The 72,089-nt window shown below is 53.6% G+C and overlaps 2 protein-coding genes across 2 annotated transcripts; both read right to left on the bottom strand.

The window, feature by feature from the left end:
• Positions 1 to 346: 346 nt before the first annotated feature.
• On the bottom strand, positions 347 to 13,805 carry LOC119958484 (coiled-coil domain-containing protein 50-like). The gene is made up of 5 exons (XM_038787042.1): positions 12,532 to 13,805; positions 11,496 to 11,558; positions 4,742 to 4,877; positions 1,441 to 1,519; positions 347 to 467 (listed from the first exon to the last, which is right to left on the bottom strand). Exons 1-5 carry the CDS (start codon positions 12,569 to 12,571, stop codon positions 369 to 371), a joined length of 417 nt encoding a protein of 138 aa, XP_038642970.1. The 5' UTR covers positions 12,572 to 13,805; the 3' UTR covers positions 347 to 368.
• Positions 13,806 to 43,615: 29,810 nt separating this feature from the next.
• On the bottom strand, positions 43,616 to 58,376 carry LOC119958392 (PHD finger protein 23-like). The gene is made up of 5 exons (XM_038786895.1): positions 58,167 to 58,376; positions 55,614 to 55,645; positions 51,472 to 51,564; positions 49,945 to 50,521; positions 43,616 to 43,858 (listed from the first exon to the last, which is right to left on the bottom strand). The coding sequence occupies exons 1-5, from the start codon at positions 58,183 to 58,185 to the stop codon at positions 43,659 to 43,661; spliced, it is 921 nt and encodes a 306-aa protein (XP_038642823.1). The 5' UTR covers positions 58,186 to 58,376; the 3' UTR covers positions 43,616 to 43,658.
• Positions 58,377 to 72,089: the final 13,713 nt, after the last annotated feature.

The raw sequence follows: 72,089 nt of genomic DNA, 5'->3' as shown, positions 1-72,089 counted from the left end.
TGCTGGAGTTGTATCGAACTTTGGTGAGGCCACAGCTGGAGCACTGGGTGTAGTTCTCGTCGCCACATTATAGGAAGATGTGATTGCGCTGGAGGGGGTGCAGAGGGGATTCACCAGGATGCTGCCTGGGATGGAACGTTTCAGTTATGGGGAGAGGTTGGATAGGCTTGGGTTGTTTTCGCTGGAGCAGAGACTGAGGGGCGACCAGCTCGAGGTGGACAAGACTATGAGGGGCGTGGACAGGGTGGATAGCTGGCAAATGGGGTAGGTCGGCAGGTCAGGTGTCAGTGCAGACTTGATGGGCTGAAGGGCCTTTCCTGCACTGTTATTCTGGGATACACACACACCTCTGGGGTCAGCCAGGAATACTAATTACCTTCACCCCCCTTAACCGCCACAAAATCCGTCGTCTCTTTGTCAGAATGCTGTCCCGTCTCACTCGCAAAACATCTCAGCCGGCTGCCAGCCTGTCAATAAAACAACAATAAATAGCAGAGTTTAAACCCCAAAACAAATCCCTCCCACTTCCCCCAGAAATACTCAACAGGAGCAAACCCCACGGATCAGCAGGAACCCTCTCTGACCCAGGGCTCACTGGGCAGTGATCAGGAGCAGGAACCCTCTCTGACCCAGGGCTCACTGGGCAGTGATCAGGAGCAGGAACCCTCTCTGACCCAGGGCTCACTGGGCAGTGATCAGGAGCAGGAACCCTCTCTGACCCAGGGCTCACTGGGCAGTGATCAGGAGCAGGAACCCTCTCTGACCCAGGGCTCACTGGGCAGTGATCAGGAGCAGGAACCCTCTCTGACCCAGGGCTCACTGGGCAGTGATCAGGAGCAGGAGCCCTCTCTGACCCAGGACTCACTGGGCAGTGATCAGGAGCAGGAGCCCTCTCTGACCCAGGGCTCACTGGGCAGTGATCAGGAGCAGGAACCCTCTCTGACCCAGGGATCACTGGACAGTGATCAGAAGGAACCCTCTCTGACCCAGGGCTCACTGGGCAGTGATCAGGAGCAGGAACCCTCTCTGACCCAGGGCTCACTGGACAGTGATCAGGAGCAGGAGCCCTCTCTGACCCAGGGTTCACAGGTCAGTGATCAGGAGCAGGAACCCTCTCTGACCCAGGGCTCACTGGACAGTGATCAGGAGCAGGAACCCTCTCTGACCCAGGGCTCACTGGACAGTGATCAGGAGCAGGAACCCTCTCTGACCCAGGGCTCACTGGTCAGTGATCAGGAGCAGGAACCCTCTCTGACCCAGGGGGTTGCAATTCACCCTGAAATCAATAGTTATCCCTCAGCCATTAATTAATGGGATCTTGCACTGCACAAAACGGCTACTGCATTTCCTATAATAGAGACTACACTTCAAAAATTACGTCTATGTGCTCCTCGGATATGGTAAGGATGTGGTAGCTGCTATGTAAATGCACGTTCTTACCTCTCTGTATGCTGGCTGCCGATGTCGGTTGTCCCATTCTCCCTGTACACGCCGAGTGTCCTCACTCCCCGTGACTTCACTGTAAGGGAAGAGGCACTGGTTAAAACTCCCCCAAGCGGGCGGCACGGTGGCGCAGTGGGTTAGCACTGCTGCCTCACGGCGCCGAAGTCCCAGGTTCGATCCCGGCTCTGGGTCACTGTCTGTGTGGAGTTTGCACATTCTCCCCGTGTCTGTGTGGGTTTCGCCCCCACAACCCAAAGATGTGCCAGGGTAGGGGATTGGGAAAAAAAGAATTGGGTACTCTAAATTTATTTTTTAAAATAATTTTTTTAAGAGCTCCCCCCCACCCCCCCCCCCCCCCCGAACCGATACACTGCAGCGACCTCTGGGCGGGAATATCAGTGCGGTTGTAACTTTCTGTTGTTCCTTTGGTGACGGAACTGCAGCAACTCACCAAGGCTCCTTAGGCAGCACCTTCCAAACCCATGGCCTCTACCATCTAGAAGGACAAGGGCAGCAGATACCTGGGAACCCCACCACCTGGAGGTTCCCCTCCCAGTCACTCACCGCCCCGACTGGGAAATATATCGGCCGCTCCTTCACTGTCGCTGGGGCAAAATCGTGGGACTCCCTCCCTAACAGCACTGTGGGTGTACAAAGAGCAAAAAGCACAGTAAGAAGTCTTACACGACCAGGTTAAAGTCCAACAGGTTTGTTTCGAAACACAAGCTTTCGGAGCACTGCTCCTTCACCCAATTGATGTCGCCACTGCGCTCCGAAATCTAGAAACAAACCTGTTGGGACTTTAACCTGGTGTTGTCAGACTTCTTATTGTGCTCACCCCAGTCCAACGCCGGCATCTCCACATCAAAGAAGAGTTCAGCACAGGAACAGGCCCTTCGGCCCTCCAAGCCTGTGCCGATCATGCTGCTCTAACTAAAAACAAAACCTTCTGCCCTTACTCCATCCGAATCCCTCTATTTCCTCCCTATTCATCCATCCAGATACCTCTGAAATGTTGCTAATGTTCCTGCTTCCACCACATCCTCTGGCAACGCGTTCCAGGCCCCCACCACTCTCGGTGTGAAAAACGTACCCCGCACATCTCCCTTAAACTTTCCCCCTCTCACCTTGAACCTGTGCCCCTGTGTAATTGACACGTCCACCTTTGGAAAAAGCCTCTGACTATCCACCCTGTCTGTGCCTCTCAGAATTTTGTCGACCTCTATCAGGTCTCCCCTCAGCCTCCGTCTTTCCAGTGAAAACAATCCTGGTTTATTCAACCTCTCCTCACAGCCAACACCCTCGAGACCCGGCAACATCCTGGTGAAACTTCTTTGTACTCTCTCCAAAGGGGCTTTTCACAGTAACTTCATTGAAGCCTACTCGTGACAATAAGCAATTTTCATTTTGTTTTCATTTCATTTTTCAAAGCTTCCACGTCCTTCTGTTAATTTGGTGACCAGAATTGTGCGCAATACTCCAAATGCAGCCTACCCAAGGTTTTATACAGCTGCGATATGATTTCACAATTCCTGTACTCAGTGCCCCGGCCGATGAAGGCAAGCGTGCCGTCTGCCTTCTTAATCACCTTGGCCGCCTGTATAGCCACTTTTAGGGAACTGTGGACCTGCACGCCCAGATCCCTCTGTATGTTAATGTTCCTGAGGGTTCTGCCATTTACAGTATAACTCACACCTGGATTTGATCCTCTAAAATGCATCGCTTCGCAATTGTCCAGATTAAACTCCATCTGCCATTTCTGTGCCCGAATCTCCAATCTATCTCTATCCTGTTGTATCCTCTAACAATCCTCGGCAACTCCGCCAACTCAGCGTCATCCGCAAACTTACTAATCAGACCACCCACATTTTCCTCCAGATCATTTATATATACTACAAACAACAGAGGTCCCAGTACTGATCCCTGCGGAACACCACTAGCTACAGATCTCCATTCTGAAAAACACCCTTCCACCACTACTCTCTGCCTTCTATAACCGAGCCAGTTCTGTATCTATCTAGCCAGCCCACCCCGAATCCCATGTGATTTTAGTTTATGTACCAGTCTGCCATGTGGAACCTTGTCAAATGCCTTACTAAAGTCCATATAAACTACATCCACAGCCTTTCCCTCATCAATTTTCTTTGTCACCTCTTCAAAAAACTCAATCAAGTGGGTGAGACCTGACCTTCCCCGTACAGAACCATGCTGTCCGTCACTAAATAGCCCAATTTTCTCCAAATGTGCATATATCCTGTCCCTCAGTATCTTTCCCAAAAGCTTCCCCACCACTGGTATCAGGCTCACCGGCCTGTAATTTGCTGGATTGTCCCCGCCTCCTTTCTTAAACAAGGGAATAACATTGGCTATTCTCCAGTCCTCTGGAACCTCGCCTCGCCTGAGGATGTGAAGATATCCGTTAAGGCCCCAGCTATTTCTCCCCTTGCCTCCTGCAGTAACCTGGGATAGATCCCATCCGGCCCCCGGGGACTTGTCTATCTTAGTGCAATTTAGGAAACTCAACACTTCCTCCTTTGATTATATTGACTTTCGCAAGAGCGTTCACACACCCGTCCCTGACCTCCCACATCCGTCATGTTCTTCTCCCTGGTGAATACAAAGTACTCATTAAGGATTTAACCCACTTCCTGTTTCCCTCCATCGTCCTCGAGTGGACCTACCTACTCTTTCTCTTGCTCCTAATACAGGCATAAAAAGCCTTGGGATTCTCCTGGACCATGTTTGCTAAAGACCCCTTTTAGCTGTCCTAATCCCATGTTTAAGTTCTTTCCTACTTTCACTTGTACTCCCCAAGGGCTTCTGTCAGTTTTTAGATGCCGAGACCCATCGTGTGGTTCTGTTGGGAGCAGAGACGGCAGTTGTTCAAGAAGGCAGCTCACCACCACGTTCCCGAGGGGCAATTCGGGATGGGTAATAAATGCTATCAGGAGTTGGGCTGGAGGAGTTTACAAGGAACATGGAGCAAGGACAGGTTGGTGGATCGGAGGGTCAGTGGGCATCTCACTGAAAGGTGGAACAGGTCGGAGGGGTGGAACGGCCGCCCCCCCCCCAGTCCCTGCCTCCTCAGCAAAAGTCCCGCAGAAGGAGAGAAACGAGGGAAGCAGGAACACAAGAGTTCGGAAGCAGAAAATTGCCACTGTTCCGGAGCGAGAATGTGCAGACTCCACCCCTCTGGGTTAGTACCCGAGTCCCCCGGGGGGGGGGGGCTCCCTCCATGGAGTGGAACGTACCCCCTGGTCTTTCCAGCCGGTAGCTGTGCCCCATCTTTCCCACTCACCCTCCCGTGTGTTTACAGAGCCTCTGGGTGAGCTGCCTGCTCCTCTCGTCCTCCTCCTCCTGCAGTCTCCGCGCTACCTGCAGGTTCTGGCGGACCCTCTGCGTCTTCAGCTTGTTGGTGGCGAGGTGTTGGTGAACTGGAACAGGAATTGGGAGGGTTCGTGAAAATACCGAGGACACCGTGACACACACCGGCAGATAGACACAGACACACACCGGCAGATAGACACAGACACACACCGGCAGATAGATACACACACACCGACAGATAGATACACACACACCGACAGATAGACACAGACACACACCGGCAGATAGACACACACACACACCGGCAGATAGACACACACACACCGACAGATAGACACACACACACCGACAGATAGACACACACACACCGACAGATAGACACAGACACACACACACCGGCAGATAGATACAGACACACCGGCAGATAGACACAGACACACACCGGCAGATAGACACACACACCGACAGATAGACACACACACACCGACAGATAGACACAGACACACACACACCGGCAGATAGATACAGACACACCGGCAGATAGACACACACACACACCGGCAGATAGACACACACACACCGACAGATAGACACAGACACACACCGGCAGATAGATACAGACACACCGACAGATAGACACACACACACACCGGCAGATAGACACATAGACACACACACCGACAGATAGACACAGACACATACACACACACACCGACAGATAGACACATAGACACACACACCGACAGATAGACACAGACACATACACACACACACCGACAGATAGACACAGACACATACACACCGCAGATAGACACAGACACACACACGCCGGCAGATAGACACAGACACACACACACCGGCAGATAGACACAGACACACACACACAGGCAGATAGACACAGACACACACACACCGGCAGATAGACACAGACACACACACACAGGCAGATAGACACAGACACACACAGGCAGATAGGCACAGACACACCGGCAGATAGACACACACACACCGACAGATAGACACACACACCGACAGATAGACACACAGACACACCGGCAGATAGACACACACACACCGACAGATAGACACACACACCGACAGATAGACACACACACACCGACAGATAGACACAGACACACACACACCGGCAGATAGATACAGACACACCGGCAGATAGACACACACACACACCGGCAGATAGACACACACACACCGACAGATAGACACAGACACACACCGGCAGATAGATACAGACACACCGACAGATAGACACACACACACACCGGCAGATAGACACATAGACACACACACCGACAGATAGACACATAGACACACACACACACACACACCGACAGATAGACACATAGACACACACACCGACAGATAGACACAGACACATACACACACACACCGACAGATAGACACAGACACATACACACCGCAGATAGACACAGACACACACACGCCGGCAGATAGACACAGACACACACACACCGGCAGATAGACACAGACACACACACACAGGCAGATAGACACAGACACACACACACCGGCAGATAGACACAGACACACCGACAGATAGACACACACACACACCGGCAGATAGACACAGACACACCGGCAGATAGACACACACACACCGGCAGATAGACACACACACACCGACAGATAGACACAGACACATACACACCGACAGATAGACACAGACACACACACACCGGCAGATAGACACAGACACACCGGCAGATAGACACACACACACACCGGCAGATAGACACACACACACCGACAGATAGACACACACACACCGACAGATAGACACAGACACACACACACCGGCAGATAGACACAGACACACACCGGCAGATAGACACAGACACACCGACAGATAGACACACGCACACCGACAGATAGACACAGACACACCGACAGATAGACACAGACACACCGACAGATAGACACAGACACACCGGCAGATAGACACACGCACACCGACAGATAGACACAGACACACCGACAGATAGACACAGACACACCGACAGATAGACACAGACACACCGACAGATAGACACAGACACACACACACCGGCAGATAGACACAGACACATACACACACACACCGACAGATAGACACACACACACCGACAGATAGACACACACACACCGACAGATAGACACACACACACCGGCAGATAGATACACACACACCGGCAGATAGACACAGACACACACCGGCAGATAGACACAGACACACACCGGCAGATAGACACACACACACCGACAGATAGACACAGACACATACACACCGGCAGATAGACACAGACACACCGGCAGATAGACACACACACACCGACAGATAGACACACACACACCGGCAGATAGACACAGACACACACCGGCAGATAGACACACACACACCGACAGATAGACACACACACACCGGCAGATAGACACAGACACACCGGCAGATAGACACACACACCGACAGATAGACACACACACACCGACAGATAGACACACGCACACCGACAGATAGACACACACACACCGACAGATAGACACAGACACACACACACCGGCAGATAGACACAGACACATACACACACACACCGACAGATAGACACACACACACCGACAGATAGACACACACACACCGACAGATAGACACACACACACCGACAGATAGACACACACACACCGACAGATAGACACAGACACACACACACCGGCAGATAGACACAGACACACCGGCAGATAGACACAGACACACCGACAGATAGACACACACACACCGGCAGATAGACACACACACACCGGCAGATAGACACAGACACACACACACCGGCAGATAGACACAGACACATACACACACACACCGACAGATAGACACACACACACCGACAGATAGACACACACACACCGACAGATAGACACACACACACCGACAGATAGACACAGACAGATCGACACACACACACCGACAGATAGACACACACACACCGGCAGATAGACACAGACACACCGGCAGATAGACACAGACACACCGACAGATAGACACACACACACACCGACAGATAGACACAGACACACACCGACAGATAGATACAGACACACCGACAGATAGACACACACACACCGACAGATAGACACAGACACACACACACCGACAGATAGACACAGACACATACACACACACACCGACAGATAGACACACACACACACCGGCAGATAGACACAGACACCGGCAGATAGACACACACACACCGGCAGATAGACACAGACACACACACACACCGGCAGATAGACACACACACACCGGCAGATAGACACACACACACACCGACAGATAGACACAGACACACACCGACAGATAGAGACACACACACCGACAGATAGACACAGACACACACCGGCAGATAGACACACACACACCGGCAGATAGACACACACACACACCGACAGATAGACACAGACACACACCGACAGATAGAGACAGACACACCGGCAGATAGACACACACACACACCGGCAGATAGACACACACACACCGGCAGATAGACACACACACACACCGACAGATAGACACAGACACACACCGACAGATAGACACACACACACCGACAGATAGACACAGACACACACACACCGACAGATAGACACAGACACATACACACACACACCGACAGATAGACACACACACACACCGGCAGATAGACACAGACACCGGCAGATAGACACACACACACCGGCAGATAGACACAGACACACACCGACAGATAGACACACGCACACCGACAGATAGACACACACACACCGACAGATAGACACAGACACACACACACCGGCAGATAGACACAGACACATACACACACACACCGACAGATAGACACACACACACCGACAGATAGACACACACACACCGACAGATAGACACACACACACCGACAGATAGACACACACACACCGACAGATAGACACAGACACACACACACCGGCAGATAGACACAGACACACCGGCAGATAGACACAGACACACCGACAGATAGACACAGACACACACACACCGGCAGATAGACACAGACACATACACACACACACCGACAGATAGACACACACACACCGACAGATAGACACACACACACCGACAGATAGACACACACACACCGACAGATAGACACAGACAGATCGACACACACACACCGACAGATAGACACACACACACCGGCAGATAGACACAGACACACCGGCAGATAGACACAGACACACCGACAGATAGACACACACACACACCGACAGATAGACACAGACACACACCGACAGATAGATACAGACACACCGACAGATAGACACACACACACCGACAGATAGACACAGACACACACACACCGACAGATAGACACAGACACATACACACACACACCGACAGATAGACACACACACACACCGGCAGATAGACACAGACACCGGCAGATAGACACACACACACCGGCAGATAGACACAGACACACACACACCGGCAGATAGACACACACACACCGGCAGATAGACACACACACACACCGACAGATAGACACAGACACACACCGACAGATAGAGACACACACACCGACAGATAGACACAGACACACACCGGCAGATAGACACACACACACCGGCAGATAGACACACACACACACCGACAGATAGACACAGACACACACCGACAGATAGAGACAGACACACCGGCAGATAGACACACACACACACCGGCAGATAGACACACACACACACCGGCAGATAGACACACACACACACCGACAGATAGACACAGACACACACCGACAGATAGACACACACACACCGACAGATAGACACAGACACACACACACCGACAGATAGACACAGACACATACACACACACACCGACAGATAGACACACACACACACCGGCAGATAGACACAGACACCGGCAGATAGACACACACACACCGGCAGATAGACACAGACACACACACACCGGCAGATAGACACACACACACCGGCAGATAGACACACACACACACCGACAGATAGACACAGACACACACCGACAGATAGAGACACACACACCGACAGATAGACACAGACACACACCGGCAGATAGACACACACACACCGGCAGATAGACACACACACACACACCGACAGATAGACACAGACACACACCGACAGATAGAGACAGACACACCGGCAGATAGACACACACACACACACCGGCAGATAGACACACACACACCGGCAGATAGACACACACACACACCGACAGATAGACACAGACACACCGACAGATAGACACAGACACACACCGACAGATAGACACAGACACACCGGCAGATAGACACAGACACACCGGCAGATAGACACAGACACACACACACCGACAGATAGACACAGACACACCGGCAGATAGACACACACACACCGACAGATAGACACAGACACACACCGGCAGATAGACACAGACACACCGGCAGATAGACACACACACACACCGACAGATAGACACACACACACCGGCAGATAGACACAGACACACACACACCGACAGATAGACACAGACACATACACACACACACCGACAGATAGACACAGACACATACACACCGGCAGATAGACACAGACACATACACACCGGCAGATAGACACAGACACATACACACACACACCGACAGATAGACACACACACACCGACAGATAGACACACACACACCGACAGATAGACACACACACACCGACAGATAGACACACACACCGACAGATAGACACAGACACACCGGCAGATAGACACAGACACACCGACAGATAGACACACACACACACCGGCAGATAGACACAGACACATACACACACACACCGGCAGATAGACACAGACACATACACACCGGCAGATAGACACAGACACACACACACCGGCAGATAGACACAGACACATACACACACACACCGGCAGATAGACACAGACACATACACACCGGCAGATAGACACAGACACATACACACCGACAGATAGACACACAGACACACCGGCAGATAGACACAGACACATACACACACACACCGAGATAGACACACACACAGACTCAGATAGACACATACACAAACGCACAGATAGACACAGATACACACCAACACACACACCAACAGACACACACACACAGACTCAGATAGACATACACACACACACAGATAAGACACATATAGACACACACAGACACACACACACATATATAGACACAGGCACACACACACAGATACAGATAGACACATGCACACAGATAGACACACACACAGATAGACACACACACACACACACAGATAGACACAGGTAGACAGACACATAACCACACAAATACACACATCACACACACACATATAGTCACGGCGTTCGCACATCACATGCACAGACAGACACGCACGCACACACAGATACACATATAGATGCAGACATGAACACAGGTTCTGATACAGACAAAGGCAGACACAGAGACGGATACACAGATCGGTACAGACACAGGTATAGCACACAAATAGGTACAAGCTTAAACACACAGATACAGACCTAAACACACAGATACAGACAAAGTCACACAGAGAGCTACAGACACACAATGAATGCGCACGGACAGAGAAACACAGACAAGCAGAGGTACATATGTATATATACACAGACACACACACGTTTTCCACATACACAGAGCCATACTCACTCTCCTGTTCCTGCAGTACATGGGCAACTGTTTGGTCTTCGAGAATCTGAAATTTTTGACAAACTGCAAGAGAGAACAGAGGATTGGGATTAGAAAGAAACTGGCACTGGGGTTACCCCAGTCAGGGTAACGGTGCCGCCTGACACAGCCTGAACTGTGACCATCAGCTGGGGACAAAGCGAGTCTCACTCTCTGATCGACCCCTGCTCAATATATTCGGTTGGCACGCACAGTCCAAACTTACACATCGGGAGAGTCTGAGGTGCTGTTCCCGAGGGTAGCATTGCATTTAGCAACACTCAGATTTTAAAATTCTCGTCCCGGTTTCCGAATCCTTTCATGAGCTCGTCCCCCCCTGCTCTCTTTCTCTCTGTAACGTCCTCCAGCCTGACAGCCCTCCCTCCGAGATCTCGGTGCTCCTCCAACACCGAACTCTCGAGCATCCTCGATGATGGGCGGACGCCTGGAATCCCCACCCCGAATCTTTGATACCCTCCACCACGTCGATATAAATGCTGGTCATTGCTGGTAAAGGGCAAACACTTAAAAAAAAAAACATATTGCAGTAAGTTCAAGGTGTGCGAAGTTTATGTTAAACTTTAAATGCAGACCATTCAGATCCTCTGCAAACTTATGTCAGAAGTTCCAAGTTCCTTCACGGGCGCTGAGGTCCCGGGTTCGATCCCAACCCCGGGTTACTGTCAGTGTGGAGTTTGCACATTCTCCCCGTGTCTGCGTGGGTCTCACCCCCACAACCCAAAGGTGTGCAGGGTAGGGGGATTGGCCAGGCTAAATTGAAATGAAATGAATGCAAATCGCTTCTTGTCACGAGCAGGCTTCAAATGAAGTTACTGTGAAAAGCCCCTAGTCGCCACATTCCGGCGCCTGTTCGGGGAGGCAGTTACGGGAATCGAACCGTGCTGCTGGCCTGCCTTGGTCTGCTTTCAAAGCCAGCGATTTAGCCCAGTGAGCTAAACAGCCCCTTAAATGGGAAAAATAAGAATTGCGTACTCCAAATTCAAGTTCTTAATCTTACCATGTTGGACTTGATTAAGTCCCATCTCCCCATCCTCCATTTTCTATCTGTTCGCCATCAAGTCCTCGTTGACGACCAATAGATTGGCAGGCGTCCCGGTGCCCGCGATGCCCTCATGGCTTCACTGACCGTCGGATGAGGCTCCGAATCCCACTCCGTCCTGGCTTCACAGAAACTGCTCCCTCCCCAATCTCCTGATGGTAGCCGGAGTTACCAGCCTGATTTCCGACTCAGCTAGTCGCTTTTGCTTAGTGTGTTTCACAGGGCTACCCTACCAGGTTAACTACCTGCTTAATCAATTCTTTACTGGGTCTATCACCGTTCAGTCCTAGTTACTGAGGTTAGCAGGTTATTCTTTAATGCATTACTACACTTCACTATAGCTAGATTAGTTGCTACGATTAGGTCAATCACTACAATTTACCCGTCCGTTTCTTAGTTATGTTAGTTCCTGTATTTCAACGATGAGCTGCTGCACATTATCGATTATACACCCTGGGCTACTGCAAGTTAATGGTCAATGATAACAATTTACAGATTAGTTACTGTAGTTTGATCAGTTCAACTACTTTAATGATCAGTTCCAATGCTCCAATTATTTCCAATAGTTTAATGAGAATTTCTAGAGGCTTAATATTTAGTTCCGGTCTTTGATCAGTTCCAATAGTTTAGTGATTGGTTACTAAAGTTCAATGATCAGTTCCTGTAGTTTAACGATTATTTCCTGTAGTTTAACAATGGGTTACTGTAATTTAATTAGTTAAAGCAGGTTACAGACAGGTTACTGTAGTTTAAAGAAAATTTCCTGTAGTTTACGGATGGGTTACAGTAGTTTAATTAGTAAATGCAGGTTACAGACAGGTTACTGTAGTTTAATGGCTATTTCCTGTAGTTTAAGGCTGGGTTACAGTAGTTTAATTAGTTAATGCAAGTTACAGACAGGTTACTGTAGTTTAATGATTACTTCCTGTAGTTTAAGGCTGGGTTACAGTAGTTTAATTAGTTAATGCAGGTTACTGTAGTTTAATGATTATTTCCTGTAGTTTAAGGCTGTGTTACAGTAGTTTAATTAGTTAATGCAGTTTACAGACAGGTTGCTGATAATTTGCTGCAGTTTAGTAAGTTAATGGTTAGTTACTGTGATTTCCCCGGCTCCAGGCTGCTGGCTTTGGTGCTGAGCTGCTCCCAAGGCCGCCTCCCTCTCTCCGGCTCTCACCCCAACCTGAGGCCCTCAGGCCCGGCTCCAAACCTGGGCCCGGCCTGCAGGGCGGGGCCTGCTGGGAAGGGGGCGGGGCCTGCTGGGCGGGGGCGGGGCCTACAGCCGGGGATGGGGCCTGCTGGGCGGGGGCGGGGCCTACAGCCGGGGGCGGTGGGGGACTACTGGGCGGGGCCAGGAGCGGGGCCGAGGACAGGGGCGGGGCCTCGGGCCAGGGGCGGGGAATGGGGACAGAGGCGGGGCCTGGAGCCAGCGGCGGGGCCGGGGACAGGGGCGGGGACCGTCTCCATGGGAGCGGCCTGTCTCCATGGGCGGGGACTGATTCAATAGGCGGGGCCTACATCCATGGACGGATCCCGCCTCAGCCCAAACCACATCGACTTCAAAACCAGCAGAGCTACAGAGCCAGCTCATTCCCTGATCACCCACTGATCATCCCTCCCTCATCACATTATTGATCATCTCTCCCTCATCACCCACTGATCATCTCTCCCTCATCACATTATTGATCAACCCTCCCTCATCACATTATTGATCATCTCTCCCTCATCACATTATTGATCATCTCTCCCTCATCACATTATTGATCATCCCTCCCTCATCACATTATTGATCATCTCTCCCTCATCACATTATTGATCATCTCTCCCTCATCACATTATTGATCATCTCTCCCTCATCACATTATTGATCATCTCTCCCTCATCACATTATTGATCATCTCTCCCTCATCACATTATTGATCATCCCTCCCTCATCACATTATTGATCATCTCTCCCTCATCACATTATTGATCATCTCTCCCTCATCACATTATTGATCATCTCTCCCTCATCACATTATTGATCATCTCTCCCTCATCACATTATTGATCATCTCTCCCTCATCACATTATTGATCATCTCTCCCTCATCACATTATTGATCATCCCTCCCTCATCACATTATTGATCATCCTCCCTCATCACATTATTGATCGTCTCTCCCCATCACATTATTGATCATCCTCCCTCATCACATTATTGATCATCTCTCCCTCATCACATTATTGATCATCTCTCCCTCATCACATTATTGATAATCTCTCCCTCATCACATTATTGATCATCTCTCCCTCATCACCCACTGATCATCTCTCCCTCATCACATTATTGATCATCCCTCCCTCATCACATTATTGATCATCCCTCCCTCATCACATTATTGATCATCCCTCCCTCATCACATTATTGATCATCCCTCCCTCATCACATTATTGATCATCCCTCCCTCATCACATTATTGATCATCCCTCCCTCATCACATTATTGATCATCTCTCCCTCATCACATTATTGATCATCTCTCCCTCATCACATTATTGATCATCTCTCCCTCATCACCCACTGATCATCTCTCCCTCATCACATTATTGATCATCCCTCCCTCATCACATTATTGATCATCCCTCCCTCATCACATTATTGATCATCTCTCCCTCATCACATTATTGATCATCCCTCCCTCATCACCCACTGATCATCTCTCCCTCATCACATTATTGATCATCTCTCCCTCATCACATTATTGATCATCTCTCCCTCATCACATTATTGATCATCTCTCCCTCATCACCCACTGATCATCTCTCCCTCATCACATTATTGATCATCTCTCCCTCATCACCCACTGATCATCTCTCCCTCATCACATTATTGATCATCTCTCCCTCATCACATTATTGATCATCCCTCCCTCATCACATTATTGATCATCCCTCCCTCATCACATTATTGATCATCCCTCCCTCATCACCCACTGATCATCTCTCCCTCATCACATTATTGATCATCTCTCCCTCATCACATTATTGATCATCCCTCACTAATCAAATTACTGATCAAAAAAGTTAATGAAATTATTGATAATTTCTCAATTAAACAAATTATTGATCCATTCTCAATTAATCAATTATTGATCATCTCTCAATCAAATTATTGATCAATTCTCAATTAATCAATTATTGAGCATCACTCAATCAAATTATTGATCACTCAATTAATCAAATGATTGATCATCTCTCAATTAATCAAATTATTATGTGGAGATGGCGGCGTTGGACTGGGGTGAGCTCAGTAAGAAGTCTTACAACACCAGGTTAAAGTCCAACAGGTTTGTTTCAAACACTAGCTTTCGGAGCGCAGCTCCTTCCTCAGGTGAATGGAGAGGTATGTTCCAGAAACATCTATATAGACAAAGTCAGAGATGCTGGACAATGCTTGGAATGCGAGCATTTGCAGGTAATCAAATCATTGATCTGTCCCTCCCTTGATCTGTAATGCAGGGCAGCAGGGTAACATGGTGGTTAGCATAAATGCTTCACAGCTCCAGGGTCCCAGGTTCGATTCCCAGCTGGGTCACTGTCTGTGTGGAGTCTGCACGTCCTCCCCCTGTGTGCGTGGGTTTCCTCCGGGTGCTCCGGTTTCCTCCCACAGTCCAAAGATGTGCGGGTTAGGTGGATTGGCCATGCTAAATTGCCTGTAGTGTCCTAATTAAAGTAAGGTTAAGGGGGGGTTGTTGGGTTACGGGTATAGGGTGGATACGTGGGTTTGAGTAGGGTGATCATGGCTCGGCACAACATGAAGGGCCTGTTCTGTGCTGTACTGTTCTATCTATGATTTGATTACCTGCAAATGCTCGCATTCCAAGCATTGTCCGGCATCTCTGACTTTGTCTATATAGATGTTTCTGGAACATACCTCTCCATTCACCTGAGGAAGGAACAGTGCTCCGAAAGCTAGTGTTTGAAACAAATATGTTGGACTTTAACCTGGTGTTGTAAGACTTCTTACTGCAATCAAATTATTGATCATCTCTCAATTAATCAATTATTGATCAGCTCTCAATTAAGAAATGTATTGACCAATTCTTAATTAATCAATTATTGATGGTTGTCATATTTTTCTTTTTGATTAAATAATCTCCGGAGATGACTTTGCCCAATTTATGAAATCAAGTAACATTTATACATCGTGGGTCACGTAGGCAAAGGTGTTGTTTAGTCGCGCGTTGCCTGGTTCAAACTTTGCATTAAACACGTTGCAGGTGTGCACCCAGGCAACGTGACGATTATCTCTCTCTGATCTTTAAGTCACCTTTGTCTGCAGGAATAGTGCCAGAAGACTGGAGGATAGCAAATGTTGTCCCCTTGTTCAAGAAGGGGAGTAGAGACAACCCCGGTAACTAAAGACCAGTGAGCCTTACTTCTGTTGTGGGCAAAGTATTGGAAAGGTTTATAAGAGATAGGATGTATAATCATCTGGAAAGGAATAATTTGATTAGAGATAGAACATAGAACAGTACAGCACAGAACAGGCCCTTCGGCCCTCGATGTTGTGCCGAGCAATGATCACCCTACTTAAACCCACGTAACCCGTATACCCGTAACCCAACAATCCCCCCCATTAACCTTACACTACGGGCAATTTAGCGCGGCCAATCCACCTAACCCGCACATCTTTGGACTGTGGGAGGAAACCGGAGCACCCGGAGGAAACACACGCACACACGGGGAGGACGTGCAGACTCCACACAGACAGTGACCCAGCCGGGAATCGAACCTGGGACCCTGGAGCTGTGAAGCAACAGTGCTAACCCCCGTGCTACCGTGAGGCCCCTAGATAGTCAACATGGATTTGTGAAGGGTAGGTCGTGCCTCACAAACCTTATTGAGTTCTTTGAGAAGGTGACCAAACAGGTGGATGAGGTATCGACAACACTTTCCATAAATTTACTGATCGAGAGTAGACGGTAATTGGCTGGGTTGGGTTTGTCCTGTTTCTTGTGTACAGGACAGACCTGGGCAATTTTCCACATTGCCGGGTAGATGCCAGTGTTGAAGCTGTATTGGAACAGCTTGGCTAGGGGTGCGGCAAATTCTGGGGCACAAGCCTTCAGTACTATTGCCGGGATATTGTCAGGGCCCAGAGCCTTTGCAGTAACCAGGGCCTTCAGCCGTTTCTTGATACATGGGGAGTGAACCAAAATGACTAACTAAATTATTAGTATTATTTCATTGCAACAATTGTTACATTATTTTGTTGATTGTTTTTAATTGTCATTTGGATCTGCCCCTTGAGAAGGTGGTGGGTGAGCTGCTTTCTTGAACCGCTGCCGTCCGTATGGTGCAGGTACACCCATTGTGCTGTTAGGGAGGGAGTGCCATACTGTTACGACACCCTGGGCTGGGGCAGGGTCAACCCCAGCCCGACAGGTCCCGGAGTCGCAACACAAGTGAATTAACCAATAATACTTGGAAAAATACACAAGATATTTGGCCCTCAACCGCCCAATCATTACAGTCACTAGGTTTGTAAGTTTAAACACAATTGCTGTTTATTTGTAACAAGAACTATAATGAAATGTGCAGCAAATACTTAATATTTTTATTCAATATGGTTTTTCATTACAAGGTAAAACAGAACAATGACCTACAACAAACATCCTTGTAAAATACATCCATCCACAACCAATCCCCCAAAACCCCAGCCCCGTAAACAAACAAAACGTAGCAAAAGCCAACCCCCCCCCCTCCCGAACACGTACGGTGACTAATTCCCTGAAAATGGAGGTGAAAGGTTGCCAACTCGCGTAAAAAACCCGTCCACCCACCCCTTTACGGTAGACTTGACCATCTCAACGTATAAACATTCCATCAGATCGCTCAGCCTGGCCGAGGAGCTGGCCGGTGTCGGGGGACTCAACTCCGGGCTACTTACGAGGTATCGGACTCGCCTTCACCCTCGTCCGCAGCACCGGCGAGTCCGATACACCAAACAGATAGCCCCCGACGGCCATGGCGGCCCAGAATCCTCCGGCATGGTGCTGGAAAAGGAGACCCAGAGGTTTATAGGTTTTCGGGAGAGAGCAAAACAATGTGCTTGTGATTCGCCAGTTCCCGCGCACAACGATCGCACCTATCCATCGCCCCGGGGGGGGGGGGTAGGGTTAGACCACACATCCGCGCCCTGGTCAAGTGCGGCCTCGGCACCACCTTGACCTGGATCAAGCTGAGCCTAACACAAGAGGAGGTGGAGTTGACCCTGTGGAGAGCCTCACTCCACACTCTCTCTCCCCCCCCCCCCCATCCCCCACCACTCCCTCCAACAAAAACTCGACCCAGTTCACCCTCCCATTTGCTCGTCACTGCTTAATTCCCCATTTGAACCTGCCCTCTACACAGGCAAGGCACACAAACGCAGAGGGGGGGGCGGTGAAAATCATAAGAAAAAAGATAATCTACCGTAGATTGATTCAGGTCCCTGCAGTTTCAGAAATGCAGCACCCACAGCCTTCCTGGGGAAAACACAGAGGCGAGAGAGAGAGTGCTGTAAGCAGGTCCTTGTCTCTCTCTGCCTGGGAGTCGACCGCTCCCTCAGGTCTCGGAGAAGCATCCCACTGGGACAGAATCCAATCACCACCCATCTCCGGGCAGAGTGCGGCCTTTTTGGCCAATTCACTGGCCGCCAGCCAACCAATCAAACCGAGTCCCACCCCCATCTCTCTGCTACCGAGATGTCTGGGAAAAGCCAGGCGTTTTGCCGTTTATTATATTTTTTATTAATTGCCAACAGTGATATCCGCAATCGCGCTCCAGAGTGAGATACACCGAGACAGTCAAAGCGGCGGAACATCCGGCATCTCGAAGCTGGATTCACAGATTTGTGCAGATTCCATATTCCCATATCAACCTACATTTATATAGCCTCCCAGGGCAAGGGACGGGGGAGATTACTGGACAAAGGAGGCCAGAGAAGCAGATATTAGAGGGGGACTCAGAGTTTGGTCTGGAAGTATGGTTTGTGGATTGTCTTGTATCTGCCTGTGTACAATTTACAGCACAGAAGCAGGTCGTTCAGCCCCTCTGCTCTGTGCTGGTGTTTCTGCTCCACATCAGCCTGCTCCCAGTTACCCCCCGCTCTCCATCTCACCCTATCAGCATCTCCGTCTATTCCTCCCTCCTTCATGTGTTTATACAGCTTCACCCCTTAAATGTCTCGACACTATTCACCTCGATCACTCCCTGTGGGAGCGAGACCCACATTCTCCCCTCTCCCCGTGGGAGCGATTCCCACATTCTCCCCACTCCCCGTGGCAGCGAGTCCCACATTCTCCCCACTCCCCGTGGGAGCGAGTCCCACATTCCCCCCACTCCCCGTGGGAGCGAGACCCACATTCTCCCCACTCCCCGTGGGAGAGAGTCCCACATTCTCCCCACGGGAGCGAGTCCCACATTCTCCCCACTCCCTGGTGTTTATCCTGAGCTCCTCACTGGATTTATTAGTGCTGCACTTCAAAGGGTCAGTACTGAGGGAGTGCCACACTGTCAGAAGGTCAGTACTGAGGGAGTGCTGCACTGTCAGAGGGTCAGTACTGAGGGAGTGCCGCACTGTCAGAGGGTCAGTACTGAGGGAGTGCCGCACTGTCAGAGGGTCAGTACTGAGGGAGTGCCGCACTGTCAGAGGGTCAGTAGTGAGGGAATGCCGCACTGTCAGAGGAGCAGTACTGAGGGAGTGCCGCACTGTCAGAGGGTCAGTACTGAGGGAGTGCCGCACTGTCAGAGGGTCAGTACTGAGGGAGTGCTGCACTGTCAGAGGGTCAGTACTGAGGGAGTGCCACACTGTCAGAGGGTCAGTACTGAGGGAGTGCCGCACTGTCAGAGGGTCAGTACTGAGGGAGTGCCGCACTGTCAGAGGGTCAGTACTGAGGGAGTGCTGCACTGTCAGAGGGTCAGTACAGAGGGAGTGCCGCACTGTCAGAGGGTCAGTACTGAGGGAGTGCTGCACTGTCAGAGGGTCAGTACTGAGGGAGTGCCGCACTGTCACAGGGTCAGTACTGAGGGAGTGCCGCACTGTCAGAGGGTCAGTACTGAGGGAGTGCCGCACTGTCAGAGGGTCAGTGCTGAGGGAGTGCCGCACTGTCAGAGGGTCAGTACTGAGGGAGTGCCGCACTGTCAGAGGGTCAGTACTGAGGGAGTGCCGCACTGTCAGAGGGTCAGTGCTGAGGGAGTGCCGCACTGTCAGAGGGTCAGTGCTGAGGGAGTGCCGCACTGTCAGAGGGTCAGTACTGAGGGAGTGCCGCACTGTCAGAGGGTCAGTACTGAGGGAGTGCCGCACTGTCAGAGTGTCAGTACTGAGGGAGTGCCGCACTGTCAGAGGGTCAGTACTGAGGGAGTGCCGCACTGTCAGAGGGTCAGTACTGAGGGAGTGCCGCACTGTCAGAGGGTCAGTACTGAGGGAGTGCCGCACTGTCAGAGGGTCAGTACTGAGGGAGTGCCGCACTGTCAGAGGGTCAGTACTGAGGGAGCGCCGCACTGTCAGAGGGTCAGTACTGAGGGAGTGCCGCACTGTCAGAGGATCAGTACTGAGGGAACGCCGCACTGTCGGAGGTGCTGTCTGTCGAAGGGAGATGTGAAACCGGTCTTCCCTCTCAGGCGAAAGTAAAAGATCGCACAGCCACTATTTGTGGGAGAGCTGGAAAGTTCCCTCTGGGGTTTTTGCGAATATTCATTCCTCAACCAACACCAATGAGAAACCGTTATCTGGACATTTATTATGTTGATGTCCCCGGGAGCGTACTGTGCATAAATGGCTGCCCCGTTATCTAAATTACAACAGTGACCAACACTGCGGAAAAATGCTTCGAAGCATTTACGGAAGGTTTACGAAGAGGTTACGGAAGGTGCTAGAAAAAAATGTGAGTTATTTTCCCTCATTACACACCCGATAAATGCAGAGGATGACAAAGCGATCTTTCACACGAGCAGGGAAGGAAGAGGATGTTTGACAACGCCCTCAAACTCTCAAAACAACGTCACGGATTATCCATAATCAGTTCTGCCACGGAGGGGCTTTCAAATTCACCCTCAACCCCCCCCCCCCCCCCCCCCACCGCCCCCCCTCACCCCAACACACACAATCACGACACTCAACTTGGATACGGTAACGGCAGAAGCAGAGAAAAAAATAAAGATTATTGTTTACAGCGGGTCCGATATTTGCAATTCTCACAACCCAGGGTGCACGCCCTGTTCGCAGGGATATTGATCGTCGATCAGCTTCTACTGATGATCGGTTTCAGTCCTGGGCTCGGAGGGTCCACTGTCGGGGAAGTCCCACTCCGCGTCCGGGTATTCCTGTTTAGGTGAGAGGTCGAGAGTTAAGGAGGGTTCCCCGCAGTGGGAAATGTCGCGCGGTTGTTTCTCGATCCGAGCAGACTGTCTATTACTGAGGAGGAATTGTCAAGCTGATGGTTAGGGAGGGCAGGCAGGGCAGCACTAACAGAGGGTGGGTGGGGTTATCATAATGAATGGCGGAGCAGGCTCGAGGGGCCGAATGGCCTCTTCCTGCTCCTTTTTTACTATGTCTCTGAGATGATTAAAGGATTTGGTGGGGTTGAGACATATGGGGCATTGAGCTGTACAAATCGGGGATGGCTGGACACTGGTCTGAGTGGCTGGAGAGCTGAACCAGCCAATAAGCTCCCTCGATACTGAAAGGCTCTGGCTTTCTGCTCGCCCTGCCGACAGAGGGGAAGTCGAGCCAACCGTGTCCGATCGCTGGGCACTGCCACGGGGCAGGAAGCCAGAGGGCCGCTGGTGAGGGGAGCTGAGTAATTGGGAAGCAAATAGAAGGGTGGAGTGGACGTACGCATGGGGCTACTCACCAGCCAGACTCTCCTGTAGGATAAGCGGGAGCCGCCGATTTGATCCAGAGGTGCTGATATTCGCCTCCTGCGGAAAGACGTTAACAGATCACAAACGTCTGCTATCCGTATCTCCCCCACCCCCTCACAACCGAGTCTTGTCCACTCATCACCTTGGCCATGCCCCTGCTGATTCACAACGGCTCCCAGCTCAGGAACTCCAGTCAATTGTGGGGGAGACCAGAGCTGGGGCCACCAGTATCAAATATTCACTGGGGAATTCAGGATAAACATCTTTACCCAGAGAATGGGGAGAATGTGGGTCTCGCTCCCACGGGGAGTGGGGAATATGTGGGACTCGCTCCCACAGGGGAGTGGGGAGAATGTGGGACTCGCTCCCACGGGGAGTGGGGGAGAATGTGGGACTCGCTCCCACAGGGGAGTGGGGAGAATGTGGGACTCGCTCCCACGGGGAGTGGGGGAGAATGTGGGACTCGCTCCCACGGGGAGTGGGGAGAATGTGGGACTCGCTCCCAGAGGGAGTGGGGAGAATGTGGGACTCGCTCCCACGGGGAGTGGGGGAGAATGTGGGACTCACTCCCACGGGGAGTGGGGGAGAATGTGGGACTCACTCCCACGAGGAGTGGGGAGAATGTGGGACTCGCTCCCACGTAGAGTGGGGAGAATGTGGGACTCGCTCCCACGGGGACTGGGGAGAATGTGGGACTCGCTCCCACTGGGGAGTGGGGAGAATGTGGGATTCACTCCCATGAGGAGTGGGGAGAATGTGGGACTCGCTCCCACGGGGAGTGGGGAGAATGTGGGATTCACTCCCACGAGGAGTGGGGAGAATGTGGGACTTGCTCCCACGGGGAGTGGGGAGAATGTGGGACTCGCTCCCATGGGGAGTGGGGAGAATGTGGGATTCGCTCCCACGGGGAGTGGGGAGAATGTGGGACTCTCTCCCACAGGGAGTGGGGAGAATGTGGGATTTGCTCCCACGGGGAGTGGGGAGAATGTGGGACTCGCTCCCAGAGGGAGTGTGGAGAATGTGGGACTCGCTCCCACAGGGAGTGGGGAGAATGTGGGACTGGCTCCCACGGGGAGTGGGGGGAATGTGGGACTCGCTCCCACGGGGTGTGGGGAGAATGTGGGACTTGCTCCCACCGGGAGTGGGGGAGAATGTGAGACTCGCTCCCACGCGGAGTGGGGAGAATGTGGGACTCGCTCCCGCGGGGAGTGGGGAGAATGTGGGACTCGCTCCCAGGGGAAGCTGGCTAAACAAATGAGGGAGAGAGGAATAGAAGGATCTGCTGATAGGGTGAGATGGAGGGGGGGGTGTAGGAGGAGCAGATGGGCCGAATGGCCTGTTTCTGCACTGGAACATGCGTGTGATATTGTGTTTTATAATAAAACTCTCCTGAATGGTCCCTTCCGATGCGGCACCTCAAGTCTGAAAAGTGTCCTCCAGACAGGAGGTGAGTAAAGGGCTAAGAGGCAGGTGACTCACCGAGGGACCTGGTGAGCACGAGGGATTGTCCGCTTCTCCGAAAAGATCCTGTCCAGGGGTTTTCTGAAGTTGGGAATAAGGAACCCCCTGGCTCCTCGCTGCTCGCTCACTGACTCAGCGTATCCGGCCTGTTCCTGATAATCACCATCATCCGCGAATCGCAAACGCAGTCCGGCATCATCAGAGTTGGGAGGAATGTTAGCCTGGGCAGAGGATTCACAGCGTTACCTTCCATTACAGTGTGAAAGACAGCAAGGGCAAATATATGTCCCACTCTCCCTCCGTCTCACCCACTCTCCGTCCTACCCTCTCTCCGTCTCACCCTCTCTCCGTCTCACCCTCTCTCCGTCTCCGTCTCTCTCACTCTCCGTCTCACCCTCTCTCCGTCTCACCCTCTCTCCGTCTCACCCTCTCTCCGTCCCACCCTCTCTCCGTCCCACCCTCTCTCCGTCTCACTCTCTCTCCGTCTCACTCTCTCTCCGTCTCACCCTCTCTCCGTCTCACCCTCTCTCCGTCTCACCCTCTCTCCGTCTCACCCTCTCTCCGTCTCACCCTCTCTCCGTCTCACTCTCTCTCCGTCTCACCCTCTCTCCGTCTCACCCTCTCTCCGCCTCACCCTCTCTCCGTCTCACCCTCTCTCCGTCTCACTCTCTCTCCGTCTCTCTCTCTCTCACTCACTCTGTCCATCTGTCTCACTCTCTGTCCATCTCTCTTCTCTTCTCACTCACTCTGTCCATCTCTCGTCTCACTCTCTCTGTCCATCTCTCGTCTCTCTCACTGTCCATCTCTCATCTCATTCTGCCTGTCTGCATCTCACTCTCTGTCCATCTCTCTCTCCCTCTTCACCTGTCTCACTCCCACTCTCTCCATCTCCCTCTGATTCCTTCTCCCTCTCTCTCTCTCCCCATGTTCTGCTGTCTCACTCTCACCTGTCTCTTGCCTCTGCTCAGCACGAATCCAAAGCTTGGCTGGAAAAGCAGGAACGGCAGCAGGTAGCAAGCGATAGACTGGGCCAGGAACATCTGCACAAGAAGGATGCATTAGTGTCTCCCCCTGATCATATCAGGGGAGCTGTGATAATACGCACATCAAGCCCGATAGTATTAGAATCCCAGCACAGGGCCACCTCTCCTCCCCTGTGCGATTTCCATTTCTTACTGGGTAACGATGGAAAGCTTGGCTTATTGTTGGTGGCTGAGATCCCCACTCACTGCGGTACTGAGCCCTCCACTGCGGGGCTGAGACCCCCAGGCCCTAGCTCAGCCGACAGAGCTTCCTCGACAGCCCCCAGGGAGGACCCACTGACCATCCGCAGATCCTGCCCGGATAACAATCGGTCGAGCCTCGCGCTGTGCGCGCAGTCAGGATTAGGGCTTGCCTACGATGCCCACTGCAGTCGAAGAGTCCGGACTTGCCCGCTCTTTATAAAAGCCACCCAATTAATTCCACTCCCCCCCCCCCCCCCCCAATTCTATCTTTGCAACCCAGTAAATTCTTTCCATTTTCACGCATTTGCCCAACTCTTCTCTGGTTCTTTATTTATTTTTTTATAAATTTAGATTACCCAATTATTTTTTCCAATTAAGGGGCAATTTAGCGTGGCCAATCCACCTACTCTGCCCATCTTTGGGTTGTGGGGGTGAAACCCACGCAGACACAGGGAGAACGTGCAAACTCCACACGGACAGTGACCCAGAGCCGGGATCGAACCTGGGACCTCAGCGCCGTGAGGCAGCTGTGCTAACCACTAGGCCACCGTGCTGCCCTTCCTCTGGTTCTTTATGCCGATTATTCTAAACCCGTTCCCCTCCAGTTACTGACCCCCAATAAATCTCCCCATGTGTCATGAAACCCTTCCAATAAATCCTTTCTGCGCCCGCTGGGGGAATCTAGACCCAGGTCCCTCCTAATCTTAAATGCCAGAGATTTTAAAAGCTGTAACTACAGATATTTCCATTCCGATGAGGATAAATTGGGTTACACAAAGTCCGAATCACCCTCCCCAATCTCTGGAAGAAGTGGATATTTGGAATTGATCTCACCTTCTGTCTCGTCGCGAATCCTTCTCTGATCCAAGGTGATGTAGTCGGAATTCTGCAGGAATTCCCTGTCGGACCTCGATCTTGGAAGCAATGTTCCTCACTCCTCCTGCACTGGGGCTTTTATAGAGTGACCTGGGCGGGTTTTTTTTAAATTCCTTTTCTATTAAGTCACGTGGCCGGGTTCGACCTGGGTTCAAGTTGGATTTTTTTTTTCTCTTGCTTTGCTTTTTAATTTTAGTCGTCTCTCTCCCGTTTAATCTACGCGCAGGATCAACGAAAACACACAAAAAAAACTAAATCAAACAAGCGTTCCCTCCCCAAAGGGCCAGGCTGTGGAGTGAAGGGACAGGCAAGGATGGGAACCCTTGTTTGATTCAGGTCTGATTTGGTTCAACAGTCAGTTCGAGCTAGGCTTAGCGCTGCTGCCCCCACAAGGCGCTGGGGAGCCGGGCTCGATTTCCGACCTGGTCTGTGCGGAGTCTGCACGTTCTCCCCACACGTCTGCGTGGGTTTTCTCCGGGTGCTGCGGTTTCCTCCAAAGATGTGCTCAGCTGGATGGGCCATGTTGAACTGCCCCTTGGTGTCTGACGGTTATGGGGATGGGGTGGGGAGTGGGTGGGATGCTCTTCCAGCGGGTCGCCGTACACTCGATGGGCCGAATGGCCTCCTTCTGCACTGTCAGAGTTCTATGAGGTGCAGAGCTGTTTAGCACACTGGGCTAAATCGCTGGCTTTGAAAGCAGACCAAGGCAGGCCAGCAGCACGGTTCAATTCCCGTACCAGCCTCCCCGAACAGGCGCCGGAATGTGGCGACTAGGGGCTTTTCACAGTAACTTCATTTGAAGCCTACTCGTGACAATGAGCGATTTTCATTGCAATTAGGGGCAGCACGGTAGCATGGTGGTTAGCATAAATGCTTCACAGCTCCAGGGTCCCAGGTTCGATTCCCGGCTGGGTCACTGTCTGTGCGGAGTCTGCACGTCCTCCCCGTGTGTGTGCGTGGGTTTCCTCCGGGTGCTCCGGTTTCCTCCCACAGTCCAAAGATGTGCGGGTTAGGTGGATTGGCCGTGCTAAAATTGCCCGTAGTGTCCTAATAGTAAGGTTAAGGGGTGGAGTTGTTGGGTTACGGGTATAGGGTGGATACGTGGGTTTGAGTAGGGTGATCATGGCTCGGCACAACATCGAGGGCCGAAGGGCCTGTTCTGTGCTGTACGGTTCTATCTTCTAATTCCACCTCAAACCCCATTTCACACCAGTTGCGACGGGCAAGAGGGGAAACCTTTGTGAAGAAAAATCATTTGGCAAACTCGAAACAATTTATTAAAAAGGACAATTTGGGGAAACAAGGCCTGAAAGATTACCTCCCGAAAACCGGCAACGAATTTGAACATGAAAATCCTGAGCAAGCAAATCCCACGAAACAAACTCTGCGACGAGCGACTTTCTAACGAAAATGTATTTCTTTCCGTCGCAATTAAAGACTAGCTTTAAAACAGACAGATCCAGGAGCAGGAGCTGAAAATATTCATTTTCTGTGAGCTGCAGAACCTCGTGGCCGGATTCTCCGTGAGCCGTCAGCGGAATACGATTGGGTGGAGAATAGCTTTCGACGGCAAATCGCGACACTCAGTCACCTCAAAAAACCCACAACTAATTTTAACATAAAACTGTGTCAAAGCATTTGACTCCGCACGTAGACACCGGTTTGCATGTCATTAGCGGGCCTGACCCTGGGATCCTCCGGGGCCTCTGCGATTCTCCGCCTCCGCTGGGCCCCCCGAGTTCCCAACGGCGCGGTTCACTTGTGCTTTTATAGATGGTGAAACTGGCACCGTGGCTGCTGAGGGAGAGGGAGGGGGTTTGGAAAGTGTCCAACATCGGCGTGGTTTACTGACGGTTGTGCCGCTGGCCCGGGGGGGGGGGGGGGGGGGGGGGGGGGGGGGGGGGGGCTTCTGCTGGGGATGGGGTCAGGTGGGGGGGGGGGGGGGGGAGTGGCCAGGAGGTGGCCTGTGGGGTTGGGGTGGACGGACATGGATCGCCATTGCCGCAGCCGGCAAGGCAGCCATTCAGCTGCGCACGGCGCCTCCTACCTACTGTGAACCTAGTGCCAAGGGTCAGTTGGGCGTTCCCCCCACAGGCCCCCCCCCCCCAAGTGCCCTCTGGTCCCAGCTGACCCATCAGCTGTATGGCCACCCTCCAGCTCAACCGGTGCCACCTTGTTGGCTGGGATGAGTGTGTGTGTGGGGCTGGGATGAGTGTGTGTGGGGAGTGTAATGTGTGTGTGCGGCTGGGATGAGTGTGTGTGGGGAGTGTAATGTGTGTGTGTGGCTGGGATGAGTGTGTGTGGGGAGTGTAATGTGTGTGTGTGGCTGGGATGAGTGTGTGTGGGGAGTGTAATGTGTGTGTGCGGCTGGGATGAGTGTGTGTGGGGAGTGTAATGTGTGTGCGCGGCTGGGATGAGTGTGTGTGTGGGGAGTGTAATGTGTGTGTGCGGCTGGGATGAGTGTGTGTGGGGAGTGTAATGTGTGTGCGCGGCTGGGATGAGTGTGTGTGGGGAGTGTAATGTGTGTGTGCGGCTGGGATGAGTGTGTGTGGGGAGTGTAATGTGTGTGCGCGGCTGGGGTGAGTGTGTGTGGGGAGTGTAATGTGTGTGTTCGGCTGGGATGAGTGTGTGTGGGGAGTGTAATGTGTGTGTGGGGCTGGGATGAGTGTGTGTGGGGAGTGTAATGTGTGTGTGCGGCTGGGATGAGTGTGTGTGGGGAGTATAATGTGTGTGCGCGGCTGGGATGAGTGTGTGTGGGGAGCGTAACGTGTGTGCGGCTGGGATGAGTGTGTGTGGGGAGTGTAATGTGTGTGTGTGGCTGGGATGAGTGTGTGTGGGGAGTGTAATGTGTGTGTGTGGCTGGGATGAGTGTGTGTGGGGAGTGTAATGTGTGTGTGTGGCTGGGATGAGTGTGTGTGGGGAGTGTAATGTGTGTGTGTGGCTGGGATGAGTGTGTGTGGGGAGTGTAACGTGTGTGGGGCTGGGATGAGTGTGTGTGGGGAGCGTAACGTGTGTGCGGCTGGGATGAGTGTGTGTGGGGAGTGTAATGTGTGTGCGGCTGGGATGAGTGTGTGTGGGGAGTGTAATGTGTGTGTGCGGCTGGGATGAGTGTGTGTGGGGAGTGTAATGTGTGTGTGCGGCTGGGATGAGTGTGTGTGGGGAGTGTAACGTGTATGTGATTTTTAGTCTGTACTCCGAGTTTTAGAATTTCGAACCGGTGGAAATAGTTTCTCTTTATCTACCCTGTCTTTTCCCGTTGATATCTTCGAACAGATCATCCCTGGGCAGCACAGCGGTTAGCACTGCTGCCCCACACCGCCAGGGTCCCGGGTTCGATTCCCGGCTCGGGTCACTGTCTGTGCGGAGTCTGCACGCTCTCCCCGTGTCTGCGTGGGTTTCCTCCCACAAGTCCCGAAAGACGTGCTGTTGGGTGAATTGGACATTCTGAATTCTCCCTCTGTGTACCCGAACAGGCGCCGGAATGTGGCGACTAGGGGCTTTTCACAGTAACTTCATTGCAGTGCTAATGTAAGCCTACTTGTGACACTAATAAAGATTATTGACTGTCTACATTCTGGAGAAAACAGGTCTAATTTATATATTCTATCCTCATAATGTAACCCCTATGATTGAGGTATCATTCTTGGAAATCTACGTTGCACTTCCTCCGTCCGAAGGTGTGGAGCCCAGATCTGCTCACAGTGACTCCGAGTGGGGTCTAACCGGAGTTTTGTATAGTGGAACGTAACTTCTGTGCCTTCATTCTCCTGATATAAAAGAATAATAATCGCTTATTGTTACGAGTAGGCTTCAAATGAAGTTACTGTGAAAAGCCCCTAGTCGCCACATTCCGGCGCCTGTTCGGGGAGGCCGGTACGGGAATTGAACCCGCGCTGCTGGCATTGTTCTGCAGTACAAGTCAGCGGTTTAGCCCACTGTGCTAAACCAGCCGCTAAAAGCCAGCACTTCTTGTGGGGCGGCATGGCAGCACAGAGGTTAGCACTGTGGCCTCACGGCACCAGGGTCTCCGGTTCGATTCCCGGCTGGGTCACTGTCTGTGCGGAGTCTGCACGTCCTCCCCAGGTCTGCGTGGGTGTCCTCCGGGTGCTCCGGTTTCCTCCCACAGTCCGAAAGACGTGCTGTTAGGTGGATTGGCCGTGATAAATTGCTCCCCCCCCCTCGCCGAGTGTCTGAAAGGTTAGGTGAAGCTAGGGTGGGGGAGGGTTGGGACGAGGTAGGGTGCTCTTTCCAAGGGACAGTGCAGACTCGATGGGGCGAATGGCTCGGCTATTTATCAGGCACTCAGGAATACCCTCTGCCGCACCTTTGGACAACACTCGGAATGGCCACAAAGCAGAAAACTAATGAATCTTGTCTGGTTTGCACAGCCTTTCCACTTCCCTCCTCGAATTCTGGATCTATTGCACGCCACATCGTTCTCCCAAGATTCACGCTGCTCCTCTCCAATTTGCAACGGCGAACACTCTTCATTGAAAACTCACATACGAAAGAAAGGTCTGAAACTCTATTGACTCGTATCCCAAAATGTGAACTGTTATGTTTTTGCAGGCGCGACACACGAAGGTTAATGTTGACGCGATGTGATAGAGCTTTACAATATAGAGAGAGGCCATTCGGCCCACCCTGGCTGTTCCTGCTCCACACCAGCTGATCCACTCTTCATCTCATCCCATCTAGTCGAGTTGTGAAGGGGAATAATCGACAGCGGGTTACTACTGAGGGAGTGCCGCACTGTCAGAGGGTCAGTACTGAGGGAGTGCCGCACTGTCAGAGGGTCAGTACTGAGGGAGTGCCGCACTGTCAGAGGGTCAGTACTGAGGGAGTGCCGCACTGTCAGAGGGTCAGTACTGAGGGAGTGCCGCACTGTCAGAGGGTCAGTACTGAGGGAGTGCCGCACTGTCAGAGGGTCAGTACTGAGGGAGTGCCGCACTGTCAGAGGGTCAGTACTGAGGGAGTGCCGCACTGTCAGAGGGTCAGTACTGAGGGAGTGCCGCACTGTCAGAGGGTCAGTACTGAGGGAGTGCCGCACTGTCAGAGGGTCAGTACTGAGGGAGTGCCGCACTGTCAGAGGGTCAGTACTGAGGGAGTGCCGCACTGTCAGAGGGTCAGTACTGAGGGAGTGCCGCACTGTCAGAGGGTCAGGACTGAGGAAGCGCCGCAGTGTCAGAGGGTCAGTACTGAGGGAGTGCCGCACTGTCAGAGGGTCAGTACTGAGGGAGTGCCGCACTGTCAGAGGGTCAGTACTGAGGGAGTGCTGCACTGTCAGAGGGTCAGTACTGAGGGAGTGCTGCACTGTCAGAGGGTCAGTACTGAGGGAGTGCTGCACTGTCAGAGGGTCAGTACTGAGGGAGTGCCGCACTGTCAGAGGGTCAGTACTGAGGGAGTGCCGCACTGTCAGAGGGTCAGTACTGAGGGAGTGCCGCACTGTCAGAGGGTCAGTACTGAGGGAGTGCCGCACTGTCAGAGGGTCAGTACTGAGGGAGTGCTGCACTGTCAGAGGGTCAGGACTGAGGAAGCGCCGCAGTGTCAGAAGGTCAGTACTGAGGGAGTGCCGCACTGTCAGAGGGTCAGTACTGAGGGAGTGCTGCACTGTCAGAGGGTCAGTACTGAGGGAGTGCCGCACTGTCAGAGGGTCAGTACTGAGGGAGTGCTGCACTGTCAGAGGGTCAGTACTGAGGGAGCCGCACTGTCAGAGGGTCAGTACTGAGGAAGCGCCGCACTGTCAGAGGGTTAATACCGCCCTCACCCCAAAACGCTCGTTCTCGACATGAACGGCCACTTGGCTGAAGGCGTTGGGAACCTGTTTTGCCCACGGCACTATTCCCCAGCCAGAAATAGCGTCTGCTGGGAGTGTAGCTGGGAGTGTAGAAGGGAAAACCTGTGTCCTGGATGAAATGCAGAGCTCTCTCCCTGGGAGGTAGGACTCTCTTGCCAGATCTGATTCATCGCTGATTGTTCCGAGCAGTTTAAACGACTCCCTCCCAAAATGGACATCTTGATGTGTATCTCGGCCACTGCTAATTAGCGGACACCCCAAGCCTATGCCTCCCCTCTCTCCTCTTTTGTTCGTCTCTCAGATTCCTGTTTGCTGCCAATGTCCTGACTGATTTGAGAAACCGCCAGTGCTTGCGCCTAATTACAGGAAGAGAGAGGCTTTGTAAACAAGGCAGGGTGCAGACCTGCACAGACACACGTTTGCAAAGCTCCCAGGGACGTGTGCGTTGCCGCTCGATGTGGTCTGCGCCCACGCCCGCACGAAGCAGGATAAATATAGCCACTGTTGACAAGTTTGCCAATCGTCCCGGCTCCGGTCTCGCAACCCTCTGAGGGCCCGTCCCAAGGGCCCATCTCAATTTGTGCCTAATTGGCGCTCATTTGAGTGGGCAAGGTTAGCGATTAAACGCTGCAGATAAGGGAGGGGTGCCGCGATTCCCAGTTCTCATCATTGAAGGCCATCGTGTCCTGCGATGCAACACCCAGACATGGTTCATTCCGAGTTCTGGGTGCCTCCTGCTATTTTTAATCGGCCAGTGACTGCTGCCAAGTTAATTAAATGTCAGTGATCCTTAAAGCCAGGGCAGGTCAGCCCACTTATCTCAATGAGAGGGGGTGGGGGAAATCAGATAAACCAGGCCTGGCCCATCGTGGGGAAAGGATAGGCCACTTAGCAGCAAAAATAAGAAGGCAGTTAATTAATAATCTTTATTAGTGCCGCAAGTCGGCTTACATTAACACTGCAATGAAGTTACTGTGAAAATCCCCTAGTCGCCACATTCCGGCGCCTGTTCGGGTACACGGAGGGAGAATTCAGAATGTCCGATTCACCTGACAGCACGTCTTTGGGGACTTGTGGGAGGAAACCGGAGCCCCCGGAGGAAACCCACGCAGACACCAGGTGGGGGAACGTGCAGACTCCACACAGACAGTGACCCAAGCCGGGCACGAACCCGGGTTCGCTGGCGCTGTGAAGCCACAGTGCTAACCACTGTGCTACCGTGTATTTGAGTGGATGTAAATTGAGAGAGGCGGATACTCAGCGAGACCTTGGTGACCTGGTGCATCATTCGCTGGAAGTAAGCACGCAGGTACAGCCGGCAGTAAAGAAGGCAAGTGGTATCACACAGTTTAAGGTGCTGCATAGGGCTCACATGACCGGGACAAGGATGAGCCGGTTCTTTGGGAGCGAGGACAGGTGTATTAGGCGCTCAGGGAGCCCAGCAAATCATGCCCATATATGTTCTGGGCGTGCCCAGCGCTGGGGGAATTTTGGACGGGCGTAGCAAGGACGGTGTCGAGGGTGGTAGGATCCAGGGTCGATCCGGGCTGGGGGCTCGCAATATTTGGGGTGGCGGTGGAGCCGGGAGTGCAGGAGGCCGGTGTTCTGGCCTTTGCGTCCCTAGTAGCTCGGCGGAGGATTCTTCTTCAGTGGAAGGATGCGAGGCCCCCAAGCGTGGAGGCCTGGGTCAACGATATGGCGGGGTTTATTAAATGAGAGATGGTGAAATTTGCCCTGAGGGGTTCGGTGCAGGGGTTCTTCAGGAGGTGGCAGCCATTCCTGGATTTCCTGGCAGAGCGGTAGGAGAAGGCCAGCAGCAACCACGGGGCGAGGAGGGAATCGTTTCTTTGTTTTGGACTGAAGGGACGTGCATAGATGTTCTGTGCTAATGACGGACGTAATTTGTTTCTTCTTTTGTGTATACACGGGAGGTGAAGGGACGGGCAGTTGTTTTGTGGGTGTTCATTTATCTCTTCCTTTGTATATGCACGGGGGGGGAGAGGGGGGGTGTGTTGTTCTTTCTGTTCTTTGTAATTTTTTTTCTTCTTTTTGTTGTTGATATTTTGTGAAAATTTGAATAAAAATAATTTTTTAAAAAAGGCAAGTGGATTCATTTTTTTTTCCTGTATGTACCCAATTAAATCCCTATTATTTAGTTCTCCGATGTTTTGTTTTGATTTTTTTTTTTAAATTTAGATTACCCAATAATTTTTTCCAATTAAGGGCCAATTTAGTGTGGCCAATCCACCTACCCTGCACATTTTTGGGTTGTGGGGGCGAAACCCACGCAGACACGGGGAGAATGTGCAAACTCCACACGGACAGTGACCCAGAGCCGGGATCGAACCTGGGACCTCAGTGCCGTGAGGCAGCAGTGCTAACCCACTGCACCACCGTGCTGCCCTGTATGTTGGATTCATAGCGAGAGGATTTGAGTAGAGGAATAGAGATATTTTATTGCAATTGTATAGGGCATTGGTGAGGCCACACCTGGAGTATTGTGCGCAGTTTTGGTGTCCTTCTCTGAGGAAGGATGTTCTTGCTACGGAGGGAGAGCAGCGAAGGTTTACCCGGCTGATTCCTGGGACTGTCATACGAGGAAGAGACCAAGTCGGTTCGGATTATACTCATTGGAGTTTAGAAGAGGGAGGGGGGATCTCGTAGAAACTTACAAAATTCTAACAGGATTAGACAGGGTAGATTCAGAATGTTCCCGATGGTGGGGGGGGGGGGAGTCCAAAACTAGGGGGGGGAGAGGTTGAGGAAAAGGGGGTAAACCATTTAGGACTGAGGTGAGGAGAAATTTTTTCACCAACACTGAAAGTAGTTGAGGCCAGAACGTTGTGTAATTTCAAGAAGGAATTAGCTGCAGGGAGAGTGGGGGGTGTTTGTTGGGGGCGAGTGTAGGGAGGGTGTGGTTGTTTCCTGTTGCTGTGGTCGCCTTCCGTGCCTGCAATAAAATGTTTTTTATTTGAACCCAAGGGTCTGCGGCTCCCAGATCCCAACTCGCTGCGTTCCGAGGGCCGGATCGCCCAGTTCACGGGTCGGCCGACTTTTCCATTCCGATACTGGGCGGAGCGGCTCACTGTCAGAGGGGACTGACATTAAAAACCGAGACTCCCGGCCACAGTGTCGCTGGGGTGCAACCCCCCCCCCCCCCCCCCCAACACCGGCTGCTGTGCGTGGGATCTTGCTGTGCCCCGTGCCCCCCCCCCCCCCCCACCCTCGAGTGACCCTGCCTCCACCTCACCTCCAGGCAGAGGGTCCCAGGCACCCACCACTCGCCGGGTGACAAGCGATTTTTCTCACCTCTCCTGCGCCTCTTGTTGCAAATCACCTTAAATCTGCAGTTTTATTTTATTAAATCTGAAACCTGGTGGACAAGAGTTTTGGCGGGGATGGGGAGTATATTCACACCCGCGCTGAGGTTGTGAGGCTGCGTTACCGGCAGGCTGACGAAGGAAATATCCTTTTGAAGATCAGCGAGAGCAGGGTGCGAACGCCGGCTGAAGTGCGCGCCTGTAGTTCTCTCACCCCAGCGGTTTGCCCTCAGCCCCCCTCCAGCACAAGAGGAGCAACCCCCGCTCAAGACCCGAAGTCCAACGCCAGCCGACGTTCTACCGCCGTCGTACCGGAGGCATCGCAGCATAACGTCATGTGAGTGCCCCTTCAAGGAAGGTCCCTGTCTTGTCACATGGTTTCAGTGATGTCACTGTGGGGGGGGAGCTGGGCTGTGGCTCTGTGAGCTTTCAGATTTGACTGCTGTGGACTCAGGCAGGAGGAAGAGGTGTTTTGGTCTGTCTCGCTCTCTCTAGTTTCATTTTTAAAAAGTTCCAAGAGAAAAACACCCATTGATTATAGCTACCTGCTTTGGCAACTTAAAAGACAGCTTGCTTTCCGGAAGGGTTGAACCCTGCTGGCGAGATGCGGTCAGAATCTCCGGGAAAACCAGTCTTCAAGTGAGAATACAGAGTCCTGGACCACACCCTTGAAAAGGGTTTTTTAAAACTTTGTTTTTGAATTGGAACAGTTAAGGGGGGATTCATCAAGTGTTATACAGATTACTGTAGCTCTGGGGTGCCTTTATGTTTGTAATTGATTAAAATTCTTGCTGTTTGTTTATATATCTATGTTAACTAAGTTCTCAGAATAAAGCTCGTTCGAATTAAAGTGTCTGGGAAGACTGACGAATCAGGCTTGAAGGGACGATTCTCCGAGCCAAATTCAACATAGACGTTATAGGTCAGGTGAACTCCACAATATACACTTTGGAGTTTTAAAATCCTGGCTCATAACAAATGTCAGATATCCTCGACTCTCGCTCCGATGGGCGAGGAAAGCCACAGCCTGCTCAGCGAGGAGCCACTCGTTTCTCCTGATTGTCGCATCTCCTTTAGGTGCCAGTTAATAGCCGTCGGGACAGATTGAACAGGCTCAGGCCCTTCAGTCAAGAGACAAGGAGAAAGGATGGGGGGGGGGAGGACACCTGAGGAGGCCGGAGGATTGTGAAGAGATTCAATAAGGTAGACAGAGATGTTGTTTCCACTCGGGTGGGAGACCAGAACTGGGGGGCATCGATATCAGGGCGTCGCTGATAAAGCCTGCGGGGAATTCAGGGGGAACCTCTTTACCCAGAGGGGGAGAGAGTGGGGAGAATGTGGAACTCGCTCCCACAGGGAGAGGTTGGGGCAGATTGCGAGAGATGGACCAGAAGAGGAAGCTGGATAAAGGAGGAAGGGAAGGGAAGGGAGGGCTGATCGGGTGAGATAGAGGGGGTGGGGTCTGGGCGCCATCGTCAGTTCCAGGATTGTGACCCAACGAGAGTGAAGGAACTGCGATATGTTTCAAAGTCTCACGAGAGGGGCGGGCTGGGGACTTGCTTGCGTTGTTCACCATTCATCTGCTGCCCTTGTCCATCTGCGTGGACAGGTTTTAACGGTGCTGCCTAAGGAGCCTTGGTGAGTTCCTGCAGAGCATCTTGTAGACGGTACACACGGCTGCCACTGTGCGTCGGTGGGGGAGGGAGTGAATATTTCTGGACTGGTTGAGGACTCGTTGGGAGTTTGGAAGGATGAGGGGGGGATCTTATTGAAACTTACAGGATACGGCGAGGCCTGGATAGGGTGGACGTGGAGAGGATGTTTCCACTTGTAGGAAAAACTAGAAGCAGAGGACACAATCTCAGACTAAAGGGACGATCCTTTAAAACAGAGATGAGGAGGAATTTCTTCAGCCAGAGGGTGGTGAATCTGTGGAACTCTTTGCCGCAGAAGGCTGTGGAGGGCAAATCACTGAGTGTCTTTAAGACAGAGATCGATAGGTTCTTGATTAATAAGGGGATCAGGGGTTATGGGGAGAAGGCAGGAGAATGGGGATGGGAAACATATCAGCCATGATTGAATGGCGGAGCAGACTCGATGGGCCGTGTGGCCTAATTCCGCTCCTATGTCTTATGGAAGGGGGAGAAATCAGGTGGGATCTGCTTTGCCCTGGATGGTGTCAAGTTTCTTTAGCGTTGTTGGAGCTGCACTCATCCAGGCAAGTGGAGAGTCTCCCATCACACTCCTGACTTGTGCCTTGTTGATGGTGGTCAGGCTTTGGGGGGTCAGGAAGTAAGTTACTCTCCGCAGGATTCCCCGCCTCTGACCTGCTCTGGTAGTCACGGTATTTATATAGAACATAGAACAGTACAGGCCTTTCAGCCCACGATGTTGTGCCAACCATTTATCCTAATCTAAGATCAACCTAACCGACACCCCTTCAATTTACTGCTGTCCATGTGCCTGTCTAAGAGTCGCTTAAATGTCCCTGATGACTCTGACTCCACCACCTCTGCTGACAGTGCATCCCACGCACCCACCACTCTGTGTAAAGAACCTACCTCTGACATCTCCCCTATACCTTCCTCCAGTCACCTTAAAATGATGTCCCTTCGTGACAGCCATTTCCACCCTGGGGAAAAGTCTCTGGCTATCCACTCCATCCATGCCTCTCATCACCTTGTACACCTCTATCAAGTTACCTCTCTTCCTTCTTCGCTCCAGTGGGAAAAGCCCTAGCTCCCTCAACCTTTCTTCATAAGACATGAAATGAAATGAAAAGAAAATCGCTTATTGTCACGAGTAGGCTTCAATGAAGTTACTGTGAAAAGCCCCTAGTCACCACATTCCGGCACCTGTCCGGGGAGGCTGGTACGGGAATTGAACCGTGCTGCTGGCCTGCTTCGTCTGCTTTTTTTAAAAGCCAGCAATTTAGCTCAGTGAGCTAAGCCAGCCCTCCAGTCCTGGCAGCATCCTGGTAAATCTCCTCTGTACCCTCTCCAAAGCATCCACATCCTTCCTATAATGAGGCAACCAGAACTGGACACAATATTCCAAGTGTGGTCTAACTAGAGTTTTATAAAGCTGCAGCAAAACCTCGCGGCTCTTAAACCCAATCCCCCTGTTAATGAAAGCCAACACACCATACACCTTCTTAACATTTTGAGGGATCTATGTACGTGGACCCCAAGATCCCTCTGTTCCTCCACACTTCCAAGAATCCTGCCTTTAACCCTGTATTCAGCATTCAAATTCGACCTTCCAAAATGAATCACGTTTTGAACTCCATCTGCCACTTCTCAGCCCAGCTCTGCATCCTGTCAATGTCCTGTTGTAACCTGCAACAACCTCAACACTATCTCCAGCTCCACCAACCTTCGTGTCATCGGCAAACGTGCTAACCCACCCTTCCACTTCCTCATCCAAGTCATTTATATGGCTGGGTCCAGTTCAGTTTCTGGTCCATGAATAACGAAATTCAGATCTCAGGATTACTCCCACCCTCTGATGGAAGGACTTGGGTAGCAGGGTCATTACACACTTCAAGAGGCTGGTAAGCCTTTGCGCGAGATACCAACGCTCAGGGTTATCCACCACGGCCAACGGTAGAACCATTTTCCGCAGCGATGAGGGGAGGGGACAACAGCCGCTTCCGGATGCAGGATCCTTTCGGGAAGAGTGTGCTGCCTCTAACCACAGCACGCACGAGGAAGGCAACGAGAATCCGCTTCCAATTCTCCTTCCTCGTCACACAGGGAGCCGGAAAACGGGAGGTTCCTACGAGCAGCTGACCACGAGGTGTGGGGAAAATGGGGAAGAGGAGTTTCTGATAACCAGATCACGGTCACGATGCAAGGTTACCGAGTATCCAACAACCTCTCACAGTGAGCGGAAACAATACTAACAAACCACAGGTACAAAAAAAAACATTTTATTTTCTTCAAAAATGGTGAATTATTTGTCCACATCTTTACTGTCCCCTTCGGGAAAACACTTATTTACACCAGCACGTTTGCAAGAGAAAAAAAAATACGTTTTAGTCCACATTCCAGGTCGGGGGTCAGGCGGCAGCTCCCCGTTGAGGCCCAAACGTGGTTTACCCCCTCCCAACGTGGGGGGGAGTGCACCCGGCTGCCAGCAAAAGGCAGTTTGTGCCCCTCGCCCCCTCCCCTCTGCCGCCATCTCATTTCCCGTGTGGGAGGAAAGGGGGCCGGTCACCCACTGCTCATGCGAGCGGACATTCTCCCTGTGCGCGCACGCTCAGTATTAATGGCCATGGGGCGCACGATACCCCAAGTATTGACGACCCCCCCCCCCCTTATCCAGTGGCATTTGGATGAACTCATAACCCACGTGGTCAGTGCGGCTGGAGTTCCACCTGGGCAGCGTGGGTGAGCCGACAGAGTCCTTGCGGCTCCAACACACACACACAAACAATGTGGTCCCATTAACCCTGTAACCCAGACCACAGAGAGCACCTCACTCCCCAAGAATGGACCTAAACTCAGAACGCTACATTATCAAAACAGCAATAAAAAGGCAGACAGGTCAATATACAATCTCCCCCCCCCCCTCCCTAAGGCAGCATCATCTCAGCAGTACAGAGGCAGGGCGTCCACACTGCCGGGAGTTCGCTGCCGGGCTATTCCCCCACCCCCCCCCCCCCCCCTCATTCTGCACAGGCACAAAGTTGAAATATTTACAAGATGTGCATCACTGCAATTTCGACAGTTATCACTTCAGATTGCTGGAGTACATCGAGTCCTGAGTAATTGAATTTTTTTAACTGATTTGTTTCAAACCCGCTTTCTGTCGCTGCCCCATTAGCTGGACTGTCGCACGGCTCACAGACACACAGCACCGGCTCACTGGAATGTTTCATCTCTCTCCTTCCCCCCAAAGGCACAGCTGGATGGAACTATGTTCTGCAGAACTGCCCCACAGTGCTGAATATTAAAAAGGGAGGTGTATTGGCAATCCTGCCTCAGGTGCTGGCTTAACGCCACAGATGTTGACTGTCCTCAGCTCCAACCCCAAAAGTACATAGTGTGCGCATGGCCCCTCTGTCTCTGTGTGTGCCCCCCGCTGTCTCTGTGCCCCCCCCGCTGTCTCTGTGCCCCCCCCGCTGTCTCTGTGCGTGCCCCCCCCGCTGTCTCTGTGCGCCCCCCGCTGTCTCTGTGCCCCCCCCGCTGTCTCTGTGCGTGCCCCCCCCGCTGTCTCTGTGCGCCCCCCGCTGTCTCTGTGCGCCCCCCCCCCGCTGTCTCTGTGCGTGCCCCCCGCTGTCTCTGTGCGTGCCCCCCGCTGTCTCTGTGCGTGCCCCCCCGCTGTCTCTGTGCGTACCCCCCGCTGTCTCTGTGCGTGCCCCCCGCTGTCACTGTGCGCCCCCCGCTGTCTCTGTGCGGGCCCCCCGCTGTCTCTGTGCGTGCCCCCCGCTGTCTCTGTGCCCCCCCCGCTGTCTCTGTGCCCCCCGCTGTCTCTGTGCCCCCCGCTGTCTCTGTGCCCCCCGCTGTCTCTGTGCCCCCCGCTGTCTCTGTGCCTCCCGCTGTCTGTGCGTGCCCCCCGCTGTCTCTGTGCCCCCCCCGCTGTCTCTGTGCGTGCCCCCCCGCTGTCTCTGTGCCCCCCCCGCTGTCTCTGTGCGTGCCCCCCGCTGTCTCTGTGCCCCCCCCGCTGTCTCTGTGCCCCCCGCTGTCTCTGTGCCCCCCGCTGTCTCTGTGCGTGCCCCCCGCTGTCTCTGTGCGTGCCCCCCGCTGTCTCTGTGCGCCCCCCGCTGTCTCTGTGCGTGCCCCCCGCTGTCTGTCCGTGCCCCCCGCTGTCTCTGTGCGTGCCCCCCGCTGTCTGTGCGTGCCCCCCGCTGTCTCTGTGCGCGCCCCCCGCTGTCTCTGTGCCCCCCGCTGTCTCTGTGCCCCCCGCTGTCTCTGTGCGCGCCCCCCGCTGTCTGTGTGCGTGCCCCCCGCTGTCTCTGTGCGCCCCCCGCTGTCTCTGTGCGCCCCCCGCTGTCTCTGTGTGCCCCCCGCTGTCTCTGTGTGCCCCCCGCTGTCTCTGTGCGTGCCCCCCGCTGTCTCTGTGCGTGCCCCCCCGCTGTCTCTGTGTGCCCCCCGCTGTCTCTGTGCGTGCCCCCCGCTGTCTCTGTGCGTGCCCCCCCGCTGTCTCTGTGCGTGCCCCCCGCTGTCTCTGTGTGCCCCCCGCTGTCTCTGTGCGTGCCCCCCGCTGTCTCTGTGCGCGCCCCCCGCTGTCTCTGTGCGTGCCCCCCGCTGTCTCTGTGCGCCCCCCGCTGTCTCTGTGCGTGCCCCCCGCTGTCTCTGTGCCTCCCCCCGCTGTCTCTGTGTGCGCCCCCCGCTGTCTCTGTGCGCCCCCCGCTGTCTCTGTGTGCGCCCCCCGCTGTCTCTGTGCGTGCCCCCCGCTGTCTCTGTGTGCCCCCCGCTGTCTCTGTGCGTGCCCCCCGCTGTCTCTGTGCGTGCCCCCCGCTGTCTCTGTGCGCCCCCCGCTGTCTCTGTGCGTGCCCCCCGCTGTCTCTGTGCCTCCCCCCGCTGTCTCTGTGCGTGCCCCCCGCTGTCTCTGTGCGCCCCCCTCTGTCTCTGTGCATGCCCCCCGCTGTCTCTGTGCATGCCCCCCGCTGTCTCTGTGCACGCGCCCCCCACTAAAGGACATTAGTGAACCGGATTGGCCCTGACCATAATTAACAATGTTTTCATCACAAATTCTTTTCAATTGAATTCAAATTCCACCATCTGCCGCATGGGGGGATTGGAACCCGGGTCCCCAGAGCTTAACCCGGCGTCTCTGGGTTACTAGTAACATTACGCCTCCGCCACCCCGGTCTGTGTGTGTTTGCATGTGTGCGTGTGCACCCGTCTGTGCTCTTGTCTGGGTGTGCGGGCGTGTGTCAGAAGGACCATTCGACAGGGGCTGGCCCGGTTCTCAAATCCGTGCAGGCAGCATCCAGCAGGGGCCAGCAGAGAGCCAGTTTGAGCAACCTTGGGAGCTCCGACACCAAAGGCAACAGGCACAGTGGAGGAATCAGAGCCTCAGAACCCTCCTGCTGCTCTGAATACTATATCCAGATGGCTCACTGAGTGGCCGAGGGGAGTGGAGGAGGGCGGGGAGTGGGGAATGTTCCCCAGTTGCGTCATTAAGTGCCTAGCTTCTCCTTTTAGAATATTCAGCTCTGTGGTAATTCTGTGCACGTAGTTCCCCGTTCACGTACATGGCTTCCAGACTCCAACGGCATTTAAGAAAAACACACATTACACACAGGTTTAACACGTCCTTTCAACAAACCGCAATCTCCACGCTGCTTCTTGCCAGGCCTCCCACGGCGTTGGTTAAACTGGTTCCACTTCTCACTGATATCGTACGCGCTCCGGTGGCCGGGCAATCTCCAGGGTCGCTCACGGAGACGGCGAGAATAAAAGACGTTCTTTTGCGACTGGCTGAAAAAACACTCCCGCGACAGGACACGGTGAGGCAGGCGGGCGGGCGGGGTCGCAGAACCGGCCGGGCACCCCTTTTAAAACGGGCGCCCGCTTACATTCAGCCAGTCTTCTTTCCCCCCCTCTGGCCTCGGATCAAACCTCTGACTCGATCGACAGTCTCAAACGTGCTTTCTCGGGCACCCCGGCACTCCGCAAGGGACGTCCACGGGGCTCGAGGAGGTGGCCGAGGAACGAAACTAGCAAAATACTCCAAAGCTCGACATTGCAGCGGAGAAAGTCACATTTCTTCATTGAAGACGCTGGGGCACGGGGCCCGGCGGGAGGCCATCACACACCTTGCTCGCCCACAGTGCAGCCGCGCCCACCCCGCCGAGTATCCACCCAATTCTCTCAAAGGCGATTTTTTTTTCTCTCTCTTTTAAATTGAAAAGCAAAGGGAAACGTTCAGAAATACGGGTAATTGTTTATTCGGTAAGCAGTCCAGTCTTCACTTGGCTGTTACGGAGGCTCCGACGCTCTGTGCTCGGGGGGTGAGCCAGCGACACGTCCTCCGAGCCTGCTCGACACTCCCAACGGGGGGGCTCCCTGCACCGCTCAACCCTCGAAAAAGAAGCGTGAATCCGTTGAACGCTCGAGCAAAAGGCAGCGTCGATCATCTTTTTCTTCCCCCCCCCCCCCACCCTCGTTTGCGAGGGCGGACTGGAGGTTCCGGGGGGGGGGGGGGGGCGAAGGTCACATCTCCCAACCCGTCACCAAGTTCGGTCAACTCCCTTCCCGTATTGTCACCCAGATCCATTTGATCCAGCGGAGGGGCCCCCAAGCTGGGTGGAACCCACTCGAAAAGACAGACATTCAGCCACCTCTTTATCAGGCCAACAGCTCTGAGCTCCGTCACTGATCGATGATTTCATTCCCCCCCCCCGATGTGTCTTCCACGACTTTCCAGCTGCTTCCTCGTTTCACGCCTGCTTTCTTGTGTTCCCCCCCCACCCCTCCCACCCCACCCCCCTCCCACCCCACCCCCCCACAGTTTTTTCTGATTCTTTTTACCTCACTCGAGACGAGTCACGGTGCGAGCTGTCTGCATCAGGGGCTTTTCTTCCGTCCCGGATTGGCCTTCCGCCCTTCCCTGCATTTCTCGCAGAAGAAGACGTCGGGGACTTTTGACTTGCGGATTTTAGCGCAGGACAGGTGGATCCAGGTGTTGCACTGGTTACACTCGATCATCGGGCGGCCCGCGAAGGGCTTCTGGCAGTAACACGTCACCAGGCCCCAGGAGTCATCATCTGGGAGGAGAGACAGAGAGAGAGAGGCGTCAAACATCAGTCCCCAGTCAAACCAAGAGTCGCCATTCAATCCCGACAGTGCAGAAGGAGGCCATTCGGCCCATTGTGTCTGCGCCGACCCTCTGAACGTCCCCGACCTCGGCCCCAGCCCTATCCCGGTAACCACAACTAACCTGCATATCCTTGGGTACTAAGGGGCAAATTTTAACACAGACAATTCACCTAACCAGGGAGTGGGGAGAATGTGGGACTCGCTCCCACGGGGAGTGGGGAGAATGTGGGACTCGCTCCCACGGGGAATGGGGAGAATGTGGGACTCGCTCCCACGGGAAGTGGGGAGAATGTGGGACTCGCTCCCACGGGGAGTGGGGAGAATGTGGGACTGGCTCCCACGGGGAGTGGGGAGAATGTGGGATTCTCTCCCACGGGTAGTGGGGAGAATGTGGGACTGGCTCCCATGGGGAGTGGGGAGAATGTGGGACTCGCTCCCACGGGGAGTGGGGAGAATGTGGGACTCGCTCCCACGGGGAATGGGGAGAATGTGGGACTCGCTCCCACGGGAAGTGGGGAGAATGTGGGACTCGCTCCCACGGGGAGTGGGGAGAATGTGGGACTGGCTCCCACGGGGAGTGGGGAGAATGTGGGATTCTCTCCCACGGGTAGTGGGGAGAATGTGGGACTGGCTCCCATGGGGAGTGGGGAGAATGTGGGACTCGCTCCCACGGGGAGTGGGGAGAATGTGGGACTCGCTCCCACTGGGAGTGGGGAGAATGTGGGACTCGCTCCCACGGGGAGTGGGGAGAATGTGGGACTCGCTCCCACTGGGAGTGGGGAGAATGTGGGACTCGCTCCCACGGGGAGTGGGGAGAATGTGGGACTCGCTCCCACGGGGAGTGGGGAGAATGTGGGACTCACCCCCACGGGGAGTGGGGAGAATGTGGGACTCGCTCCCACGGGGAGTGGGGAGAATGTGGGACTGGCTCCCACGGGGAGTGGGGAGAATGTGGGATTCTCTCCCACGGGTAGTGGGGAGAATGTGGGACTGGCTCCCATGGGGAGTGGGGAGAATGTGGGACTCGCTCCCACGGGGAATGGGGAGAATGTGGGACTCGCTCCCACGGGGAGTGGGGAGAATGTGGGACTCGCTCCCACGGGGAGTGGGGAGAATGTGGGACTTGCTCCCACGGGGAGTGGGGAGAATGTGGGACTCGCTCCCATAGGGGAGTGGGGAGAATGTGGGACTGGCTCCCACGGGGAGTGGGGGAGAATGTGGGACTCGCTCCCACGGGGAGTGGGGAGAATGTGGGACTGGCTCCCATGGGGAGTGGGGAGAATGTGGGACTCGCTCCCACGGGGAGTGGGGAGAATGTGGGACTGTCTCCCACGGGGAGTGGGGAGAATGTGGGACTCGCTCCCACGGGGAGTGGGGGAGAATGTGGGACTCGCTCCCACGGGGAGTGGGGGAGAATGTGGGACTCGCTCCCACGGGGAGTGGGGAGAATGTGGGACTGTCTCCCACGGGGAGTGGGGAGAATGTGGGACTCGCTCCCACGGGGAGTGGGGGGAATGTGGGACTCACTCCCACAGGGAGTGGGGAGAATGTGGGACTGTCTCCCACAGGGAGTGGGGAGAATGTGGGACTCGCTCCCACGGGGAGTGGGGGGAATGTGGGACTCGCTCCCACGGGGAGTGGGGAGAATGTGGGACTGGCTCCCACGGGGAGTGGGGAGAATGTGGGACTGGCTCCCACGGGGAGTGGGGAGAATGTGGGACTCGCTCCCACGGGGAGTGGGGAGAATGTGGGACTCGCTCCCACGGGCAGTGGGGAGAATGTGGGACTCGCTCCCACAGGGAGTGGGGGGAATGTGGGACTCGCTCCCACGGGGAGTGGGGAGAATGTGGGACTGTCTCCCACAGGGAGTGGGGAGAATGTGGGACTCGCTCCCACGGGGAGTGGGGGGAATGTGGGACTCGCTCCCACGGGGAGTGGGGAGAATGTGGGACTGGCTCCCACGGGGAGTGGGGAGAATGTGGGACTGGCTCCCACGGGGAGTGGGGAGAATGTGGGACTGGCTCCCACGGGGAGTGGGGAGAATGTGGGACTGGCTCCCACGGGGCGTGGGGAGAATGTGGGACTGTCTCCCACGGGGAGTGGGGGGAATGTGGGATTCGCTCCCACGGGGAGTGGGGAGAATGTGGGACTGTCTCCCACGGGGAGTGGGGGGAATGTGGGACTCGCTCCCACGGGGAGTGGGGAGAATGTGGGACTGTCTCCCACGGGGAGTGGGGAGAATGTGGGACTCGCTCCCACGGGGCGTGGGGAGAATGTGGGACTCGCTCCCACGGGGAGTGGGGAGAATGTGGGACTCGCTCCCACAGGGGAGTGGGGAGAATGTGGGGCTCGCTCCCACAGGGAGTGGGGAGAATGTGGGACTGGCTCCCACGGGGAGTGGGGAGAATGTGGGACTCACTCTAACGGGGAGTGGGGAGAATGTGGGACTCGCTCCCACGGGAGGTGTAGATGGAGTCAATGGATGGGAGGCATGTTCCTGTGATGGCCTGGGCGGTGTTCGGTCCTGGGCCGAGCAGTTGCCATACCCAGGCTCTGATGCAGCCAGATAGATGTTCTGATTGGACAATGCTGTGATGGAAGGCACCGCCTGGCAGTGAATCTCTCTGTGTGCCAGGAAACAACCCCTCCTTTCCCTCCCTGGGCAGGTCTGCCTGTACCGTTTCTGCCTTGCTTTCGCCGTGTGTGTTTGATTATTTTAGCACAGTTCCGAAAGCTGCTCCAAGGCGGTACGATCGCCGCCAGGTTACGGCGGGGGCGGCAATGGGAGGAAGAGCGGGACTTCGAGAGGTGGGATGTGCTGCCTCCTGATTTTTGACTTTGAGGTTTACGTGGGCGGAGAAGGCTCTGTGGGTGAGGAGGGTGTTCTTGTAGGGGGGGGGGGAATGTTGGTATTGCCCAGCTCGTTGAATCACTACTGGGCAGCAAACATCGCGATGGCTCGGAAATGGGCGGAGGGAGGGGAGGTCAGTTTGTGGGGGCGAATGGAGGTGGACTCCTGTTGGGGGACCAGCTTGAGGGTGCGGGTGTTGGCACCCCTTCCTTCTCGCCAGTTCAGTGCTGCACGAGCCTGGTGGAGGTATCAGCACGGAGGGTTTGGAACCAGCGTAAGAAAGCACGTCGTTGTGGGCGCCAATCGTAAGTTTGCGCCGGCGAGGTTGGACGCGTGGTTCCGGGGGTGGGGATAGAATACCTCAGGGATCCGTTCGTGGGAGAAACGTCTGCGGGCCTGGAAGAGCTTGAGGAGAAGTACCAGCTACCAAAGGGGAGTAGGTACAGGTTATCTGCAGGTCCGAGTCATCATTTCACTGATTTGCCTCCAACGCAACATGAGAATCAAGAGAAATACAGGAGGAGGCCCTTCAGCCCATCCAGTCTGCACCATCTCCTGACCTGCCTGCCTAATCCCATTTGCCTGCTGGGAATGTGAAGACGTTGCTAAGTGCTCATCCAGGTACTTGTTAATGGATGTGAGGCAACCCGCCTCTACCAGCCTCCCAGGCTGTGCGTTCCAGACCCTCACCACCCTCTGGGTAAACCCCCCCCCCCCCCCATCACGGACCTTCCTTTACTTTCCTGCCCTCCTCCACAATCGCAATGTTCAACAGCGGGCAAATCTCCCCAGCTCTGACACACGGTCGCGGTATCTGAAACGTTAAGTCGGGTTCCTCTCTCTGCAGACACTGCTGGACCGGCTGAGTGTTTTCAGCAGTTCCCTCGGCCCCTTCCATCTGAAATATCGTCCGGTCGCTGGGGTCGTTACACGGACCCGAGCCACCCTCCAACGCCCACCCTGTGCTAAATTTGGGTCAGCTTTGCGAAGCGAACGCACATTTGCCCCTGATGAAACAATTCAAATTCCTTGTGCTCCCCCAGATACTTTGCAGCCATTGGGTCACTTCTGGAAGTGTGGTCTAGTCGGGGGGGACGACAAGTGTCGTAGAATCCCTACAGTGCAGAAGGAGGCCATTCGGCCCACTGAGTCTGCACCGAGCCTCTGAAAAAAGTGCCCTACCTGGGCCCACTCCCCCTACCCTATCCCTGTTACCCCACCTAATCTTTAAACACTAAGTGACAATTTGGTGGCCACTCCACCTAACCTGACGATCTTTGGGCTGTAGGAGGAAACCGGAGCAAACCCACGCAGACACGGGGAGATCGTGCGGACTCTACACACAGTCACCCGAGGTCGGAATCGAATCCGGGTCCCTGGAGCTGTGAAGCGACCGGTGCAGGGTCAGGACGTGGGAGCAAACCTACTTGCACCGTTTTTTAATACTGCCGGGACTATATGTACGGGATGTCAAGGTCCCCCAAGGGCTCAGCTCCTCTGAATTTTGTGGGCCAATGGTGCAATGGACAACGCGCCTGACTAAGGATCAGAAGGTTTCAGGTTCGACTGATGGCTCGGGATACAATTTTCACAGAAGGCAGAGGGTAGCAGTGGAAGGGTGTTTTTCTGAATGAAAGTTTGTGATTAGTGGTGTTCCACAGGGATCGGTGCTGGGACCTCTGTTGTTTGAGGTGTACATAAACTATTTGGATGAAAATGTAGCCGGTCTGATTCATAAGTTCGTGGATGACACCAAGGTTGGTGGAGTGGCAGATAGAACATAGAACAGTACAGCACAGAACAGGCCCTTCAGCCCTCAATGTTGTGCCGAGCCATGATCACCCTACTCAAACCCACGTATCCACCCTATACCCGTAACCCAACAACCCCCCCCCCTTAACCTTACTTTTATTAGGACACTACGGGCAATTTAGCACGGCCAATCCACCTAACCCGCACATCTTTGGACTGTGGGAGGAAACCGGAGCACCCGGAGGAAACCCACGCACACAGGGAGAGGACGTGCAGACTCCACACAGACAGTGACCCAGCCGGGAATCGAACCTGGGACCCTGGAGCTGTGAAGCATTTATGCTAACCACCATGCTACCCTGCTGCCCCAGAGTGTTGAGGATTGTCAGAGGATACAGCAGGATATAGATAGGTTGGAGACTTGGGCAGAGAAATGGCAAATGGAGTTTAATCCGGACTAATGTGAGGTAATGCATTTTGGTAGGTCTAACACAGAGGGGAAATGTACCGTAAATGGCAAACTCCAGAGAGATCTGGGCGTGCAGGTCCACAGATCTTTGAAGGTGGCAACACAAGTGGAGAAGGTAGTCAAGAAAGCAGATGGAATGCTCACCTTCATTGGACGGGGCATCGAGTATAAAAACTGACAAGTCATGCTACAGTTGTATCAAATCTTGGTAAGGCCACACTTGGATTATTACGCATAATTCTGGTCGCCACATTACCAGAAGGACTTGGAGGCTTCGGAGAGGATGCAGAGGAAGTTTACCAGGATGTTGCCTGGGTCTGAAGGGCGTTAGCTCTGTGGAGAGGCTGAATACACTCGGACTGTTTTCATTAGAGAGACGGAGGTTGAGGGGTGACCTGATAAAGGTCTCCAAGATCACGAGGGGCATGGATAGAGTGGATGGGCAGGCACTCTTTCCCAGGGTGGAGGGGTCAGTCACCAGGGGGCAGAGGTTTAAGGTCCGTGGGGCAAAGTTTAGAGGAGATGTGCGAGGCAGGTTTTTTACACAGAGGGTGGTGAGTGCCTGGAACGTGTTGCCAGGGGAGGTTGTGGAAGCAGATACATTAACGGGGTTCAGAAGGCATCTTGACAAATACATGGATAGGATGGGTATGGGGGGATACAGCACAAGTGTTTTGGCAACGGGTGGTATGATGACCGGTACAGGCTTGGGAGGGCCGAAGGGCCTGTTCCTGTGCTATATTGTTCTTTGAATTCAACACCTCAGCGTTATGCTAAAACATCAACCAAACCCAAAGCTGAAATTCGAGCGAGCAGACAGAGGAAGCTTCTAACAGATTTCCCTCTGCGAAATTTCAGTGGGATACCAGGGGAAAACGGAACGCCTCTAACCCGCCAAACTCCCACCGGGGGCAATTTTGTTCGAGACCCCAATATTCCAGAAATATTGCATCAAAACTGACCTGATTCCACCATGATGTCTTCGTCCATTATCCGGGTTTCGCCTTCGCTGGAGCTCGTTCCCCCGTCGTGGCTGTTTCCCATGCTGAGGGACTCTTTGATTTCCATTTGATAGTTCTCGGGATAAGCGGCGGCCACCTCCGGCCTCAGCGGCTCCGGGAGGAAACTAGCCTTCACCACCTCCTCGTCCGAGTCCGTCTCGCTCAGCGAGGCCTTGATCTTCTTCTCGGACCTGTCCTTCTTCAGCTTCCACTTTTTCCTCCGCTTGATGCGGGAGAAGCCGGACTTCTCGCCGTCCGGCGGGCCCCGCTGCTTTTCCACTTCGGGCTCCCAGCGTTTATTGCGCTTCTCCTTTTTCGGCTCGGGGGCTGGGTAGAGGGAGTCCTTGAGCTTCAGCCGGTCGAGGAGCCCGCCGGCCGGTTTCAGCGGGTGGAACCCGTTCCGCTTGGAGCTCGCTTTCTTCACAAAGTCCTGGATGGTGTCAAAGTCGACGGACTGGGTGGAATCCCAACTGTCGCTGTCCAGCACGCTCTCCGTGGGGACGGGCGAGTTCGAGCTCGACGGGGTCCAGTCACATTCCTGCGGGAATTCGGAGAGGGAAGAGGGGAGTCACACAGGTAAAGTATGGCAGGTCACAGAATCGGGGAGGGGCACGAACGTGAGCGCTCCCTGCAGTGTTCGCCTCGCGCAGGGGGCGCATGAATTAGGAATTGGAGGCAGCCACGCAGCCAGCCGGCGCTGCACTTCTACATCAACCAACCCCGCCTCCCTTACAGCTCAAAAATCTAGCGATCGATCCCAGTCTTTAACAGGCTGGGTGACTCAGCACCCACTGCTCCCCGGGGCAAAGAATTCCGGAAGTTGTCAACCTCCCAGAGTTGCCTCCGAAACGGATACGATCACACATCAGTACAGACACCACCCTGTCTCGGATTGAGCCACGGTTCACCGCCTCCGCCCCCCACCTACCGGAAAACCGCCAGCCCCCAAATAACACGAAACCCTCTTGTCCTGCGCGGGAGGCGTAAGCCTAGCGGCCGACGCTGTCTGGTGCAGAGGGCGAGGCTGCACCGATCGCAGGGCTTCAGGTCGGACAAAGGCTGGTGGCCAAATTGCCTGATCTCAGCCAGGCAGCGCTGTGGTCAGTCTCTTTACCCAGAGAGTGGTGAGAATGTGGAATGGTTGAGTTGAACAGCACAGAGGCATCTAAGGAGAAACTAGACCAGCGTGGGGAAGAAGGGAATAGAGGGTTCGATTTAGCTGAAATAGGAGCCGAGGAGGCCATTTGGCCCCTCAAGCCATGCAATTAATTTGTGCGATGTGGCCTCTCAGCATTTATCAGCCCGTTTGAACCATCTCGAAGACTCCTTCCGTTGGACAGAGGTAGGAAGGGGCGCCACACACTGCGCCACAAGAACTCCCACTCGTTCGCCGAAAGGCTTTTAAAAAAAAAAAAGTCTGCCGATAACCCAGTTGGACTCTGGGAGCTAACGGAATCGGGTACCTCAGCCAGGTAAACAGTGCCTCACCTCTCTGCAGGGCGGGATGTAGCCGGTGTAAGCCAGGACAAAGTTGCAGAACTGATTGAAGTCTTCCACGGTGCGTTTACGCTTCTCGGCCGGCTGCAAGGTCGCACAGGGGCGAAACAGGAAGAAAACAGGGTGAATACCGCGACATCCGACAGGCCCGTGAGCTCGCTGCGCCCAGGGAGGGCGGCCACAGAGACGGATACGGGTCAGATAATCTACAGTTGCAGAGAGATCACTTCGCCGCCCGCGTCTGACATTCGCAAAACAAACGTGCACGGCGTTCAAACTCCCGTTTTTTTTTTCTCTTCCCGGAGAATGCCCGTTGCTGCCCATCCCCGATTGTCCTCGCCAGCTGACTAGTTCGGCCATTCAGGGGGTAGTTCAGAGACAATCACACCACCCTGGTCACACGTTAGGCCTGACCAGGTAAGGGCAGCACATTTCCTTCCCTCACGGACATTAGTCCATAGGTTCCCATGGTCACCTTTACTGAGACTAGCTTTTATTTCCAGATTTATGAGATAATCGAGTTTGAATCCTCATTGTTGCTTTGCTGGGATTCGGGCTGGAGTCCGTGGAGAAGGCCAAGCCTCTGGATTGAGAGTCTGGGAACAATACCACTAAACTACCCCAAACTCACCAAAGTAGACGGTACACAAATCTGTTTGTTTTCCAATTAAGGGGCAGTTTAGCCTGGCCAATCCACCTACCCTGCACATCTTTGGGTTGTGGGGGCGAAACCCACGCAGACACGGGGAGAATGTGCAAACTCCACACGGACAGTGACCCAGAGCCCAGGATCGAACCTGGGACCTCGGAGCCATGAGGCAGCAGGGCTAACCCACTGCGCCACCTTGCCACCCAGGAACGCGATAGTTCTGGGGATTCAATTGTAAGAGAACGATATAGGTGTGGCTGCAAACGAAGACTCCAAGATGGTATGTTGCCTCCCCGATGCTAGGGTCAAGGGTGTCTCGGAGCGGTTACAGGATATTCTGGAGGGTTAGGGCGAACAGCCAGCAGCTGTAGTACAGATTGGTACCAACGACATACGTTAAAAAAAAGGGAAGAGGCGCTAAAAGCAGAATATAGGGAGTTAGGAAATAAATTGAAAGGTAGGACGTCAAAGGCAACGATCTCAGGATTTCTATCAGTACCACATGCTAGTCAGAGTAGAAATAGCAGGATTTTTCGGATGAATGGGCGGCTGAAGAGATGGTGTCAGGGGGAGGGTTTCAGACTCCTGGGGCTTTGGGACCGGTTCTGGAAGAGGTGGGATCTGTACAAACTGGACGGATTACACCTGGATGGAACCGGGACTGATGTCCAATGGGGAGTATTTGCTGGAGTGGTCGGAGAGGGTTTAAACTAAAATGGCAAGTGGATGGGAACCTATGCAAGGGGTCAGAGGTGGGGGGAAACACGGACAAGAACAAAAGTCAGAAAGGGGAGTAAGAAAAGTGACAGGGCCAGATTCAAACACAGCCTAAGTAAAAGAATATTGGGAGCTCGACAAAGTTAAAAAGACTTTGTGCCTTAACGCGCGGAGTATTTGCAATCAGGTGGATGAATTAATCGGTCAAATAGATGTAAACGGGTATAATAGTCGGGATTACAGAGACATGGCTGCAGGGTGACCAGGGGTGGGAATTGAATGTCCAGGGTATTCAGTATTTAGCAAGGACAGACAAAAAGGAAAAGGAGGTGGAGTGGTATTGCTGGTTAAAGAGGAAATTAATGCAACAGTGAGGGAGGATATTAGCTCCAACAATATGGAATCTGTATGGGTAGAGCTGAGAAACACCAAGGGCAAAAGGCGTGAGTGGGTATCGTATGTAGACCCCCAAGCTGGTGGTGGTGGAATTGAACAGGTAATTAGAGATGCATGCGATAAAGGAACATCTGTAATTATAGGTGATTTGCCTCTGCATATAGATTGGGCAAATCAAATTAGTCACAATACCGTAGAGGAGGAATTCCTGGAGTGTATATGGGATGGTTTTCTGGACCAATATTCTGAGCAACTTGTCATGTGAGAGTACCTTTAAGAAATGGGTGTGTATATAAATATCTGTAGTGAGAGTACCTTTAAGAAATGAGTGTTTACTACTGCAGTGATGTCAGAGAATGGGTGGAGCTGGGCTCTCTGTCCGCTTTTTACTTTCGTTTTAGGCTGTTTGCTACAGGGTGTGTTTTAGTTTCGTTTTCAGTGTTGGAGCTGAAGCCAGACAGAGCAGGTGGGCTGCTGTTCTCTCTGCCATGAAAAGACTATCTCTTGATCATTTGGTGAATTCAGAATTCTAACTGTTTTCAGTAGTGGATGCAAACCTGATGTGCTTCTGTTAAAAGGTGTTATGGATGTTAAAAGGGAAGCTTAAAGGATTACTTAGCGTTGTATTCTACGGGGGGTGTATTTGAATTGATGGTTGCTAAGATGTTCACTGTATGTTTTAAAAAGGTTAACTTGAGTTCATAGAATCAACATTGTTTTGCTTTAGAAATTACAAAGGAGGACACAAATAACGTACCAGAAATGTTGGGAACACAGGGTTCAGCGAAGGGGGAGGAACCGAAGGAGATCAATATTAGTAGGGCAATAGTATTGGGGAAATTAATGGAATTGAAGGCCGCTAAATCCTATGGGGCTGATAATCTACATCCCAGAGTGCTTCAGGGAGTGGTCTAGAAATAGTGGTGCGTTGGTGGTCATCTTCCAGGATTCTATAGAATCTGGAACCGTTCCTGCAGATTGGAGGGTAGCTAATGTAACCCCACTATTTACAAAAAGGAGGTAAAAAAACCTGACGTTGGTAGTGGGGAAACTTCTGGTGTCCATTAGCAAAGATTCAGGAGCGGAGCACTTGGAAAACAGTGACAGGATCGGCATGGATGAACGAAAGGGAAACCATGCTTGACAAACCTCCTGGAATTCTTCGAGGATGTAGCTGGTGGGGTTGATGAGGGGGAGGCAGTCGATGTGGTGTATTTGGGCTTTCAGAAGACTTTCGTCAAAGTCCTACATCGGCGATTAGCGTGTAAAATTAAAGCGCAGGGGATTGGAGGGAGTGTATGGAGATGGATATAGAAAACTGGTTGGCAGCCAGGAAACAGTCGGAATTAACGAGTCTTTTTCCAAATGGCAGGCAGAGAGTGACTTTGCGGAACTCACAAAGCTGGGTGGGAGGGCGAGCTGCGAGGGGGATGCAGAGTGATTTGGACCAGTTGAGGGCGCGGGCAAATGAACGGCAGATGCAGTTTAATGGGGATAAATGTGAAGTTATCCACTTTGGTAGCAAAAACAGAAAGGCAGGTTACCTGAATGGCCATAAATTAGGAGAGGGGAATGTGCAACAAATCCTGGGTGTCCTTGTACACCAGTCGCTGAAGGTAAGCATGCAGGTACAGCAGGCAGTACTAGAGGCAAATGGCATGGGTTTAAAAAAAATTAATTTAGGGTACCCAATTATTATTTTTTTCCGAGGGGCAATTTAGCCTGGCCAATCCACCTACCCTGTACATCTTTGGGTTGTGGGGGTGAAACCCACTCAGACACGGGGAGAATGTGCAAACTCCACACGGACAGTGACCCAGGGCCGGGATTCGAACCCGGGTCCTCAGCGCCGCAGTCCCAGTGCTAACCAGCATGCCGCCCCTGCATGTGGTATGTTGGCCTTCATAGCGAGAGGATTCGAGTACAGGAGCTGGGATGTGTTGCTGTAATTATACAGGGGCCTTGGTGAGGCCACACCTGGAGTATTGGGGGCGGTTTTGGTCTCCTTATCTGAGGAAGGATGTTCTTGCTCTCGAGGGACGGCAGCAAAGGTCTACCAGACTGATTCCTGGGAGGGCGGGACTGATGTACGAGGAGAGATTGAATCGGTTAGGATTGTATTCACTGGAGTTCTGAAGAATGAGGGGGGATCTCATAGAAACCTATAACGTTCGAACAGGACTGGACAGGGTAGACGCAGGAAGGATGTTCCCGATGGGGACAGGGTAGACGCAGGAAGGATGTTCCCGATGATGGGGGGGTGTCCAGAACCAGGGGTCACAGGCTGAGGATACGGGGTATTGAAGGTGACTGGCATGGACCAGGCACAACAGAAACCGACAAGGTGACGCCAAATACAGCAGGCACTCACCTGGGAATCCACCACAACAGACTGCAGTGCATCTGAAAGAGACGGAATATCCAGTTAGAGCATTGGAAAGTTTGCTGTCAGCCATATTTACACCGAGGCTGTCACAACTGCTCGCTCCCGTGACAGGTCAGTCTCAGCGGCTGGCAGACCATTCCCTCACAGCCCCCATTCAAACTCTCACCCCCAGCTCCCCGACCTCACAGCCAACATCTTTCTCCTCACACTCTTCACCCATCCTCCTTTCTCTATCTCCCCCCCATCCCACACACAGGATTGAGAGCGTCGCACTGTCAGAGGGTCAGTACTGAGGGAGTGCCGCACTGTCAGAGGGTCAGTACTGAGGGAGTGCCGCACTGTCAGAGGGTCAGTACTGAGGGAGTGCCGCACTGTCAGAGGGTCAGTACTGACGGAGCGCTGCACTGTCAGAGGGTCAGTACTGAGGGAGTGCTGCACTGTCAGAGGGTCAGTACTGAGGGAGTGCCGCACTGTCAGAGGGTCAGTACTGAGGGAGTGCCACACTGTCAGAGGGTCGGTACTGAGGGAATGCTGCCATGTCAGAGGGTCAATACTGAGGGAGTGCCGCACTGTCAGAGGGTCAGTGCTGAGGGAGTGCCGCACTGTCAGAGGGTCAGTACTGAGGGAGTGCCGCACTGTCAGAGGGTCAGTACTGAGGGAGTGCCGCACTGTCAGAGGGTCAGTACTGAGGGAGTGCCGCACTGTCAGAGGGTCAGTACTGAGGGAGTGCCGCACTGTCAGAGGGTCAGTACTGAGGGAGTGCCGCACTGTCAGAGGGTCAGTACTGAGGGAGTGCCGCACTGTCAGAGGGTCAGTACTGAGGGAGTGCCGCACTGTCAGAGGGTCAGTACTGAGGGAGTGCCGCACTGTCAGAGGGTCAGTACTGAGGGAGTGCCGCACTGTCAGAGGGTCAGTACTGAGGGAGTGCCGCACTGTCAGAGGGTCAGTACTGAGGGAGTGCCGCACTGTCAGAGGGTCAGTACTGAGGGAGTGCCGCACTGTCAGAGGGTCAGTACTGAGGGAGTGCCCCACTGTCAGAGGGTCAGAACGGTAGGGAAGGGGGTTCAGAATGGGGGGGGGGGGGGGGAGAGAACCCAGGGGCAGGGGGTGTGGGGCCAGAACGGGGGGGGGGGGGGGTGGGGGGTCCAGAACGGGGGTGGGGTGGGAGGGGGTGTGGTCAGAATGGGGGGGGGGAGAGATCAGAAGGGGGCGGAGATCAGAGAGGAGTGTGGAGATCAGGGAGGGGGGGAGATCAGGGAGGGGGGGAGATCAGGGAGGGGGGGAGATCAGGGAGGGGGGGAGATCAGGGAGGGAGGGAGATCAGGGAGGGGGGGAGATCAGGGAGGGAGGGAGATCAGGGAGGGGGGGAGATCAGGGAGGGGGGGGAGATCAGGGAGGGGGGGAGATCAGGGAGGGGGGGAGATCAGGGAGGGGGGGAGATCAGGGAGGGGGGGAAATCAGGGAGGGGGGGAAATCAGGGAGGGGAGGATCAGGGAGAGGGAGGATCAGGGAGGGGGAGATCAGGGAGGGGGAGATCAGAGAGGGGGGAGATCAGGGAGGGGGGAGATCAGGGGTGGGAGATCAGGGGGGGGAGATCAGAGGGGGGGATCGGGGGATGAAGATCAGGGGGGGTCAGGGGGGGGAGATCGGAGGGGGGAGATCAGGGGGGGAGATCGGAGGGGGGGAGATCAGAGGGGAGGGCGATCAGAGGGGGGGAGATCAGAGGGGAGGAAGATCAGAGGGAGTGAGATCAGAGGGGAGGAAGATCAGAGGGGAGGGAGATCAGAGGGGGGGGAGATCAGAGGGGGAGATCAGAGGGGGGGTCAGGGGGGAGATCGGAGGGGGTGAGATCGGAGGGGGGAGATCGGATGGGGGGAGATCGGAGGGGGGGAGATCAGAGAGGGGGGGAGATCAGGGGGGGAGATCGGAGGGGGGAGATCGGAGGGGGGGAGATCAGAGAGGGGGGGGAGATCAGGGGGGGAATCGGAGGGGGGAGATCGGAGGGGGGGAGATCAGAGAGGGGGGGAGATCAGAGAGGGGGGGAAGGGGGGCGGACTCCAACACCTCCCCTCCCCCACCTCCTGGGCCTCTCCCTCTCCGGCGGACCCGGGGGGAGGGGCCGGGTGAGGAGGACCCCCCCGGGCCTCGGATTCCACCGCCCCCCCCGACCCGGGCTCCGTCCCCGGATCCCCATCCCCCCCCCCCCCCCCCCCCCCCCAGGCCGCGGGCCCTCAGCCCGACCCCCCACCTCCCCTCCCCCGACCCCCCCCCCTCCCCTCCCCGACCCCGGGCTCCCGTCCTCCCCCCCGGCTCGGGCTCCGGCCTCCGGCCCCCAGCCCGGCTCCCGGATCCCCTCCCCCCGGGCCCCGGACTCCCCCCGCCCCCCGGGCCCCGGACTCTCCCTGCGACCCCGGGCCCCGGACTCACCCTCCGCCCCCCCGGGCCCGGACTCACCCTCCGCCCCCCGGGCCCCGGACTCCCTCCCCCGCCCCCCGGGCCCCGGACTCCCTCCCCCGCCCCCCCGGGCCCCGGACTCACCCTCCGCCATCTTCAGCATCCTTCCCGCCGCCGCCGCGGCCACAGCACCGAGCGGGGCGGGAGCGCGCGCGGGTAGAGCGTGCACGCGGACTCGGGCGCGCGCGTCCTCCGGGCCCTTTGCCAGCGCGCAACCCCGTCTCCCCCGGAGCGCGCTTCTCCTCCTCCTCCTCCTCCGGTCCGGGCGCTCGGAGTGTCTCCGCGGGGACGCGCTCTCTCGGCGGCGCGCACGCACGGGGACGCGCTCTCGCTCTCGGCGGCGGACGCGCGCGCGATCCGCCCTCGCGCCCTTTTCCCCCTCGGCGGCCGTCCCCGCCGTGACGTCACAGCCCAACCCGGACCCGCCCACCGGCCGAGTAGGGAGGGGGGGGGAGCTAGAACCTCACATCCCCTCCCAGTGAACAATAGACGGGATCCTCACTCCAGAGCCTCTCCGTCAGAATTTTTTTTCTTGCAGTATGTGTCTGTAAATGTCACAGACCCGGCGCGGGAGGGGAGGAGGGTTGGGAAAGTCCTCGGGTCTCAATCATCCCCCCCCTGCCGCCTTGGTCCGGTCCCCCTGTCAATCAAGGCGGTGCGTGCGTGCGTGAGGACGGGAATGCGTGCGTGCGTCAGTGCGTGAGGACGGCAATGCGTGCGTCAGTTCGTACGGACGTCGGTGCGTCAGTGCATGGGTACGTCGGTGCGTCCATGCGTACAGACGTCGGTGCGCGGCTACGTGCGAGGGCCGAGCCTCCAGGACGTCGCTCCGTTGAGCTGTGGGAGGAGGAGGAGTAGCCGCCATCTTGGTAATGGAGCTGACTGCACCAAGATGGCCGCTGGCAGTGGCTGGGTTGGGAGGAAGGCCCATTCCACTCCCACCTGCCTCCCCCCCTTTTTGGGGCGGGGGCAAACAAATAATTGGATGCTCTAAATTTACTTTTGAAAACTTGTGATGCTCGCATTCCAAGCATTGTCCGGCATCTCTGACTTTGTCTATATAAATGTTTCTGGAACATACCTCGCCATTCACCTGAGGAAGGAGCAGTGCTCCGAAAGCTAGTGTTTGAAACAAACCTGTTGGACTTTAACCTGGTGTTGTAAGACTTCTTACTGTTTTAAAAGTTACAAATTGGGGGTTTGATTGTTTGACGGACCGCGCCGGGTATAAAGGGGATGCAGGTGGCACTGGGCGACGCTGGACAACACAGGAATTAGGAAGCTGCAGTCGGCTATTCAGTCCTTCCAGCCGTTCAATCAAATCACAACTAATATCGTCCTGCTCTCAAAACCACCTCCCCACCTGTCCCTCATATCCCTTTAACCCTATCTGGTACAAAAGGTGAAGTCACACGGGATCAGAGGTGAGCTGGCAAGGTGGATACAGAACTGGCTAGGTCATAGAAGGCAGAGAGTAGCAATGGAAGGGTGCTTTTCTAATCGGACTAATGGTGTTCCGCAGGGATCAGTGCTGGGACCTTTGCTGTTCGTAGTATATATAATTGATTTGGAGGAAAACGTAACTGGTCTGATTAGTAAGTTTGCGGACGACACAAAGGTTGGTGGAATTGCAGATAGCGATGAGGACTGTCAGAGGATACAGCAGGATTTAGATCGTTTGGAGACTTGGCCGGAGAGGTGGCAGATCGAGTTTAATCCGGACAAATGTGAGGCAATGCATTTTGGTAGGTCTAATGCAGGTAGGGAATATACAGTGAATGGTAGAACCCTCAAGAGTATTGAAAGTCAGAGAGATCTAGGTGTACAGGCCACTGAAAGGGGCAACACAGGTGGAGAAGGTAGTCAAGAAAGCATATGGCATGCTTGCCTTCATTGGCCGGGGCGTTGAGTATAAGAATTGGCTAATCATGGTGCAGCTGTATAGAACCTTAGTTAGGCCACACTTGGGAGTATAGTGTTCAATTCTGGTCGCCACACTACCAGAAGGATGTGGAGGCTTTAGAGAGGGTACAGAAGAGATTTACCAGGATGTTGTCTGGTATGGAGGGCATTAGCTATGAGGAGTGGTTGAATAAACTCGGTTTGTTCTCACTGGAACGACGGAGGTTGAGGGGCGACCTGATAGAGGTCTACAAAATTATGAGGGGCATAGACAGAGTGGCTCGTCAGAGGCTATTCCCCAGGGTAGAGGGGTCAATTACTAGGGGGCATAGGTTTAAGGTGCGAGGGGCAAGGTTTAGAGGAGATGTATGAGGCAAGTTTTTTTTACACAGAGGGTAGTGGATGCCTGGAACTCGCTGCCGGAGGAGGTGGTGGAAGCAGGGACGATAGTGACATTTAAGGGGCATCTTGACAAATACATGAATAGGATGGGAATAGAGGGATACGGACCCAGGAAGTGTAGAAGATTGTAGTTTAGTTGGGCAGCATGGACGGCACGGCCTTGGAGGGCTGAAGGGCCTGTTCCTGTGCTCTACTTTTCTTTGTTCTATCTCTAACCCTCGTGAAACCATTTAATGATTCGGACTACACCGCACTTTGGGGCAGCGAGTTCCACAAATTCGCCACCCTCTGCGAGACTCTCCACACGGACAGTGACCCAGAGCCGGGATCGAACCTCTAATGCAGGTAGGGAATATACAGTGAATGGTTGAACCCTCAAGAGTATTGAAAGTCAGAGAGGTCTAGGTGTACAGGTCCACAGGTCACTGAAAGGGGCAACACAGGTGGAGAAGGTAGTCAAGAAGGCAAACGTCATGCTTGCCTTCATTGGCCGGGGCATTGAGTATAAGAATTGGCAAGTCATGTTGCAGCTGTACAGAACCTTAGTTAGGCCGCACTTGGAGTATAGTGTTCAATTCTGGTCGCCACCAGTGAGGCAGCAGGGCTAACCCACTGCACCACCATGCTGCCCGAGCTGAAGACATTTTGAACTCTGGCCAAACAACCGTTCAGCGGTAAATTTAAATTGGCACCACTGATTCGCAGCACTATCTAATAGGAACAGGAGGAGGCCATTCAGCCTGTTAAGCCTGCTCTGCCGTTCAGTAAGGTCACGGCTGATTGAACACTTCGATGCCTTCTCCCCACACGATCCCCAGAACCTGTTACATTATTGTTACTCAGAAATCTATCAATCGCTGCTGTAAACACACTCAATGACAGTTTCACAGCCCTCCGAGGGAGAGGGTTCCAAAGATTCACAACCCCCTCCTCATCTCGCTCCTGAGTGGATTCTCCCTTATTTTGAAATTGTACCCTCCGTTCCCAGACCGGAGAAACCAAGGAAAACATCTTAACTGCATCAACCCCGTCCATTCCTTCAGGTATTCTGTCGGTTTCAAAGAGATCCCCTCTTAGTCTTCGAAACTCTTAAAGAATACAGGCCGATTGGGGGGGGGGGGGGTGTACGGTGGCACAGTGGGTAGCACTGTTGCTTCGCAGCGCCAGGGACAGAGGTTCGATTCCCGGCTTGGGTCACTGCAGGGTCTGCACGTTCCCCCCGTGTCTGCGTGGGTTTCCTCCGGTTTCCCCCCACAAGTCCCGAAAGACGGGCTGTCGGGTGAATTGGACATTCTGAATTCTCCCTCCGTGTACCCGAACAGGCGCCGGAGTGTGGCGACTAGGGGCTTTTCACAGTAACTTCATTGCAGTGTCAATGTAAGCCGACTTGTGACACTAATAAAGATTATTATAGTTTGCCCTAGTCTCTCTTCATAAGACATCCCCGGAACAGGTCTGGTGAATCTTCGCTGTGCTCCCTCTATGGCAATAATATCCTTTCTGTAGCAAGGGGACCAGATCTGCAGAGAGCATTCCATTCTAGCCAAGCTCCTGTACAATTGAAATAAGGCCTCACTCCTGCCCTCGAAACCTTATGACAAAGGCTAACATTCCATTAACCTTCCTACTAGCTCACTGCACCTGCATGCTAGCCTTCACTGACTTATGGGCAAGCACACCAGGTCCCTCTGTACCCCTGTTATATTATTAGATATATTACTCTTTTGAACCAGTCGAGTTGTTAAAATGAGTAGGAGTCTTCTTGTAAAGATAGACTAATTTATTGAGTAATATAAATTAATATTGTGAGTTCTTTTTACTTAATCCTCAACTGGTAAAACAAGTAAACAATTGTAGATACAACTAATTAAATTATACAATACAATACTTTGATGACTAATAACTTCTCTCTCGTTTTCCTACGTCTGTTCTCTTTACACCCCTGATTCAGAAAGAGCGGGAAAGCTATTGATATAGGTCCTGATAGTGAGACACCTAGTGTTCAATTGCCTGTACTACTCCATTTGGCCCACACATCCAAATCGTTGGCAATCACCCGGGATTTAGTGACAGTGGACTCCATTACTGTCTCTGGCTCGATAGCCAGTCGAAGGGAAGAGTTAATTAGACGATCCTGAAGCCCTGCCAACACCCTGAGATTTATCGAGCTTGGTACCTTCCAATTTTGTGTGTGAAGCAGGGGAGTTTAAGTTCATTTAAACTGCCACTCCGATATTGGACTCCGAGCTGACCTGAACCCCGTCTCTCCCTCCCAGGATGCCGGCGGGCCCTCTTGTGGTTTTCCCGTCATGTTCTGCTCTTATTGCCGATCGGAACCCCTTAGAACCCTGCGACAGATCATCGTTTAGCTCTGGTTCTGAGTCGCGCATTTGAAAGATACGTTCAAAACACAGCGGACTGGGACTTGACCAATCCGTGATTGCGTTATTCAGCGTCTCATGACTGGAGAAGTAAATCGTAAACATCTTCCGTCTCACAGCGCGGGCCGTTTCCAAGCTGCAACGCACCCTGTAGGAGGATGACTGATTCCAACCAGCTTTATTCATATATCTGCTCTGATATTTGGGCTTACATTTCCCGTAGCGAGCTTGCATCTTGCTTCAATGTGTGGCCTTGATAAAAAAATCATAACTATCAAAATGACCAGAAGTACTTCTCTAACATGCTGATCTTCCTGTTGGAGTCACTCTGTCAAGCTACAATGATTGCAGGGGATGCCCAACTGTGTTGATACTTCAGGATCTCCCAATGCCATCAGTTCTGACCCCCTTCCTTCAGAAAGAATATAATTGCATTCAAAGAAGTTCCAGGGAGGTTCACTATCCTGATTCCGGAGATCCACGCAGACGCTGCGACAACGGATGAACGGACATCGCGCGACAATCGCCAGGCGGGAATGTTCCCTTCCCGTCGAGGATCACTTCAGCAGTCAAGGGCATTCAGCCTCTGATCTCCGGGTAAGCGTTCTCCAAGGCGGCCTTCAGGACGCGCGACAACGCAGAATCGCCGAGCAGAAACTGATAGCCAAGTTCCACACGCATGAGTAGGGCCTCAACCGGGCCCTGGGATTCATGTCGCATTACATTCACCCCCCACCATCTGGCCTGGGCTTGCGAAATCCTACCAGCCGCCGAGTTTGCTGGGTTCTTGATAGAATCCCTCCAGTGCAGAAGGAGGCCATTCGGCCCATCGAGTCGGCACCGATCCTCTGAAAGGACACCCCACCGAGACCCACTCCGCCGCCCTATCCCCCTGTAACCCCACCTCACCTGCACATCTCTGGGCACGAAGGGACAATTTATCGTGGCCAATCCACCTGTGGCAGGAAGGTAGCCAAAGCTCCCGGCCTTGTTCTGACACTTGTACAACCTCCAGGAGCCATCGCAGCCGTGTCTGCCGGAGTGTGACACGGCGCCAGGAAAGCCGGGACCAGCTGGACACGCGTAGGCCGCCGTGGATCGGAGCATGAAGAACGGGCATCGCCCGAGAGCGACTTGCTGAGGGTACACCGCCAGACGCACACTAATCCTGCAGCAACACCTGCATTTGTATAGCACCTTTTCATGGCCCCAGGACGTCCCGCACGGGCTTACGGCCTTTTCCGAGCACGGGCGCCATTCGAACGAGGGAACCGCAGCAGCTAATCGGTGCACAGCAAGATCCCGCCGACAGCGACGGCCGGGTAAATCCGCACCTGCGAGCCGAGGGGGGGAGGGGGGTTAATGGAGCTCAGCAGAAACACCCCCGCCCACCCAAAAAAGGTGGCACTGCCGACGACGCAGCGGCCCACCATCAGCCAAGATTACCCGCTTCGGATTCCAGGCGGGTCTCGAAACCTACCAGCTTCCGACCCGACGGATGGGAGAGCGGGACCCTGCTAAGTCGCGGCTGGCGCCGTTCAGCCCCTCCGATCTGTTCCGCCATTTGGTTCGACCGTCGATTGTCACCGACTCCATTTTCCTACCTACGCCCCCGTATCCTTCGATTCTCTCACCAAGCGTGGCTCAGTCTCATAACCCCCCCCCCCCCCCCCTCCGCCGCGCCCCCCCCCCCCACCCCCCCCCCCCCAGCTCTTCCAACAACCACGGGAAGAATGAAGAAAATTCCAGATTGGCACCCCGGGTAGGAACATTCCCAAATCCTGTTCTCAAAAGTCTCGGCTACTATTTTATGATCACCTCCCTTTTGATCTTGATTTCCCAGTCTCCCCCAGACAGAAATATGTTTCCCGTATCTATCAAACCTTCCTCACGATTGTAAACATCTTAATCAGATCGCCCTCAATCTCCCAAACGCAAAGGAACGTGTTATCACGTTTAGGGCAGCATGGTAGCATGGTGGTTAGCATAAATGCTTCACAGCTCCAGGGTCCCAGGTTCGATTCCCGGCTTGGGTCACTGTCTGTGCGGAGTCTGCACGTCCTCCCCGTGTGTGCGTGGGTTTCCTCCGGGTGCTCCGGTTTTCTCCCACAGTCCAAAAGATGTGCGGGTTAGGTGGATTGGCCGTGATAAATTGCCCTTACTGTCCTAAAAAAAAAATAAGGTTAATGGGGGGGGGGGGTTGTTGGGTTACGGGTATAGGGTGGATACGTTGACTTGAGTAGGGTGATCATTGCTCGGCACAACATCGAGGGCCGAAGGGCCTGTTCTGTGCTGTACTGTCCTATGTTGATGTCAGCCATGATTGAATGGCGGAGAGGACTCGATGGGCCGAATGGCCTTACTTCCACTCCTATGTTTTATGGTCTTATGTTCTATGTATCACGAGCAAATCTAAACATCCCGCCCGTCTTCAGAACTGAACCTCGGAACCTGATGAGTCCGGATATTTCCCGCTGACGGACGTTACAATCCCAGACCACACCCCAACAGTGGCTAGGATACTCGACCCAAAACCCCGATAATTAATTTTAGTTTTGTTAGATTGTAGCTCCAGGAGTTAGTTTGTGCAAAATAGGGATTTAAAAAAAAACCTTATTTCTAACACAGTATCGCAATATCTTTAAGCTCACATCAGTAAATAGCTGTTAATTACCCTTTAAACAGTGCTACTCAATACAGAGAATACAGTACCCTTAACTGCTATCTTTATTCCCACTTAAACAATAAGGAAAAAAACTATTTCAGCTCTCAATTTAAATACCAGCGACACAGAGGAATACTTGCTTTGCGCAGTTCATGAACAAAGAGATCTCCTGACACTGTTCTGCAGAACATATCTGACTCCGGTCCAAACCCCTAACAAAATCTGGCTGTATGTCTTCCAAAGCTGTTTTCAAATGGCTTGTTTCAGCTCTTCCCACCCCATCCTCAGACAAGTCGGCACTGCTTTAAATACACTTAATGGACGGGATTCTCCCGTACCCGGCGGGGCGGGGGGGTCTTGGCAGGATGGACTGGCATGAACCACTCCGGCGTCGGCCCGCCCCAAAGGTTCGGAATCCTCCGCACCTTCAGGGGCTAGGCCGGCGCCGGAGTGGATTGGGCCCCGCCGGCTGGCGAAGGCCAGATTTCCCCGTCCCCCCCCCCCCCCACCAGGACCCCGGAGCCCGCCCACGCCGCCAGGTCCCGCCGATAAGGGACCGGCAAAAAACTAGCAGGACTTTGGCCCACCACGGACCAGAGAATTCGGGCAGCCCCGGGGCCCATTGAGTTGCGCCGGACCCCCGCCATTCTCCGAGGCGGGCGACGCGGAACAACATTCAAGAAGCTCGACACCATCCAGGACGGGCGGCGGGCGCCTCGCCGACTTTTGGGGGGGCTGGAGAATTTTTTCCAATGGCTAATTGCTCCTCTGGCTCCTAAAACCTTTGTTGTTTTTCAAACCTAGAGCCTCTTAAAAAACATGACTGCGTTCTACAAATCATGGGCATTATTTATTATGCTCTTTCAAGCACTGGATAACATCGAACATTAGTTGGGGAGGGAAGGGGGACTGTGTATATTAAGGATGACTATGGGTAATCCCTGATTCCTTTTTGTTTATGTAAACATGCGGGCTGATGTTTGGGGGTTGGTGGGAGGATGGGATCGTTGTTATTGTTATGGGGTTTGACATATCTGTTGCTGATTATTGTTTATTGTTGGTGGGTGTAAATACGGGAGAAAATGTGAAAAAGGATTTTTTTTAACATGACTGCGGCAGTCAAACACACCCTAACCCAGGCGTTTAAACCCTCCCCCCCTTCACCAAATACACATAATCCAATATCTCTGAAATTTCTACATTCATCACATGGGACATACATTATGAAAAATCCCTATTGACCGGGTACGCATTGAACCACCATCCTAATTTAAAAGAGGGAAACCAAATTCTAAAATTCCCAATTGGCAGGAGGAATATTAATCCACCGTTGTCTTTCACAAAGCATAGCAACACATTGTTTCATTAAAGTTCCCACCAAACCAATATGCACATTCGCTCAAAGTTCCCGGTCACCCGGGCAACGTAATAGAGGTCTTTCAAAAAATGTACCACGTGTACCAAAATATATCTACGATACACGGACCCCGTAGGACTTCCCCATTTCCGCAAACAACATCCAAAATGGTTACCGCGAATTACAGGGATGATACTCGAGTCTGGGAAACTTGTTTTGCTGGTCCGATGAAGATATTTAAAACTGCCACCATGAAGGTTTTCTGCACTGCCCTGGCTCGAAGACTTAGAGGTTTGTTTCATGAAAACTTTTTGTTTTAAATTTAGAGTACCCAATTATTTTTTTTCCAATTAAGGGGCAATTTAGCCTGGCCAATCCACCTGCCCTGCACATCTTTGGGTTGTGGGGGTGAAGCCCACGCAGACACGGGGAGAATGTGCTAACTCCACACGGACAGTGACCCAGAGCCGGGATCGAACCCGGGTCCTCAGCGCCGCAGTCCCATGTTTCATGTAAGTTTGACCTCTAGGCATCGAGCAGGTAACTGGCCTGTCCGCTTTCTGAGACTGCTAGATGCTAACTGCCTCCCTGGCGTCTGATCGCCTGACCAATTATACCTTTGTTCTGCTTTGATTATCCCTTCTGTGTATTCGGCTGTCTGCCTCTATCAACTTCCTTGACTGGGCATTTATATATGTATACCTCACTGATCGCCCCAATTGCCTATAAGCTGCTTCTCCTCACAAGCTATTCACGCCTGATTCTTATTTAAACGGCCTTCTAGTCTTCATATAGGGACATATCCCATTTGGGGCCCTTTGAATACTGGCTACTGCTGTCTCTAGGCAGATTTCTACATATTTCCGGCCATCTCGCATCCTATTATGTTTTGTTAAATTTGTTTACTGCTGTTTCTAGGCAGATTCATGACAGGAAGAAGACAACTAGAGACCGTCAATATCAGGGGACCACCAAGTGGTCCAAACAGGAATTCAGGAGGGCGTTTGTCCATTTATGTGGGTGCCGCTGCATTATTGCCCATCCCTAATTGCCCTTGAGAGGATGGTGGAGAGCTGCCCTCTTGAACCACTGTAGCCTCTGTGCTGTAGGTACTCCCACAGTGAAGTTAGGAGAGGAAATTTCAAGATTCTGACCCAGCGACAGTGAAGGAACGGCCGATATATTTCCCAGTCAGGGTGGGGAGTGACTGGGAGGGGAACCTCCAGGTGGTGGGGTTCCCAGGTATCTGCTGCTCTTGTCCTTCTAGATGGTAGAGGCCGTGGGTTTGGAAGGTGCTGCCTAAGGAGCCTTGGTGAGTTGCTGCAGTGCATCTTGTAGACGGTACACACGGCTGCCACTGTGCGTCGGTGGGGGAGGGAGTGAATGTTTGTGGAAGGGGAGCAATCAAGCGGGGCTGCTTTGCCCTGGATGGTGTTGAGCTTCTTGAGTGTTGTTGGAGCTGCGCTCATCCAGGCAAGTGGAGAGTCTCCCATCACACTCCTGACTTGTGCCTTGTAGATGGTGGACAGGCTTTGGGGGGGGGGGGGGGGTCAGGAGGTGAGTTACTCTCCGCAGGATTCCCAGCCTCTGACCTGCCCTGGTAGCCACAGTATTAATGTGGCTGGGTCCAGTTCAGTTTCTGATCAATGGTAACCCCCAGGATGTTGATCATGTGGGTTACCATTAACGAACATGGAACTCACTGCCACAGGAAGTGGTTGAAGTGAATGAATTAATTTAAGGGGAAGTTAGGCGAACAGATGAAGAGTAAGGAGATGGATGTAGATTTAGCTGAGGGAAGGTGACAGGAGGCTCTAGTGCGCTGGAAGCCTAGCATGGATAGGTTGGGCCGAATGGCCTGATTCTGTGCTGTATATCATACAGTAGCCCAATATCCACATTCACAGGACTAATATTTCCCCCAAATCCCTTCAATAAGATGTGCACTAAGCTAACATCCCTGTTTAATGGTGTCTGTACACCCAGTATCTGAGTGAAAAGGGTGGCCTCGTGTTACCTTCCAGAAACCTGACCTACAAACTCGCACAACACAAGCTGAAACTGGTGATTAAAGGGGCGACGAAGAATGGGAAATTGGCTAAGGTCTGTGTGGTAGTATGATTAGGGGTATTACGGTACCTGGGAGTGTGAGCTGCCATTGGTGCAGAGGGCTCGCTGCCCATTGGCCCAAGTATCGTGTTCTCTGTATTCCCATTGGTCGAGAGGAAGGTAGCTCCGCCTATGAGGCGGGGTATAAGAACCCGTGTCCCCCAGCAGCCAGGCCATTTCTGTACTCCTGCTGCTGGGCTCGCTTCTTGCTGATTAAAGCCTTTCAATTCGGACTACGTTTCTCTGTTCATTGATTGTGCATCAGTCTGGAAAGCAGGGAGTAAATAGTGTTTTTTGTTTAGCCGAGAGGGAAGCACACAGTCCCCTGGGGCCGGTACTGGGCCTCTGTTCCTCTTGATCGATATTAACCAGCTGGATTGCTTCCTCACATTGATGGGCCGAGTGGCCGTCCAGTTTTGGCCAGTCCCGCCGGCGTGAATTACTCACCTCACGCACGGCGGGAACTGGCAGGGGCGTGTGCGGTCCTGGAAGGGGGGGGGCGCAGAGGGATCCGACCCCGGTGGGGGCACCCACGGTGGCCTGACACGCAATCGGGGTCTACTGATCATGCGGGTGGGCTGTTTCCGTGGGAGCCTTCTTTCCTCCGCTCTGGGCCCTTGTAGGGCTCCGGCATATTGCCCAGGGGTCGGCAAGGAGAAGAGAACCCCCCCGCATGCACGGAAATACACCAGCCGGTCTCCGCATGCGCGGAAATACACAAGCCTGTCTGCGCATGCGCGGAAATACACCAGCCGGTCTGCGCATGCGCGGAAATACACAAGCCTGTCTGCGCATGTGCGGAAATACACCAGCCGGTCTGCGCACGCTTGGAAATACGCCGGCCGGTCTGCGCATGCACGGAAATACTCCAGCCGGTCTGCGCATGCGCGCCATCACGCCGGCCATTCCACCCATGTGCAAACTCATTCAGGCCTTTTGGCGCTGGCTGGAGCAGTGCCAACCACTCCGGAGGCAATTCACCGCACTTTCGGGGGCTAGGTGGATGGCACAGGGGTTGGCGCCGCGCCTGCCGGCGCCGAAGGGACTGCGTGAGTCTGCGCATGTGCAGACCGGCCTTCGCATTCTGGCGCATGCGCAGGGTGGTGTCTTCTCTGTGCCGGCAATGGTGGAGCCCGACAGGGATCGGCGCGGAAGGAAGGAGAGCCCCCACGGCACAGGCTCGCCCGCAGATCGGTGGGCCCCGATCGCGGGCCAGGCCACCATGGGGGCACCCCCCCGGGGTCGGATCCCCCTGTGCCCCGCCCCCCGAGGTCCGCCCCCACCGAGTTACCTGCCAGGTCCCGCCGTGTGGGACCGTGTCCGAACCACGGCGGCGGGACTGGCTAAAAACGGGCGGCCGCTCGGCCCATCGGGGCCCGCAGAATTGCCGGCGGGGAGGGGGGCGCTGCCAACGGCCCCCAACCTGCATGCCGTGAACCCCGCCCGGAAATTGGAGCCGGAGAATACGGCAGCCGGCGTTGGGGCGACGGGTCGGGATTCGCACCACCCCCCGGGGACTCTCCAACCCGGCCGGGGGGAGGGGGGGGGGAATCCGGCTGAAAGTGTTTGAATTGCTGAGGAGATTTGAACAAAAAGCCGAACTGGGACTGACCCAGGACAGGTTTTGTTTATAAGCATTTCTGATGATCGCTGATGTGTAAAGTTGCTCAATTGAATGGTTGCAGAATGAAGGCCTGGCAAATTGCCAGCGCACTGTGTTCCCGTGCGGAGGGACCCACCCCTGCTGGACGCTTCACTGAAACTCATCGGGCCTTGTCTGAATCTGAAACCTCCCCCTCACACACACACCTTCACTGAGCGCGTGGGTTCGCACATACCTGCCCCAACATGGCCGTCACCGCCCCCCTAAAGCACTAGCAGGCGTTAGACTCGGGGAACGGTTATAGCTAGGGGCCATTCAGTCCATCACGCCCGTGCTGGCCCGCTGTGAGACAAACCCCGCCCCTCGCCGCCCCTGCCTTTTCCCATCGCGCCCGGCAAATGTTTCCCTTCAGCTGACGATCGAACAAGGCGCGATTGAATCTGTCTCCAGCGCGGTCTCGAGCAGCGCCTTCCACATTTCAGCCGCTCAGCACATCGACCAGTAGCTGATGGGCCCCCTCCGCCAATCGGGTTAAATCAACGCTTGGCGACCTTCCCACCAATGGGAAGAATTACTCCCCGCCTTCCGTGTCCCCGGGTGTTGGACACGTCGCTGCGAGACATTCTTCGTCACGACCCCAGTTCCCTTGCTGCAGAGTCTGGGCGTGCTGGAGGCTGAGTAGCAGCTTTCTGGAAGTAACTGGCGTAAACATCAGTGGGTACAGAAGGAGGGTGGCCATGGGAATAGCAAGATGTGCTGGTTGCCACCTTCCAAAATTCTTTCGATTCTGGAACGATCCCGGCAGATTGGAGGGAGGAAAATGTAACCCCGCTATTGAAAAAAGGACGGTCGAAAGCAGGGACTTACAGACCATCCAGCCTAACATCAGTAGGAGGGAAAATACTGGAGTCTATTATAAAGGGTGAGTTAATAGGACACTTAGAAAATATCAACGGGATTAGACAAAGTCAAATTGAGTTGAAAAATGAAATGAAAATCGCTTATTGTCACGAGTAGGCTTCAAATGAAGTGACTGTGAAAAGCCCCTAGTCGCCACATTCCGGCGCCTGTTCGGGGAGGCCGGGAATTGAACCCGCGCTGCTGGCCTGCTTTCAAAGCCAGCAATTTAGCCCTGTGCTAAACCAGTCCCCTAATTTTTGAAAGGGAAATGGAGTTTTTAAAGGATGTGACAAGTAGAATAGACAAGGGAGAACCAGCGGATGTGGTGTATTTGGAAATTTTCAGAAAGCTTTTGATAAAGTCCCGCAGAAGAGGTATTAGCGTGCGATATTGACGCACGTGGGATTGGGAGCAATCTATTGGCATGCATTGAGAATTGGTTAGCAGATCGGAAAAGAGAGGAGGAATAAATCGTTTTATTTTCAGGTTAGTGGGAACCCACAAGGGTCAGTGTTTGGGCCCTAGCTAGTCGCTACATACATCATCAATACATATAGGCTTGCATCCTGGGATACGGAAAGAAGTAGCCGCAGAGATAGTGCATGTATTGGATGAGATTTTCCAAACATCCTTGATTCTGGAGTCAGATATTTATGGAAGTAGAGGAGACGCAGATCGAGGAGCTGAA

Source organism: Scyliorhinus canicula, chromosome 29 (assembly GCF_902713615.1).
Source record: "Scyliorhinus canicula chromosome 29, sScyCan1.1, whole genome shotgun sequence".
Taxonomy (NCBI): domain Eukaryota; kingdom Metazoa; phylum Chordata; class Chondrichthyes; order Carcharhiniformes; family Scyliorhinidae; genus Scyliorhinus; species Scyliorhinus canicula.
The sequence above is the reverse complement of the archived record's forward strand: the minus strand, read 5'-3'. Positions and strand labels throughout refer to the sequence as shown.

Coding starts and splice junctions, on each gene's coding strand:
- LOC119958484 (XM_038787042.1), bottom strand. CDS start 12,571: ATGGAGGATGGGGAGATGGGACTTAATCAAGTCCAACATG. Junction 11,559..12,531: donor ACTTAATCAAGTCCAACATG/GTAAGATTAAGA, acceptor TCTCTCTTGCAG/TTTGTCAAAAATTTCAGATT. Junction 468..1,440: donor GGCAGCCAGCATACAGAGAG/GTAAGAACGTGC, acceptor TTTTATTGACAG/GCTGGCAGCCGGCTGAGATG.
- LOC119958392 (XM_038786895.1), bottom strand. Junction 51,565..55,613: donor CTGTTGTGGTGGATTCCCAG/GTGAGTGCCTGC, acceptor GCGACCTTGCAG/CCGGCCGAGAAGCGTAAACG. Junction 50,522..51,471: donor ACATCCCGCCCTGCAGAGAG/GTGAGGCACTGT, acceptor GAATTCCCGCAG/GAATGTGACTGGACCCCGTC.